Source organism: Pseudorca crassidens, chromosome 9 (genome assembly GCF_039906515.1).
Source record: "Pseudorca crassidens isolate mPseCra1 chromosome 9, mPseCra1.hap1, whole genome shotgun sequence".
Lineage (NCBI taxonomy): Eukaryota > Metazoa > Chordata > Mammalia > Artiodactyla > Delphinidae > Pseudorca > Pseudorca crassidens.
This window is the reverse complement of record NC_090304.1, coordinates 90,086,982-90,159,070: the sequence shown is the minus strand read 5'-3', so window position 1 is coordinate 90,159,070 and position 72,089 is coordinate 90,086,982. Positions and strand designations below refer to the sequence as shown.

General features: G+C 44.2%; 1 long non-coding RNA gene across 4 annotated transcripts; it reads right to left on the bottom strand.

Moving 5' to 3' along the window:
- Positions 1 to 21,007: 21,007 nt before the first annotated feature.
- On the bottom strand, positions 21,008 to 35,475 carry LOC137229720 (uncharacterized). Of its 4 annotated transcripts, none has more exons than XR_010945811.1 (3): positions 35,332 to 35,475; positions 23,012 to 23,096; positions 21,008 to 21,921 (listed from the first exon to the last, which is right to left on the bottom strand). It is a non-coding gene; the product is annotated as an uncharacterized lncRNA (long non-coding RNA). The 4 variants fall into 4 exon arrangements; XR_010945810.1 differs by having other exon boundaries at positions 21,008 to 21,604; XR_010945812.1 differs by lacking the exon at positions 35,332 to 35,475 and adding an exon at positions 29,796 to 29,913.
- Between the last annotated feature and the right edge of the window lie 36,614 nt (positions 35,476 to 72,089).

The window sequence follows — 72,089 nt, the reverse complement described above, 5'->3', positions numbered from 1 at the left end:
TTCCAAAAGCGGGCCCCAGGGGCCACAGCTATAGGCTGAAACCAAAGGTCTCTCCCAGGCAGCGGACACACACCAAGCAAAGGGACAACGGTCACACCTGAATCCAGAGTTTAAGGGGTCTGAGACACCAGGCCGAGGCGAGGCTGGAAGAGTGATGGGAAAGACTGAGAAGCTCAGGCCGACACAGCGGGATGTGTTTGTGATTCCCTGCCTGCAGCTCCTCCTGGCCAGAGCTTGGAAGCTGCCACCACTTTAAGCCCTTAAAGGGTCCTGGCACTGCTAACAGAAATGCTGGCAGCTTGCCTGGTTGAGGATAAACAAATTAACCTTCCCAGACTCCTGGGGAGCTGAAGAAGAAAGGCATGGCAGGCCCTGGGGCATGTGTCTACAAGCTCCCTGCTAAGGGCCTTCCTGTTTCCTGAAGACCCTCTGATCAGGACAACTGTCTCAGAGGGAGCTGGCTTCTAGGCTTAAGAACAGAGGGGAGATGAAGACCCGGGGCGGCTGGAATGTGAGCTGTGGGTTTGGAGCCCCCTGCACCATCTCTCCCAGGCAACCGCCTGGCTGATGTGCAAACAGAATCAAAGCCAAGCCGAGAGAGGGAGAGGGACGAGAGCCCCGATGGCGAGGTGTGAGGCCATGCACCCTCTGCGCCAGCTCTCCTCCGGCTTCAGGAGCCGAGAAGCATCCTTTGCTGTTCAAGCTAGTTTAATAGAGTGTTATACATGTTTCATGTTCTGCACATGCTTGCCCCTGATGTTAGCGGGGATGAGCCATCATTTCATGAAAGTTGAGCCATTGTTCTTCTTCTGACTAGAGAGGCATCTCTTGTTCATGCTTTACCTATGAGCACCTCACAAAAGAGCCAAAACAATCCAAACACCTACAAAAATAACAGCCTAAAGTCACGCAGCGAGTCTCAGCCTCTTGGAGAAATTGCAGCATTAAGTCTGCAGAAGGCTCCAGTCTAATTCCGTGGAGATTTAGTCAGAGAAAAGATCCAGGCCTCTTCCTCCCCTCTGGCCCTTGCCCTTGACCCTGGGAATCCCAGATTGCCAGGCTTGTCTCAGAAGATGCAGGCAACTGGCTGACTGCCCCTACCAAGTCCAGTGCTGCAGCAGTCACATCAAATGAGGCCCCCGCCATCGAATTTTCCTGGCTCCCTCCCACCTTGGACCATCCATTTTCAGGGCTCAGCTCCAAGCTGAGCCACACTCCCCGCTTTCTTTCCCTGGGATGCTGGCACAGAGCTCCAGGCCTTAGCCCAGCAACAACCTCGGCTTTGTTATCCTGGGGCATGGAAATTTCCCTCCCTGAGAGCATAAATCATCGGACTCACTAACACACAGACCACCATAGTGCTGTGTCCTCTACTGCGGTCCTTGACAAGCCCCTGGAGGGTCTTCCCTGACTCCTCAAAGACTCATATAGTCAGAAGGGAGGTCATCCAGTCCAACCTCCTACCCAGGACCCACCCTCTGCGGCCCTGACAGCTCCCAGCCTATGAGAGAGTCACTTCCCCAGAGGCAGCTGTTCCACTGCTGGCTTTTCAGCTGTTAGAAAGTTCTTTCTCCCATTGAGCTATAATTGATCTCTCTTCCACCCCATTTCCTTTTCTGTCTCATCAGAGATGTAATTCATTCTCGCATCTATGGGACAGCCCTGAATTTATATGAAAATAGATTTTTTTTTTCCTTAAAAAAAGAAATTCTCCACCAGCTGAGCAACCCATTTCCCCTCTTATTCCTTATGGTTTTGAGACCCATCACCATTCTATTCACCCTTGCCTGTATACTTTCCAGTTTATACACATTGGACTTAGTTGTAGCATCAGAACCAGGAACTACTCCAGGTGAGATATTTAAAAAGTAAGATCCACGTTAGTTAATTACAGTTTGATCTTTCTCTATCTCCCTCATTGGCAGAACTCCAGAGCTTGAATAGTTGGTGAGGCAGAAATGGCTAGTTGCCTCCAAATATCTTTTTCCCGTTCTTTAACTTAACAGAACCTAATTTTTTTGTTTGTGCCAGGCACATTGCAACCCAGGTAAAATATTTCAATTCCAATCATCCATTGAAACTGTGTCACCATGCAACTATTTTCTAACCAAAGAGATGTAAGCAGAAATGACATAAGAAATTTCCTTGGAGCCTCCCTAAGAGTGAGAGGGCAGACTCTTCTTTCTGCCTTCTGCTCCATTTGGTTTCTAGAACTCAGAAGCGATACCTGGAACTCTAGTCATCTTGGATCATGAGGACGGAAAGCTCACACAGGAGCAATTAGAAGGAAGGAGCCTCGGCTCCAGACAGCACTGTGGAGCTGTCACCGCAGGACTGCCCAACTCCAGATTCATTTCATGCAAGAAAGAAACTTCTCTCTAGTGAAATATTTGAGGATTCACTTAAGTATGCATTCAGACTTAATCCTCAATTTATCAACTTAAAATCACTATAATGGGTTATATATTTACCCCAAGGGACTTCTCAACTAGATAATTCTGGGAACAGGAAACTTAAGGTCTCATCATAAATTCTTTTATTTTTTTAATTTTGTCTTTTCTTTTTTTTTTACACTTTGCTGAACACTCAGGGATAACATAAAGAGATTAGAACAAGAAAAACCTTAAACCAGTTTTTGTTTCCTAGGGCTTTGGTAACAAGATACTACAAACTTGGTGGCCTGAAACAATAGAAATTTATCCTCTCACAGTTCTGGAGTCCAGAAGACTGAAATCAGTATCACGCAGTTGAGATCAAGGTGTCAGCAGGAACTTCCTTGCTCCCTCCAGAGGCTCTAGGGGGCATCTTTCCCTGGCCTCCAGCTTCTGGTGGCTGCCAGCATTCCTCGGCTGTGGCCCCATCACTCAAATCTCTGCATCTGCATCAAACCTCCCTCTGCCTTTCCCTTACAAAGATATGTGTGACTGCATGTCAGGCTCACACAAATAATCCACGGTAATCTCGTCATCTCAAGGTCCTTAATCAGTACGCAAAGTCCTTTTTTTGCCTTATCAGGTAACATTCCACAGGTTCCAGGGATTAGGATGTGGGTATCTTGGGGGCCATCATTTTAGGCCTTCCACACGTGGATATTGAGCATGGCTCCTCTCAGAGCTTAAGATCTATGACCACAATGATGCCTTACAGAGGTGTCCTTCCCCCAACCGTTAGCCTGCTGCCACGCTGCAGAAACAAGCTTACCATCCTGCACAGTGTCCTGGAGCACATCTCCTACAGCCAGGGTGTGAGTTCCCAACTCCTCCAGGCCCAGAGAGAGGAATCCGTCCCCCATGCTTGCCTCTGCCTGCTGCCTCATACCCTACTGCTAAGTCAGAAGCCCACCCACCCCACCGTCATCTCCTGTACCAGGATTGGCCTCTTTCTTGGATGATTGACAGTGAGGTTGCCCAAAGCAATGTGGTCCAGTCCTAAGGCTCTAAAAGTGTCTAAAAGTGTCCAGTCACCTTGGAACACAGTGCTGAAAGATTCACCTATTAATTTATTCAAAGAAAGTGGAGGCAGTTCGGTGGCAAGCCCAGATTGGATGTGGAATAAAGTAGGTTTGAGCTATAACTTGGTCATTTGCCAGATACTTAACCTCTTGGTTTCCTCATCTGTAAAATGGAGATAGGAAGGAAAATAACACCCACCTTGTGGGTTGTTGTGAGAATTTTTTGTAAATGTGTGTGAAGCATGTAGCACCAGGCCTGGCTCCCGGGAGAAGCTCGAAAAATGGAGTTTATGCTTCTTTCATGCTGTTTTCCCTCCGATAGTTGACTGAACATCCTACTGATGTTGGAGGTGCAGTCATGACCCAGACAGTTTCGCTCTGCGGGCGCTCATGCCCCAGGTCTGAGTCCCACACAATTCACCTACAAGGGCATGGTGCTCTGCTGTAGATTAAACACAGTCATGGGGAGGAAACCATTTGCTCTTGAGGTGCTTGGCTTTTCACCTTCTCAAAACAGGGAAGCACAGAAAAATTTACAGAAAGTGCATTTGTGTACATGGCCCCCCAGTGCAGTAGGATGGCCTGGAGCTGCTAGAAAGGGCACCCAGCCTTCACAGGATGGACCCCAGGCCACTGCATATTGCATTGACCCTCTGCTCATTATTCATATGAGGAAAGGAGCCCCCAGTTTAGGAATTTTAGTTAAATGCTAAAAATTAGAAGTAAATTAATTAAGATATAACTTAAAAACACAAGCCTTCCTTCATCAACAGTTCCTAAGACAGGATAGGCAGCATTAATTGTTGCAATTAATTAGGCATTAAACTGATAATGGGTACAGCTGCTAACAATTAACAGCTAATTATGTCAAGCACTTTAACCATTTCACAAAAGAAATGGAAATTGGAGGGAAGGGAGAGGGAGATGAAACAAGAGAAAGCAGTTACCTTGCAAACAAATGAGATGCAGTTAGCTCCAAATGCGGCTGGATCCTGCTGTAGAAATGACAGAAAAAGTTAATACCAGCCCTGTCCCCAGCGAGGCGGAGCTGCACGAAAGCCACACATGAGTCCGCATTTGACCTGAGGAGACCTGAACCAAATTCATCTGAATGGTGAGCAGAGCGGGCCTGGGCCAAGCTGCTGCCTCAGTACTTGGCATATATTAACCACGTAATCCTCACAGCACTTCATGGTAGTTATAATTTTTATTCCCTTTTTATGGGTGAGGAAACTGAGGCCCTGAGAGATTAAGTGACTTGCCCAAAGTCATACATTTCTAAGCATCAGAGCCTGGATTCCCACCCAGGCACATTAGCTCCAGGGGATACTCCCCTGAAAATGGACTTCACCAATTTGCTGAACTCTTAATCAAACCCAGAGAGCAATGTTTTGCTGAATCATGAGCTCAGCCAGTTAATTTTCAGGCAAAAGAAAAAGCACATTCTAAGCAGTTCAGACTGGAACTGAGCATTTTTGAAGTGTTAAGGCTGACAGAAATTCATAAATTCAAATCATGTCCAATCCAAACCAGTATTGCGTTTGTGCTCTTAAATGTAAGGACCTCTCTCCTTCTCCGTGAAACCTGTTATCCTGCCGGAATTGGCCAGGCAGCTCCTTGGAGGACCGAAAGATTCTCTTTCCCAGCGGATTTTGCCGTAAACGTCAGTGATTGGTTTTTACTCTGGGCTTTTGTTTCCAACAAGCTTTATCTTTATCATCTCATGGGAGAGGAAAGGGAAGGGAATAGAAGGATCAGGCCAAGCTAGCCACCCACCCATACACACATATGCGTGCATAGGCATGCGCGCGCGCGTGCGCGCGCGCACACACACACACACACACACACACACACACAGAGCTTATTTATTTATGTATTTTTTAATATAAATTTATTTATTTATTATTTTTGGCTGTGTTGGGTCTTCGTTGCTACGCGCAGGCTTTCTGTAGTTGTGGTGAGTGGGGGCTACTCTTCATTGCAGTGCGTGGGCTTCTCATTGCTGTGGCTTCTCTTATTGTGGAGCACGGGCTGTAGGTGCGTGGGCTTCAGTAGTTGTAGCTTGTGGGCTTAAGAGCGTAGGCTCAGTAGTTGTGGCATGTGGGCTCAGTAGTTGTGGCTCACAGGCTCTAGAGCACAGGTTCAGTAACTGTGGTACACGGGCTTAGTTGCTCTGCGGCATGTGGGATCTTCCCGGACCAGGGCTCAAACCCGTGTCCCCTGCATTGGCAGGTGGATTCTTAACCACTGCACCACCAGGGGAAGCCCCTATTTATGTTTTTTTTTTTTAACTTTTCATTTTACATTGAAGTATAGTTAATTAACAATGTTGTGTTAGTTTCAGGTGTACAGCAAAGTGATTCAGTTATACATATACATGTATCTATTCTTTTTCAAATTCTTTTCCCATTTAGGTTGTTACATAATATTGAGCAGAATTCCCTGTGCTCTACAGTAGATCCTTGTTGGTTATCCATTTTAAATATAGCAGCACACACCTTATTTAGATGATATACTTAAAGAGGAGAGAGTTGCAGCAAAAAGGGTCAAGTCTCATTCTCCTTACTTAAAGCCAAGAAAGATAAGCGCCCTTACATGGTGTCTCACAGGATGGCAGATAAAGTCAGGACTGAAAATTTACAACCTCATGCTCTATCGGTACTCAAATTTAAGCCTGTGTAAGAATCACCTGCAGAACTTGATGAAACACACATGCCTGGGTTTCTTCCCCAGAGATTCCAGTTCAGGAGATTTGGGTGAGGCCCAAGAAATTGCATTTCTGATAAGCTCCCAGATCCTTATCACAAGCCATCAGACCACATCAAGGCTCACTAATTGTCCCCAGAGTGGGGCCCTTTGCCCAGTCTGGGCCAATAGGCACAAGAGTTTGCGTTGGTCTCATTGATTTGGAAGTTCAAATTATGGTACTTGGTTGTGCTTGACCAGGACCTGTTTCTAAACAGAATCCAGTAAAAAGAGACAAACAGGCCTCCTGTTCCCACTCCCCAGCCCCACCTCCTGTCCCATGTAGCTTGAGGGTGGGAGGAGTTTTTTGTTTTCTGGGAGTGAAAAGGAAACAATGCCACGTTAGAGCTTTACCAGGAGGACTTGGAGGCCAGAGGCAGCCCTGCCCTTAGTGATCCCATCCTTATCTCCCTCACCGGGACTCCCAAGGGGGCTGAGACCTGCCTTCTCTCTCCCTGAGGCAAGCCCTTCAGGTCCACCCTATCCTCAGGGTCTTCTCTGGTCCTCCCCACCCATCATCTTTCTGCAGCTGGGATTAGGGGCTACCAGAGCCCCAAGACTAAAACCAGAGCTCTGGGGGCCACGTCCAGGGCCAGGGGCGGTCTTTCCAGAACACAATATGGGCAGGAGGCTGGAGGCCGGCAGAGTGTATCATCCCTGTGCTGGCTGGTTTCAGGCTGCACTTTGGGGCTATGGCGGATGAGTTGCCTGAAAACATAGGCACAACTGAGGTTAAATCACCAGTCTTCTGCAGCCCTAGTTTCCCCTCTTTTAGAATTTGCACCCTCTCCCTCAAAGGGGCTCAGAGCTTCAGTCTTGCTGTGGTAAAGGGAAGTTTCTGATAAAACGCAGACAATGGACATTGTGGACTTCATGTGTGATCTTTGCTAGGGTTACTTAAAAAGATCACGGGTGTACCTTCATACACTTTCAGGAGAAGTAGAAATTGTTCCCTTCTCTCTGAAGAGAAACAGAGAGAATGTAATGTGATTACCCTGAACACTTTTAAACAAAGTGTTTAAAAGACCTTTAAATGTGTAATTCTGCTGCTAGGAATTTACTCTCAGGAAATAATTGGACAAAGTCTCAAAGATGACTGTGCAAGGACATTCCTTGCAGCATTATTTATAACATCAAAAAATGTAAGCAAGTTAAAGGAGCGAATAAAAATAGGAGTTTGGCTAAACGAGCCATAGGAGATACACTTTCTGAAATATTATGCAACTAATAATGATGTTGTAGAAGAATCCTTATAAATACAAGAAAATGTTCATCATCATAATGCTGAATTATAAAATGCAGCCTATAAAACAGTACGTGTAGAATACCCTTTTTGTAAAACGGTATGTGACTCTGTGTATGTGTGATTTCTGGGGGGAAAAAAAACACTGAAAGGGCCTATACCAAGAGGTTAATAAGTGGTTATCTTAACATGACGAGTATATAGGAAATATCTGGATCTTCTTCTGTACTTTTCAGACTCTGTTGAACATACAACAAAGTCTTAAAAAAATCATAGAATCAATAAAATAATTACTAGTGATATAATTTCAGGTGACCTGAATGGGCCATGATAAATATTTTGGGGTAGAACCTTCCTCTTGTTTCTGAAACCTATTCCCATACAATAAACTTAAAAGAATAATTATAAATACACAGATGATTTTTTTAATCTGCACGCACAGGCCCATGTGCTAGTGTAAGTATAAGACAACACATCTTCCATACATAATATACATATTCATTGGTCCCTACACCCCTTCCATCCCCCACTCAGGCAAAAAAGATTTTTTTTTCCTCCGAAATGTCTCCTAGCAGCCAAACACAGGCACTGCTAATGAATATTAATTGGCATAACATCTTGTGGTGATGAAACTGTGCACATTTCCCTGTCTCATTTGGTTGCTAGGGAACCATGTGAGACAGCCATGGGGCCCTGGGACCTAGACCTGTTAAGTGCAAGGCAGGGTTAAACAACAAATCAGAAATACTCCGCCTGATTAATTGTGTATGCCAGCAACGCTGTGTGTGTATGTGGTGCTGTCAAAGAAACAAGAAACAAATAAATATCAATAGGCAGTTTGGCAATGGGCTGGCAAGCTGGTGGAGATGGGGGTAGACTCTTGACATACTGCAGCCCCCTCCTCAGGGGTCTCCTGGAAATATCCTTTCTTCTTGAGTCCCCTTCCTAGGGATCCACTGGCACCACTGTTCCTCCCTCACCATTCTTCAAGGTCTAGGGTGGAACCATGCAGTTGGTGCTGGAGACAACACCTGGGAAGGGGAAGGAGGGAGTGTGATCGTTGGATGTAATTACCCTGAAATTGTAGGCATCATTTCCCACCATCCCAGGGATCATATCAGATGCAAATAAGCTGCTGAGTGAACCTGGCCTGCTTACAATTTTCCTTCCACACCTGCCTCTGGCTCTTCTTCTTTCCCCCTCTCTGTCTCTCTTCCCTTCTGCCCATTCAACTAGTAGAGAACTTCTCCTTACTGGTGTTAGTCCCTGATCTGACCACCTCGTCCCCCTGTGCTGCATGCAAAGCACACTTCATTGCCCTGGTTTCTGGAAGACAAGCCTCACGGAGCCTCCCTCACCCCCTAACTCTCCTACTTCTCCTTCTTCCTCTAGTCTTATCCTTGGAAGCCCTCACTTTGCACCAATTTTCCTGACCATTCTTTCTTTCCTTTTGACTAGACACCCTTCCTAGAAGATAAAGAAGTCCTTGTGCTTGGGTCCCTTCCTGTGATATGCCCACAGGCATGTCAAAGGCTTTCTCTATTCTGTTTGGCAGGCTCCCTATGGGGAGGGTTGGGCTCCAGGCTCAGCATCTGCAGGCTTGGCTGGGAAACAGAAGGGTGAGCTCTGGTCCCTTGGAAGTGGAAGGGAGTGAGGCTGGGGATGGTGGGGACTCTCATTGGGGTTTCATCTGGTTTTCACTCAAGACCTGAAACCAAATACAGCTATGACGATTAATTTCCTTCCAAAGACTGTTCTGCAGTCCATATAAATAGTTATTTAAAATATGTCCAGGGACTTCTCTGGTGGCGCAGTGGTTAAGAATCCACCTGCCAATGCAGGGGACATGGGTTTGATCCCTGGTCCGGGAAGATCCCACATGTCGCGGAGCAACTAAGCCCGTGCGCAACAACTACTGAGCCCGCACGCCACAACTACTGAAGCCTGAGCGCCCGAGAGCCTGCGAACCACAACTACGGGGCCCACATGCCAAAACTATGGAAGCCCGCACTCCTAGAGCCCATGATCCACTACAAAAGAAGCCATCACAGTGAGAAGCTGCACACTGCAATGAAGAGTGGCCCCTGCTCGCCACACCTAGAGAGAAAAGCCCACGTGCAGCAAACAAGACCCAAAGCAGCCAATAAATAAATAAATAAATATGTTTTTAAAAATATATCCATATAAAAATTATGTTTTTTTTCTATTTCCATCCATTTATTCATTTCACAAACATTAATTGACCACTTACTCTCTGTCCAGAATTTTCTCTGGGCCCTGAGTGGATTCCATGGTGAATCCAAACAGACACAGTCCCAGCTGTTATGGAGCTTAAAATATTATGAGGAAGCAAAAGAGCAATCAAATACCCTCATATATGGATATAAAATCACAGCTGAGGTAAGTATGGTAAGGAGAGGCATGTGGAGCATGGAGGGAAGGGCTGCTCACTTCGTCTTGGGGACCAGGGACGGTCCTGAGGGCATTGACTCCATTTCTTGAGCAATATTAACCTCACCATCACTACCCTCCCTGACCTCATCATGTTTCCTCTTCCTGGGTGGAGAGGAGGATGTGGGTTTGGAAAGAGGCTCTTAGCTCTTCTAAATCAGAGAGAAAAAGGAACTCACTTGTTTTCTTCCTTTCCTTCTCTCCTCTCTTTCTTCTATAGTTGAAAATGTTGAATTCTCACAAAGATTCCAAAGGAAAATCCATGTCATTAAACACACAGACCACTTTCTACAGAATGGATCCTGGTGGCTGCAGGCTTCTTTATTGGTGAAGGACGTGTGGAACAGAGGTAATGGGTGTGTGTGTTCAAGATTAGAGAAGCCAAGAAGTCAAACGGCTCTGTCCCAAAAGAAGAAGGGTAGAGAGGCATCCTGAAGGAAGGAGGGGTGATCCCAGAGCGAAAACACGAGGACGGAGAAGCCAACAAGAGGCCAGATGCTGGTGGCCAACAGGGGAGACCAGGGACAGGACATCAAAGGAGAACCTGGGGGACAGAGCAGCTGCTGCCTTCTCCAGTTTCTACTACAAGATCTTAAGTACAATCTATGTTTCCCAAATACCTTCTGGAACAAATTTAGGAGGAAGAGTTGAGTCTAATTTAAGGTTAGTTTGGAAGGGCAGAAGCTGCCCTCTGCTGCAGCTGGATAACCTCAGTATTGAAAGGGATCCAAAGAGGATCCAAGTCTTCGCCAGGAATCCTCTCCCCTATTTCTCCGGATAGACAGCTGGCTTCTGTTTGAACACAAAGTGACTGGGCAATCACTCCTTCCTAAGGCAGCAGTTCTAATGCTGAGGATGCTTTCCTTATAGTGAGAGCCAATCTACCTATGACATCCATCCCCTGGGCCACTGGGAAGTTACATAGACTAGATTGGCTCCTCATCATGTGAGAGCCCACTAGATCCATAAAGACAGTCTTCTCATGCATATCACTGTCTTCATTCATCCATGTATGCATTCCCTCTCCAAATGCTCCCTGCAAGCCTGCTCTGTGATGTGCAGTGACGGGGCCTTGGCAAGACTGCCGTAAAGAAAGTCAGACTTGCCCCCAGCAGCCCAGAATTTCCTGTGGGAGTCAGAGAGTGTGTGGACAATGTCAACACACATTAGAAACTGAGAGAAGGGCCCATCCTTCTAGGGCATTTTAAGAATCCACTAAAATGAAGTTAGCTGTGTTTTTATGAAGTTATTTTTAGTGTACAAGGTTCTAGCTGTAGCTTTTCCATCCCAGGCCATGATCCAGAGGGGAGCATTGTAAATGAGAACAAGGTGGTCCAGCAGGCTAGAAGGAGGAATGCCAAGCTGATGGATAGATTCTGCCATCTAGATCCAACCACCCCACACACAGCTGTTAAGAGGCAATCCCTTGAGCTGTTACCTCAAGAGATTAAGTCTCCAAAGAGGAGTTGGGGAGAAGGGAGGGAAAATAGCTCCCTGGCCCTCTGGCCAAGTCAACAAGGAAGACGGCATCTCTCCAGTCCGTGTCCTGAGTTCCCTCCTGGCCCCTCAGGACCTCTGATTCTTACGACAGAAGCATCCCACCAGGCACCAAGGAGTAGGACGTAACAGCTGGGGTTTTTCTACGCTGGAGACACTTGGGGGCTTTGAATTGGTTCTCTCTCAGCCCTACCTCAGGAATTTGAGGCGCAAGCTTCTTGGCTGGCCAGTTGCAGAACTGGTAGTCAGCAAAATAAGAAATGCCTGCAAAATGACCTTGGTTAGACACAGGTTTACTAAACTCTAGCCAAGTGGTTCAAGCCTCCCTCAGTCTGTCCGACTGGCAGAGTTCTGAAGGCCCAATAACCTTCAACCTAGGGAAGAAGGCACTTGGTTCTGTAGGCAGCAGAAGTGCCAAGCGTGGACCAACCTAGCCACCAGCAGAGACCCATTGCCTGGAGAGGCTAGACCACTGCCCACAGCCACTGCTGCCCTTTGTTGTCTTAGAAGATGGAATCTAGGACAACAAAATACTCAAACATTTCTGTTGATTCCATTATTTGTTTTGGCTTTGGGAACCAACCATTAATTATAGAGTCCTGGGGCCCAAAGTGGTTTTGAGATAGCATCTTGTCTTTACTCTACCTCCTTACCGAGCCATCTTAAACAGGGGAGGATCTGTCCTCCACTAACATAAAAGTAAACAAATGTGGGAATGTAAAGCAGTGTGGCCACTTGGCAAACCAGTTTGGCAGTTCCTCACGGTAATAAACATAGAGTTTTGACCCATCTATTATGCTCCTAGATAACTACCGAAGAGAAATGAAAACATATGTCCACAGAAAAACTTATATGTGAGTGTTCACAGCAGCATGACTCATAAGAGCCAAAAATGGAACCAGCCCAAATGTCCATCATCTGATGAATGGATAAACAAAATGTGGTATATCTACCCAAATAAGGGAATATTATTCATCAATAACAGGAATGAAATCCTGTTACATGCTACAACCTAGGTAAACCTTGGAAACATTAGGCTAAGCAAAAGAAGCCACTCACAAAAGGCCACATATTGTATGATTTCATTTATGTGAAATGCCTAAAATAGGCAAATCTATAAAGAAAGAAAATAGAGTGGGGATTGCCTATGGCTGGGAGGCGAGGAAAGTAGGGGTTGGGTGTGGATTAAATGCTAATAAGTATTCTTTGGGGGTTGCTAAAATATTCTAAAACTGGATTATGGTAATGATTGTGCAACTCTGTAAACTAAAAACCATTGAACTGTGTACTTTAAAGAGGTTTACTTTATGATATGTAAATTACATATCAAGAAAACTGTAGAAGAAGGAGGAGGGGGACAGGGTGGGGGGAGGAGGAAGAGAAGAAGAACAAGGAGAAAATTTTTGTTGTTGTCGTTGTTTTTGTTTTTTTGTGGTACGCGGGCCTCTCACTGTTATGGCCTCTCCCGTGGCAGAGCACAGGCTCCGGACGCGCAGGCTCAGCGGCCATGGCTCACGGGCCCAGCCCGTGATCTTCCCGGACCGGGGCACGAACCCGTGTTCCCTGCATCGGCAGGCGGACTCTCAACCACTGCGCCACCAGGGAAGCAAGGAGAAAAATTTTAAAGCCACAGATGATAGTTTTCTGATGCCAGGGGTAATATACTCTAGTCCCCGGACAGTGCATGCCTCAGTGTGTGTGTGTGTGTGTGTGTGTGTGTGTGTACTCCCTAGGCTCAGTCAGGAACACTCCCCGTATAGTAGACTGGTATTCTTTTGGTGGCCACCAATAAGCCATGCCTTCTTGACATCACACCCTCTTTGTGTAGTCCCCTCCCACAGGAACTCTGGGCTCAGCCATTGTCTTGCTTTGATCAATTGCACATTAGCAAGAATGACTCAAACAGAATTCGTGCTTGCACACTGAGGCTTGTCCTCTTGGAATGCTCTCACTTGGATCCCTGAGCCACTATAAGAATAGGTCCAGCAACACAGAAAGACCACATGGAAAGAGAGAGAATGCCCCAGCCAGCCCCCAACTACACCAGCTACCCCAGCTGAGGGGGGAAGCCATGGAGTGAAGAATTCATCTTGGGTAGTCTAGCCCCAGCAGCCATTCACGGAACCAAAGAACCACCCAGCGAAACTCAGCCCCAAGTGCAGAATCATGAGAAATGAAACATCGTCATTGTGTAAGCTATTAAGTTTTGCATTGGTTTCTTATGCAATAAATATCAAAGTACCCAGAAAGACCTGCCAACCTCCACTCTGTCACTCACTGATTTGATGACAGACTTCACTCTGATGCCCTTGAATCCTATGATGGATCTAAGGAGAAGCACAATTTTAATGTATGTGCAACGTGCCACTTGTCACTGTTGTTTAGTGCAATTTAACACAATATTTGTCTGATTGGCATATCAGTTACTTCGCATCACTGAGAACTGGCTGTACCGGGACTCTGTGCTTGGCAATGAGAAGATTGATTATGGTTATTATACTAATGGCTGGAAAAATGAATTTCATCAGGAAAGTTGTTTTGTAGCTGCAGTGACGGGCCTTGTGTATTCACTCATGAAACACCATACTGCACACTGAGTGCCCGTCCTAGAGGACCCAGGGCCTGGGATGCTGGAGCTGATTAGACACACCTGCGACGAGGGATTAAAGTGCCACCGAGCAACAGAAACACTGTTTTAAACCTTTTCTCCAGAGTCTTCTCACTTTTCCCATTGATTGGATCATCTTAACAGGCAGAGTGTTTGGGAAAACAATTTCATCTATCTCCACTGCTGGGTGGCCCTACCCACAAAAGACGACACGTGTAGGAACTTCCAGAAACATGTGACTTTGCTAACTGTCCCGAGTCCTCTGTTTGCCTGTCCTGTGATTGCTGCAGTGTGTGTCTGTTTTGAAAATATGAGCAGTACACATGGTTTCTTGTGTAATGAAACATTTTGACAGTTAAGACTATGCCAGATAAAGGGTTTGGTTTGGAGTCTATTTGGGAGGTTGGAATTTAGATGGATATTTTAAAACGTAAACCTGGAAAATCTGGAGCTACAAACAATATTTTCTCTCCCTAGCAGGTCCTCATCACCCAATTCCATTAACTGCCTCATTTCCTACTTTATCTCATCACAGTTACAGTTTTGCACCTGAAGTGCAGGGTCTCGGTAGGAGGGAGGTCGTCTTTGAGCTAAATTGAAGGCTTGTTTCGGATTCTTGACAGCAGGTCGGAGGAACTGCTGGTCCTCCCTGGACCCAGCTTCTCCACGACCTCATCAGACTCCCCGAGACCTCCCAGGACCTTTACCACTGAAGAGAGAAAATGAGATTTGCCGGATGGTTCTTTGCAGTGGCCAAGCTCTCACGATAACACAACATTAATGAAATTCACCTTCCCAGCCCTTTAATTGCTTCTAGTAGCACTTCACTTACAATCAATGTTCTTCTGTCCCCCTGCAATTTTCTTGTTTTGAAAAAGAATGGTGTGACACATGCTTCTGTTAGAAGACATAGGACTGGCCGCACTCCTTAGCACCCCGTGGACCGGCCCCACCTGAAAATGCACACACACCAATGATCAACAAATGTAAAGGGCATAACAGCTGAGAAGGAGTCTCTGTAATTGAGTTGCCTAATGAGAGGAAACAGAAGAGCTTCTGTGAATAATGACACAGTAATTGGAGGTCACCCAGAGAGAGCCCTGCGACACTCAACATTCATATTAGCTATGCACAAAAACCATTGTGGATCTTCCTAAAGGACTAATGTGGGTAGTAGTGAGGTTGTTTATCAGATTCGTCTGGTACCAGCAGAATGTCCTTCCGCCCTAGGGTGAACTGGGCCAGCCTAAAGCACTTCACCGTGAGAGAAACCTTTTTGATTGGAGTCAAGGGGTAATTAATGCAAAGTCCAATTGTACACCATGAACTCCAGAGCCATTTTTTAGACATTTTCTTCTATACAAAATATATGCAAGTGGTTCCCTCCTAAGGAACAGGGAGCATTGTATCCAAGCCAAGGGTGGGACTGACAGGCCCGGGGGGAAGGTGGGGCGCAGGGGTCAGAGTCTAGGAAGTGTGTCCAATTGGATATATGGGTCTCATCAATCCCATTTGAAAAAATAATCCTCAGTTCTTTCCCTCTGCCCACCCCTATCCCCTGGGCTGGATTGAGGGAAATTCATTATTGTTTAATGAGTCAATATCAAATTCTAATAAAAAGATAACTTTTTAAATCCCGTTGTGTGGACGGCTCATTATCACATCCAGATAACTCTTGAGTATATTAAAATTGTTCATTGTCATAAATTATAATAGTATCAAAATAGATTTCTTTTGCAAAGGAACTTCCATTAGTATGATTTATATAACCACCACAAAATGAGGTTTGCACACGGATAATGTGGAGGTGATGTTATTAACACCTCGTGTAGGTCAAATTTTTAGGCTCCTTTAAGCATCCAGGCTAAGAAGACACTCTTCCAACTAAGGGTGTGGTTGCAGATGGGACGCTGCACATTGCAGGCTTATTCTTGAAGCTTCCTGGCTCCACTGCTGTCTCCAATTTCCTCCCCCTTGTGCCTACCCGAACTCCATAAATTAGAAACACAAGACAGTTCTGACTCACTATCACCTTCACAAAGGAAAACTGAAATTCAGAGCTAGCCACATGTGAGATTACAAGGAGCTTAAGGTCAGAGGCTGTGTCTCTAGTGCCCCTGGTTCCAGCTACAGCCTTGGGCATGGTAGATCCTGGGAGACTTTCTAAAATGAGTTAAGTGAATAAGGTGCAAATATAAGATCTTTATTTCTACTTGCATTAAACCAGTAGGTAAGGGGCTCCTCCAAGTCAGGGACTATACTGGGTTGAATAGTGCCCCCTCCAAATTCATGCCCAATTGGAATCTGTGAATGTGACCTTATTTGGAAATAGGGTCTTCGTAGATGTAATCAAGTCAAGATGAGGCCATACTAGATGAGAATGGGCTCTAAATCCAATATGATTGATGTCCGTATAAAAAGAGAGATATTTGGACACAGAGGGATATTGCACACGGCTGAAAAGACCATGTGAAAACAAAGACAGAGATTGGAGGGACGCATCTACAAACCACGGAATGCCAAGGATTGTCCACATCCAGCAGAAGCTAGAAGAAGCAAGGAAGGATCCTTCCCAAAATCTTCAGAGGAAGCATGGCCCTGTCGACATTTTGGTTTTGGACTTCTAGCCAACAGAATTGTGAGAGAATACATTTCTGTCATTTGGAGACACCCAATTTGTGACACTTTGTTACAGCAGCCCTAGGAAACTAATACAGGGACCCTTGGGGGAAGGTATTTGATGCCTCCCTCAGGGTCCAGAGCCAATCCCAGAAGAACTCGGTGAGAAAGCAGACAAGAGTAGACCACTTTCTAGGAGGCTTGTGTAAGAAGGAAGGGCCGTGTTGGCACCATCTGCCGGTTCTGCCCTCACCCCTTTTCTTCCAATCAACAGAAAGAAGAGACACAGGTCACCCGCGGTGACTCACCAAACATTCTTGCTTCACAGTGCTTTGACCTCCGTCATCCCCATGGCCTTTACCCCCAAACACACCAGGCTTCACACCCCTAACTCCATGCTTCCTGTCTAAAACGTCTAATACTACTCCTCTGTGCTTAGCCTCCCACCCTGACGGCCATCTCACTACAGTAATCACATGTATTCATCCATTTGTTCAATTCATCAATCTAGAATCGGGCACCAAGACAATTCAGGTATGACTTGGCATAAATTTGGTCCCCTCTGAGGTCACCCTGCAGGTGTGAGTTGCTGTCTGTTCTTCCGAGGGTCGTGAGCAATGCTGTCCCATGTAACTTTCTGTAATGATAGAAATGTTCCATGTCTGTGCTGTCCACTAGTCACTAGTGTGACTAAGAAACTGAATTTTTAATCACATTTAATTTTAACTTAAATTAAATTAAATTTAAATAGTTATTATATGTGGTTCATGGCTACCGTAGTAGATTGTTCAGGTCTAGAAGCAATTTTTTAATCAGACACAAACACACAGACACAAACAGCCCTAGAGATATCACACACACACTCACACATACCTCCCAAGGATGAACATTAATTCTCAGAGCATAAGAAGGAAAAGAAACCTTACTAACTATTCCATAATTTGCAAGGCCATCTCAGCCCACAATGGAGTTAATAAACTACATCACTATGAGCACCAGTATTAGTTTAATTCTTCTCCCCCAATCCCCAAACTCCTTTCAAATTGTACCCCTTTGCACCACTGAGAATAAAAAATGGACCTATTACCAACCTCCCACTCCTTAATGGCTGTTCCTTTAGCTACATAAAGACCCTGCTGATGATGTGAAATCACCATTTACAAGGGCTTGATTGAGAAAGTTCTTAAACAAGGTGCCATTCTTTCTCCCAGTCTGGGGGAAGGATAATTGGAGGAGGGGAGATTGCTCCTCCAGTTGCTGTGATTCCATCAATAATCCCCTCAGCTTTCTCTCTAGCCACTCTCTTTCTAGAGCTTTCACCTCAGCAGCATAAAGTGGTGGGTTTGAATCTCACCTCTGCTATTTTCCTGGATCTGATTCCAACCTCTGTTCCTCACAAGCATGTGAGTTTCATCAGTTCTCAGAGCATTCACAACAGGGGTCAAATTCATACTATGTATGCAGAGTAAATGGAGAAAGGAATATGAAATGCCTGGTCAAATCCCTATTTCTCTCTCTCTCCTTTCCTAAGTAGGCCTTCTTCAAGAGAAATCTGCATCCTCCCTATGCACTGATGTCGAGAAGTTGGGAGACATCTTCCATAAAGCACGTGCAGGAAGCAACAGCCCCATGCTGGCTCGATGAGGACTCACCACGCGGCGCTGAACATGCAGATGCTGGCGGCTATCCAAATGGCTGATGTTTTCCCCTGTATCGCCAAGGGAGGAAGCATGGTCTGGGAAGTGTTGTGTGTGTGGTTTGCTCTGATCACAGTAATGAAAGCATTACAGCGTGGAGTGGAAGCTACACAGACTTCCTGGTCCAGCGCAGTCAGATAGAAAGGTTTTCAGCTTCTGTCTCCACACCGGCAGGCCTCTGGTCCTGAAATAAGCTCAGGGCTTGTTTCTCCGACTTGGATCATAGCCAAGAGAGCCTTTTAAGATTTTTCACATCTCAGGGCGGCTCTCTGTAGAGCCCTGTTTGATCAATAATAAAGCAGCCATCCAGACACTCTGGCTGAGCACAAAACGGAGCTTGATTTTCAGAGAGACGCCAACGTGGAGGATGATTCCTGGGGGCACTCCGCTTCATACAGATGCAGGGCTGAGCTCTGGGTCTGGTGACACCTCAGCTAAGTTCCCTGACGGGAGCACGAGTGACTGTGACAATGGAAATGCCTGGGTTGCCTGCTGGTGATTTCACCCTTCATGTGGTTCGTGGGCTGCAAGGATGGCGGGAGTCTCTGTACTTTCTGCCTGTGCACAGGGCAAAGGTGGGCCAAGGCTGTGTTGAGTGGTGCCCCTTTGCCATCCCCCATTGTCACCCTCCCCCTCCCTCCCCCTAACCCAACAGAATATGTGTTAAAAAAATTGCATTTCAGTGCATATGAAAAATACATAGGGCTTCCCTGGTGGCGCAGTGGTTGAGAGTCCGCCTGTCGATGCGGGGGACACGGGTTCGTGCCCCGGTCTGGGAAGATCCCACATGCCACGGAGCGGCTGGGCCCGTGAGCCATGGCTGCTGAGCCTGCACGTCCGGAGCCTGTGCTCCGCAACGGGAGAGGCCACAAAAGTGAGAGGCCCGCGTACCGCAAAAAAACGAAAACAAAAAACAAAAACAAAAAACAAAAAACATAAATATGTCAGATACACTTTCTCCTTTTTTAAATGCTTATTAATTTATTCAACAAATATTTACTGAGTTTACTGAATGCCAGAATCTGTATTAGACCCGGGATACAAGAGGGAGACAGACATCAAAACAAGTCTTTGCCGTGAGTGTTAAAATAGATGCCAGGCGGTGAAGTGTGATCTTTGGAATCAGACAGATGTGGGTGTGAAGGCCAGCACTCCAGGGCACCAGTCCCCAGGCTCCCAGTCCTGTCCCACTGGCCATTTTCTTTTTGTATTTTGTTGCTCGTTCCTCACTGTCTTCCCCACCCTTAAGCAGAGAAGGGGTCCCAGGCTGCAGCCTTCTCTTTTCCAGCTATACACACTCCTCAGGTAATCTCTGAGGGCTTCAGATATTATCTCTATGTTATGACTGTCACTTGTTCCTTGAGGTTTGAGAAATTGATTTCTCATGCCCTAACCTGTTCTCAAAACTCCAGACTCATATATCCAACTGCCTACTTGCCATCCCCCTTCGTCTCCTTGTCTGCTGGAGATCTCACACTCGAACGGCTCCCAAAGTGACCCCCGTCTTTCCTGATGAAGCCCGCCCCTCCCACTCTTCCCATCTCAGCTGATGGCAGCGGCACCCTTTTAATTGCTCAGGCCAGGACCCTTGGAGTCATCCTTGACTCCGGCCCTCCCCCACACCCCACATCCAGTCCATCAGCAAATCCTTTTAGCTCTGCCTCCAAGACCTATCCGTCACTGTTACGGCCCTAGCCTAAGGCATCACTGTCTCTCGCCCAGATTATTATAATAACTTTGTAACTGGGCTCTCTGCTTCTGGCTCTGCCTGCCCACTTAATTCTCAATAAGTGTCCAGACTTATCCTTTTAAGACCTAGACAGACAACATCACTGCTCTGCTCCAGTCCCTCCAATGGCTTCCCATCGATCTGAGGAAATGACCCAGGGCCCTCATTCCTGCACCTACCCTCTCGCCATGCTGCATGAACATTGCCTTCCTGCCTTGTCCTTGAACATGCTGTGTAGGGTCTTCTCCTGCCGTAAGGTCTTCTCTTCCCCCAGGTATCTTCAGGGCTCTCGCCCTCACTGTCTTCTAGTCTCCGCTAAATGTCAGTGAGGTCCTCCCCCTCACCACCCTCTAAAATAGCACCCCACCTCCCACGTACTCTCTGTAAACTTAACTTGCCTTGTTTTGCTTCACAGCACTATCCCCTATGGCACAGGTAGACTGGGTTTCTTATTTGTTTATTGCCTTTTTTCCCTTGCTAGCATCCACTCCATAGATCAGATTCTTCTTGTGTGACCCAAGACTGTATTCCCAGAGCCTAGAAGAGTGCCACCACGTAGCCGGAGTTCAATAGAGGTCTGTTGAATAGATGAACAAGTAAAATAACTTTTATTTAATAATAATGGAGAAGAATCTAAGATGCCAGGTGCCTACCCAGCCCAGGGTCCACTTCTGAGCAAAGGAGCCACAAGCAGTTCCTTCCCCATGGTTTGCCATGTTCTGGATCATGTGACCCTGTGACCCTGGACACTGCTGATTGAACCAGAGATCTGCAATGCTGGCCTCTCCCCACTGCAGCCCTGCCTCTCCCCACCTCCCTTCTCCCTGTTCCCCAGACAGCTGACACATTTGAACTAAAATGATGCTGTCCAATAGAAATATCACGGGAGCCATATATGTAATTTTAAATTATCTAGTAACCATGTTTTTAAAATGGAACAAGAGACAAGTGACATTAATTGTAATAATATATTTTATTTTACCCAATATATCTAAAATATTATCATTTAAACAAATAAGCAATATACAAAATATTAATAAGGTACTTTACATTCTTTTGTACTGTCTTCAAAATCAAGTTTGTATTATACACTTAACGAGAGATCTCACTTCACACTTGCCATGTTTTCAAGCATTCAGTGGCCACATGTGGCTAGTGGCTCCCATGTTAGACAGTGAGGCTCTAAGAGGGTCACATTTCATGGTCAGGATCAATGTTTGTCTTCTTCGCTTCTGCTTCCTTTCTTCCAACTAGTTGGTTCCATAAGTGGGTCTAGCTTCTCAGATGATACTGGGTGTTTTCCACCTGGCAGGGCTCATGCCCTTGAGTCAGGCCTGGCTTCCCTCCTCCATCCTCCATTCCAGACTCTCCACCTGAGAAGACTGTTTGGACAGACTCAGGGGGAAGAAGCTGGAAGCCTCACTGAACATCCTCAGCTTCAGCCACATTTTCCAAGGCAATTTTTACCATCGTGTGGTAGACAAGGTAATGCTTAATACAAATAGTGCTTTGTTTTCCATTTGGCTCTTTTCCTTTCTGGTATCTTCCCTTAGCAGGGGAACCCCTGAGTAGAGAAGGAATGAATGGTAGGATTCAGACACCAAAATCCCATCTGCAAGACCAAACAGGTTTCTGACTCATAACATGACATGACTTGGCAGGAAGATAATGACAAAAGAAGGTTCCATCCTGCACGATGATTTAACTGGCCCCAAGGGGGTCCTCTGAGATAAGCTGTAGGGAAGACAGGAGTGGAGAAACTTCAGATGGAAAGAAGAAAGCAGTATCCATGGGATTTGAAGTTATGAGTGAAGAGTAGCCCTGAGGGGTAGAGAAGCTGAGTACAGGGAGGCAGGTTTATCATGCTCTTTGAAGAATAAGCTGTTAAAAGAAAACAGAAGCTGACCCACATGGAAAGGAGAGACTGCTGGAGTGGCTGTTTCTTCTGATCAACATTCCTGGTCTGCAGGAAGTCTGCCTGCAGTGTTTTCTGTGGTCCCCCACCTGCCCCTGTGTCCTGCAACACATCACCAGCATCTGGGGCATCCCAAATGCAACTCTATTCTTTATTACCCAGAGAAGCTCACTCCTCCTTTTCCCCACAAATGGCTAAGGCTCTGTTGATTGGACAAAATTGTTTCTGGCTCCTGTATTCCTTGACCTTATTCTATCCCAGAGCTCCTCAGCTATTCAGAGAAACAGCATTCCAGAGACCCATTCTCTCTTTGTCTTCAGAAATATCTGGACATGCCTGAATGCCAGGGGTGGACACTTAAATTCAGGCTGGGAACTCCCCCCCCCCCCCCCCCACATACTGGTAAGTGGAGGGATGGGTATGGGAGCAGAAAACCCAGATCTGGCTCTGGCCTGGTGAGATGGCGCCATGCTGTCTACCTCATCGCCCAGCAGGGCCCTGGACCAGGCTACTCAGACTCCACTACCACCACTAGTGCCCTTTATAGTCAATGACTTAGCAACACTTGGCTTCTTTCTTTGCAGACCTCATTATGGAACACTTGTTAAGCAGTTGTTATTTAAAGTTCTCTGCTGTGTGTTATAACAAGGGGGGGCGGGTAGGTTAGCTTATGTGAATGTGGTGCTTTGCCCTCTGGGAGCTTGAAATCTTATTTCGAAGAGAAAATAAGAAAATTTTACCTGGGAAAGATGAGATGATATCATTCCCCATGGTTTAGACTTTGGTCTCTGAGAGCCTCTGTTGCCTGTATTAATGTTCTGGCTAACACCATACTTGCTGCCAATTGGAGTATACTCTGTATTGTCAACACTTTCCTTGTGGATAATCTGTGCTAAGCCACCCTTTAAAGTTTTCTTTGCTATTATTGCCTCCTCTCCTTAATTAATTCCTTTGTTTAACATCCATGCAATATTACCAACATGTTTCATTTTATTCCTAAACGCAGCCTGTAATCCAACAAGAGATGGAAAAAAAGAAAACAAAACACCTAATTACCTTTAAACAGTTTGTCAGTTAGTTCTTCAGCACTTGCAGCACTCTTCTACCTCGTTTTTTGTCACCGTCACCCCAGCACTCATCTCTGACAAAGAAAACAAAAGGGAATGAATAGAACGATCTCAACAAGAAGACAGCCTCTCTGGTTTATACATGGCTGGAGTGAGAGAGATGCTGTCTGCGCTCCATGCCAGAGGCAAAGGGAATGAGGAAGAACTGAGCAGTGCCGACGGAGGTATGCCACGAAGAGGGACCTAGACATTGACCTACCCCAAGCTGAATATTCACAAGTTGATTTTGTTTTTTAGATATTTTTCAAATGAAGACACAAAATTCTAAAAAATCAAAAATCAAAACTACTCTTACGATTCTATTTTGGATTTTCATGCTTCAGTTTCTACCTTCACCCCACATCACTATCACTAATGAATGGATGTAATATGCTCTTAAAACAGTGTTCCTCTTTATTTGCAGTGAAGGACCCTTACCGGAGAGCAAGTTGTATGCCAGGAAATATCCTAGTTTCTCAAAGTGCATTGTGAAAGTCTTTTAAAAAATCTATACCCAATTTATTTTAGTGCTTTTTATTGTTAAAAAATTACTGTCCACCTCTCAGTTATTTTTGGAGAACATAGGGAGTGACAGGAATTCTGAAATCAGGGAACAATAGCCATGCTGCTAAAGACTCAATCTGGTGGCCAATACAACAATCACGATAATAATAATAATGGCTCTATCAATTAGGAATTGTGTTCAGCTGCTACAAACAGAGATCAGACCACAGTGCCTTGAATACACATGGGTTTACTCGTGTAAAAGAAATGTGGAGGCTGGTATGGTGCCTCCCTCATTATCAAGACACAGAAGCCTTTTATCTTTCTACTTAGCCATGTTTTTTTTTTTTTTTAATATTTATTTATTTGTTTGTGCTGGCTCTTAGTTGCAGCAGGTGAGCTCCTTAGTTGCGGCTCTCTGTCTACTTAGTTGCGGCACGTGGGCTCCTTTCTACTCAGCCATCTTTGTTTCATGGCTTCCATTTTTAAGATTCCAGTGCATCTATTGGTGTCCCAGCCATCATGTCCATATTTCAGACAGGAAGGATAAAGAAGGAGGAAAGGGGGAAAAGGCACATGCTAGCTGTACATCCCATCCTTGAGGGGCTGTTCCAAATATATTGCTTTATTTCTTTCCCCCACAAAATCATTGTTCATCCCATCAACCTTATATAAAGATTTACATTTCTAGTATATTCATCTTAACCCAAAAGTTTCCTGTAGAGACTCATGTTGTCTTTGCCATTATTGGTTGCCCAATAATATCCAATCTCCTTCTCCTCTTAGAGGACTTCCCTCCTCGTCATTGTGTGTCCTCTTATCAGGAACAGGGCCCTGCTTCCCACTACAAAACCCAAAGGAACAATATCCTTCCCTCCCTGCCTTTTGATAATTGTGAAAACATGGGACCCACCCAGTCAGTCATGACAATCAGACACTCCTATTCAGTAGCTTCAGTCTTAGAGAAATGACACATGAAAAAGGAATGAAGAGAACCGCATCACAAAGGCGGCAGCAGCATCTAGCAGTGGAGTCCAGTGGTGGCACAAAGTGTCCAGCAGCAAGAGTGGAAGTGCTCTGGCCAGACAAGTCCTGCTAAAAACAGTTGTTGAGCTTCCTATTCTTCGTCCTCCAGTGCTGCTTAGTTCCTGTCTGTCTGCCATACCTGATCCTCTAGCCACTTGATGGTTCTGGGCTCCCTTTGTCTTTTCAATATACCCTGTTTTGCTTAAGATAGCCAGAGCTGGTTTAGTTTACATGCAACCAAAAGCACCCAAACTGATAGAATTAAGGATATAGGTACTATTATTCTAGTCCATGCACTTTGGTTACCAGAAATAGAAGCCCACACAACTTACCTCAGGTATGGATGCAAGGCCTAAAATCACAGACACAGAGACTGAGGCACTGTGGGAGAAGATACTGGGAAATTGCTAGGAACAAAAGCTGACCCTCAGAGGCCACATGGATGCTCAAATCTTTCAGTCGTTTTGCATAAAATCTCTTTTCCTCTGCTTTATTGGTCAGCTTCCTTTGCTTACTCACAGTTTCTTTATCTCCATAATTTTACTTCCTCTTTCTGGATTCTTACATGGAATCTATATGACCTTTTTACAGATATGCTATGATTGAAGCATTTCAGTTTCAAGCTCCATATCTCTATCTAAAATCTTGACAGAAGAACTGATGAGGGATTAGATAGGGATATACCCCAGTCAAATCAGCTATAATAGGGAAATGGGGCTCATGACTGGGTATATGCCTTCAGTGGGGGCTCCCAGATTAGGTCTGTGAGCAGGGAAGGCAGTAGAACCTTTCAAATACAGGGATGCATTGTGATGTGATGTACATGATGTTGTGCTATGCTGTGATATGAAGACCTAGGTATGGCACAATTTTTGCAAGGCATACCTGAGATGCTCAATCAATTAAATATTTTGAGTACCCACCATGTTCAAGGTACAGGACTAGAAGCTGAGGAGATTATAAAGAAGATAATATGTGCCTTCCCTCAAGGACTTCACAACACACACACACACACAAAATGTTAAGGAATTAATTAACATATACCTGGTTAACTGTTAAACTTGTATTACCCACAACGTGGTGGAGGACTTCAAAAGAAAGGCCATACTGAGCTTTGGTGATAAGGGTAGCCTATATAGAGATGTTACCTTGCGGGAAGAGATGGAGTTTATTGATAAGAGATAAGATTACTGATAAGAAGAAAAAAGGTGGAGTTGATTGATAAGAGGTGAGTGATAATGAATGGTAGAAGTGGGATAGAAGTGTGAACATCTGAATGGGCTGAAAGACAAAATTTGAAGCAGTGAGACCCAGAAAATGAAAATCATCCATTTTAAAATTTTACCTGGTACAATCACAGTACTAAAGTAACCTGTAGGTTTATCAATGTATACAAGGGAAAAAGGGGAAGACGTGAATTTAAATTTGAGAAGTGAAGATGGGAGACTTAAGGTTCTGATAATGGCAAACTATATCATTAGAACCAAATATGATACTGAAAATCTGAGGAATATACGAGAACATCTGCTTGAAGCATCAGAGAACTAAACAAACAAACAAATAAACAAACAAAAAATTAGGGTAAAATTACTGCTCCAGGATTTGGGGGGAATGATGGAACCCCTGGGAGATGAACTGGCATTTAGGGCTGCTTTTCAAAACCCTTGGGATGTTTGCTAAGTCCAGAGGGGGTGACCTATAAGCTGATAAATGCCTCTAACTGTCTTGTGGGGTCAAAAGAAAGAGGTTACTAGTCCAGAGGTCAGCACAGGAAAAGTCCTGATGAATTCTCTGGGGTTGAGACTCAAAAGAATACAGAACTTCCTAGGGACTTCAAATAATTTCAGACCCTAAAATTGAGCTGAGATGATCTCAAATTGTTAGTACTCTCAAGTACCTAGCAGAAACAAAAATAAATCTTCTTTGGAAAGAGATAACATTTTCAACCTCAAAGTATTCCTACAAGCAATTTTGCGAAACAATACCCAGCATACAGTCAAAAATAACCAGCCATATGAGGAAAAAAGACTACATGGACAACATTAGCAAGAGGACCAAGCAATAAAATCAGGCCCGCAGGGGCTACAGATATTAGTTTTATCACACTTAAACTGCTAATAATTGTGCTTCTTATGTTCAAGAATATAAAAGAGAAGATCAAAACTTTTGGCCAAGAACTAGAAACTTTAAGATGGAATTTCTGGAACAAAATACTATAATAATTGAAAGTTACAATCCAACCCAACTGAAAGTTAAACAGCATATTAGCAAAGATGAAAGGATAATTCATGAAGAAAATTTCCAGAAAGGAACAGGAAACAAAGGAATGAAAAATACAAAGGAAAGAATAAGAGATATAGAAGATATAATGAGAAGGTCTAACATGAATTTAATTAAAGTCCCAAGAGGAGAAGAGATGGAAAACAGGATAGAAGCAAAAGTTGAAAAGACAGTGGCCAAGAATTTTCAAAACTGATGAAAGACATCAAAATCATGGGTTTAAGAATTCACATTAAGGATAAATTCACAACTAGGCACAACATTCATAAACTTCTGAAAATTAAACACACATAAAAATATCTTAATACCAGCCAGAGAAAATATCAGGTTACTTCCAAAGGGCCCCTTACTCAATATCTAAAGAATATCTACAAATCAATTAAAATTAAAAAGACAAACAACCCAATAGAATAAAGGACAAGAAATTAGAACAAGCACTTCACAAAATAGGATATCCAAAGGTCATAAACTTACAAAAACATTCTTGACTTCATTAATAACAAGAAAATATAAATTAAAATTATAATGATATTCCATAGCACACTCACTAAAATGGTCTTTAGGTAGATAATATAAAGTGTTGATGAAGACGTGGAGCAAAGGGAACTCTCATACGCTTATGGTACAACTTTCAAACACTGAAGTTTAACAAACCTATGCTCTATGACTCAGTAATTTCAGGCATAAGCACCGAGAAACACATATAAGAAAATTCATGGCAGCACTATTTGTAACAGCCCCAAACTGGAAACTACATAAATGCCTATGGATAGCAGGATGGATAAAGACTGCAGTATATTCACACAAAAAAAGCAATATACAGCTTTAGTGAAAAAAAAAACAAAAAACTTTACTAAAAATAAACTCACTGAAGCTACATGCAATAAAATGAATAAATCTCAATGTTGAGCAAAACAGTCAGACACAAAAGAATGCATAATTTAGCATATAAATTTCAAAAAGTGTGCAAAACTAGTGTTTAGGAATGTATAAATAGTAGTAAAGTAATGATTTCCATAAAAGTCAAGGGATTAGTACCTTTGGGGACAAAGAAAGGTAATGATTATGGGGTACTTCTGAGGTGCTAGGCACCTTTTTTTTTTTTTTTTTTTTTTTTTTTTTTGCAGTATGCGGGCCTCTCACTGTTGTGGCCTCTCCCGTTGCAGGGCACAGGCTCCAGACGCACAGGCTCAGCAGCCATGGCTCCCAGGCCCAGCCGCTCCATGGCATGTGGGATCTTCCCAGACTGGGGCACGAACCCGTGTCCCCTGCATCGGCAGGTGGACTCTCAACCACTGCGCCACCAGGGAAGCCCTAGGCACCTTTCTTAACTCAAGTGTTGTTTTACATGTGTTCATTTTGTGAGAAATAATTGATCTGGACACTTTTGTTCACTTTTCTATGTTAAATTTCACAGCGAAAAAATAAAAGTTTTAAAGAAAAGAAATAGGGTCAGGCTTTCTTATAACTGTTATATATGGCATACTTACTGTGTGTCAGGTACTCCGTTAAGCATTTTACATAAACTACTTCATATAATCATCCTAATGAGCCAGAGAGGCACATTTTATCTCTGCCCCTCTCCCCATTTACTGAGCCTTAATTTCCTTAACTGAAAGATGAGAATAATATTATCCCACCTCAAGAGGTTATTGTAGGAACTGAATGAGATATATGCAAAAAGCCTAAGTGTCTAACACATAGGAAGTTCTATTTAAGATTTAGCTATTATTTAATTAGCATACTGAGACTCAATGAAATCAAGGAGCTTGCACAAGTCCACACAGATAATGAGAGAGAAGCTAGAATTTGAGCCAATGTCAGTGTCACAGCTGGTGCCCTTTCCTCTTCACCAGGGTAGTGCATCCCTCTGTGTGTTTTATGTCAGACACCAAAGCCATTCAGTTGTAGAACTGGGGAGCTGAGACTCCAGCTGTCCTCAGCCTGCCCCTTCCTCTGGGAGAGCAGTGGGATTTGTTCTCTATGTGAACTGACATCACTTATTCACCTTCATTTTTTTAAGGAGTGCAGGTTGTCTCATTTCATATCCCAAGCTAACTTAGTAAAGGAAATGCTTTTTCAGAGATGATGAGCTCTGTAATTGTGCCTTCCATGAGAGGAGGATCACAGCCAGCCGTGAGACTCCTCTGCAGCCCTTCCAAGCAACACTTGTGGGCTCAGAACCACTATAATGGCATCAAGCATCTGAAGATGGACAGCCTGGCAGAACCCAGGGCTGGTTGCTTAGCAGATGCCAGAGGATTGAGTTGCTGGAACTCAGAGAAGTGATTGGTGGAATGGAGATGGGAGAGAAAGCAGGGCAGGTGCACAAGGTGAAAAAATATTTCTCTTCATCTCAGTTTTCTCCTTTCTTTCTTCCTTTATGTCTATTTTTGCCATCTCCCACTTGAATGAAATTATGTTCTTTTTTTAAATAAATTTATTTATTATTTTTGGCTGCATTGGGTCTTCGCTGCTGCACGTGGCCCTTTCTAGTTGTGGCGAGCAGGGGCCACTCCTCGCCACGGTGTGCGGGCCTCTCATCGCAATGGTCCCTCTTGCTGCAGAGCTCGGGCTCCAGAGCGCAGTTTCAGCAGTTGTGGCACACGGGCCGAGTTGCTCTGCTGCATGTGGGATCCTCCCAGACCAGGGCTCGAACCTGTGTCCCCTGCCTTGGCAGGCAGGCTCCCAACCACTGCACCACCAGGGAAGCCCAGAAATTATGTTCTTGAAGCTGGTCATGGTTGTCTTTCCTTCTCTCTCCCACTTACTCTTAACCTAATCCCACTTGTTAAACCAGCCAAGATCCTATAATATTTTACAGTTTACAAAGAGTTTTCACATGTATGATTTCTCATAAAAACTGTGTTGGAGACTTCATGTTTAAGCTCTGCCATGTAAAAAGCTTGGAATTCATCACTCACCTTTACCACAAGAAAATGCTGAACAAATGGAAAATCAATGTCTTTTCTTGGACCCATCTGAGGAACACACTTCTGTAATTCCATTGGGCATTATCTTTAGACTCGTAACCCTGTAAATATGATGGGGAAGAGAAAAGCAAAACAAACACACAAAACATTGGTTTCTATCTGACACCTGCTGTCTATTCATAGGATTCATATCTGATCAGAATTAATGTGGCAGATGGAGCCAAATGAATAGTGACTGTTACCTTCCTGGAATTATTTCAGGTTATTCTGTATCTTCAACCATATATCAGGAAGAATAAAATGGGAAACACACATACAGAGTGTAATCACTTATGAAAAAAGATAACTTAGAGAAGTCATGACTATAGATCTAGCAGACCCAAAGCACCAGGCTCAGACTTTGATGAATTCTATGAAACATTTAAGAAAGAAATAACACCATTTTCCCACAATCTTTTCCAGAAAATGGAAGCAGAGGGAACACTTCCTAACTTATTCTATTAGGTTAGCATTCTCCTAACGCTAAAACCAGTTAAAGACACTACAAGAAAGGAGAATTACAGCCAATGCCTCTGATGAACATAGCCACAAAAATCCTCAACAAAATATTAGCAAATCAAATCCAACAATTTATAAAAAAGAATTACACATCACAACCAAGTGAGATTTATTTCATGTATGCAAGGCTGGTTCAGCATTCAAAAATCAACCAATGTAACCCACCATATTAGCAAGCTGAAGAAAAAAAATCATATGATCACAACAATTAATGCAGAAAAGCATTTGACAAAATCCAACACCCAATCATGAAAACTCTCTCAGCAAACTAGAAATTAAGAGGAACTTCCTCAACTTTATAAAGAACACCTATAAAAACGTACAGCCACCTAGAGTTAATGGCAAAAGACTGAACACTTTCCCTCTAAAATTAATAACAAGTGAAGGATGTCCTCTCTCAGCACTCCTATTCAACATCATACTGGAAGTCTTAGCTAATACAATAAGATAAGAAAAGGAAACAAAAAGTATACAGATGTGAAAGAAAGAAAACTGTCTTTATTCACAGATAACATGATAGTCTATGTAGAAAATCCAAAAATCTACAAAACAAAAAATCTGGAATTAACAACAAGTACAGCAAGGTCTCAGGACACAAGTTCAATATACAAGAGTCAAATGCTTTCCTATATACTGGCAATGAACAATTGGAATTTGAATTTTTAAAAAATACCATTTACAATAGCACTTAGGTATAAATCTAATGAAATAGGCATAGGATCTGTATGTGGAAAAATACAAAACATTGATGAAATAAATCAAAGAAGATCTAAATAAATGGAGAGATATTCCATGTTGATGAATTAAAAGACTCAGTATCGGTAAGATTTTGTACCAGGGGAGAACAAAATCTGACTCTGTGTTGGATCTGTTTCTTTTACTTTGACATTTGCTTTCCACTGCTTTTATTCTGCCTATAGCTATAGGCATACATAATGGCCTGCCTCGGGAACCCTGCCCCTCTGCCTGAATGTTAACTAAAGTGTCCTTGTTCAGTTCACAGGGAAACACCCTGACCCTGCCCACCTGTGAATGGCTACAGAAAAGAAGACATTAACACATCCCCTCCCTGAGGCTGGCCAGAACCAGGAGATATTTTGTAAGGTGTATGGCCTTTTTACTTTACTTCCTCACCTCCTCCCCTTCTCTGTTCTATAAAAGAAACTAGCATCCAGACCCTGATAAAATGGTGCTCTAGGACACTAGTCTGCCATCTTCTCAGACGTCCGGCTTTCTGAATAAAGTCACTATTCCTTGCCTCCTGACTATTGGCCTGTTGTACAGCAAACAGACTGAGCTTGGATTTTGTAACAATTTCAGTCCTTTCCAGCTTGATCTCTAGATTCAGTGTAATCCCAATCAAAATCCCAGCAAACTTTTGTAAATAGTAACAAACTGTTTGTAAAGTTTATGTGGTGCTGTGGACTGAATTGTGTCCCCCTCAAAATTCATATGTTGAAGTCTCAACCCCCAATGTGACTCTATTTGGAGATAGGGCTTTTGTGAAAGTAATTAAGGTTAAAAAAGGTCATCAGAGTAGGGCCCTGGTCTGACAGGATTAGTGTCCTTATAAGAAGAGACACCAGATCTTGCTCTTTTCTACCATATGAGAACATAGTGAGAAGGAGGCAGTCTACAAACCAAGAAGAGAGCCCACACTAGAACCCAGCCATGCTGGCACACTGATCTCAGACTTCCAGCATCCAGAACTTGGGAAAATTAATTTCTGTTGTTTAAGCCACCCAGTCTGTGGTGTTTTATTATGGCAGCCCAAGCGGACTAATTCCTATGGAAAAGCAAAAAACCTAGAGTATCCAAAACAATCCTGAAGAAGAACAACAAAGTTGGAAGACTCACACTGCCTGATTTTAAGACTTACTACAAATCTACAGTAATCAACACAGCATGGTATTGATGAAAGAACAGAACATAGATCAGTGGAACAGAAGCAAGAGCCCAGAGTAGACCCTCACAAATATAGTCAACTGGTTTTTGACAAAGGTGCAAAGGAATTTGATGGAGAAAGAAGTCTTTTCAATATAATGCAAAATATGGACCTAGACACAGACCTTACACCTTACACAAAAAATTAACTTGAAAAGAATCATAGAGCTAAATGTAAACTGTAAAACTATAAAACTTCTAAAAGAAAACATAGGAGAAAATCTACATAATATTGGGTTTGATGATGAGTTTTTAGATATGACATCAAAAGCACAATTTATGAAAGAAAAACAGTGATGCTGGGCTCCATTAAAGAAAAAAACTTGTGCTCTAAAAAAGACATTGTTAAGAGAATGGAAAAAAAAACCTCACAGACTCAGAGAAAATATTTGCAAAACATATATCACATAAATGACTTCTATCCAAAATATGCAAAGAACACTTCAAATCCAACAATAAGTAAACAAACAATCCAATTAAAACTAAAGCAACAGCCTAAGTGGCCAAAGCTGGAACTAGTTAAGTGGCCAAAGCTGGAACTAGTTAAGCAATAAAATAAGTCATGTAGTATTGGATTAGAACCTAAAGGGTAAAATAAATATCCATGAGTTCATACTGATATAAATAAATGGCGGAAAAGAAACAAAATCCTCAGCGCAGAAGAATCCCAAATAATTTATGTAAATGCTCTGCCCTCAGGGAGATGTAACATAACCCCCCCGCCCCTTAAGTGTGGTCTGTGCAGAGTAACTTCTTTCCAAAGTGTTTAGTATGGAAAGGGGTAAAGGGGTGTAAAGCAACTTATTTCTACAGGAGTAACATCAGCCAAGTGATCAAGGTCAACATCAACAATGATAAGCCATGGTGATAGTATGTATCCTGATGTGATGTGATGAAAATGGTACTTTACCTATGTGGTCTTCCTCCCCAAACCCCATCAAGAGTATTCAAGAGTAAACACCAGACAAATCCCAGCTGAGAGACATTCTACAAAATATCTCATCCATACTCATCAAAACTGTCAAGGTCATCAAAAACAAAGTCTGAGAAATTGTCACAGCCAAAATGAGACATGACAACTAAATGAAGTATAGAATCAGAAATATGAAGAACAGAAAAAAAAAGACTTTAGATAAAGACTAAAGAAATCTAAATCAAGTATGAATTATGGTTAATAATATTATACCAGTATTGGTTCATTAATTGTGACAAATGGATCATATAATGTAAGATATAGTAATAGGAAGAACTGGGTACAGGATATTTGGAAACTGTGCTATCTTAGCAACTTTTCCACGAACCTAAATATATTCTAATATAAAAAGTATATTTAAAAAAAAAACTGGGTTGTAGTTTTTATTATTTTCCCCATTTTAAGATCAGGAAACCAAGGCTCTGAAAAGTTGAATGACGCTTTCAAGGTCCCAGGGCTAGCAGGCTGGCCCAGGAAGCCAAGTCTGTTGGACCCTAGATTCTGGGGTTTTCTTTTCCCTTGGGCTATCAAAAGTTCAGTTTTCTTATGCAATCATGACAAAAATAAAAGGGCGAGGCAGGGGACTCAAAACGAAAGAAAATAAAGCAACGTTGCAGGTCATGTTAAAAGGTAGTGCACAGAATTTACAATAGCCACGATATGGAAGCAACCTAAGTGTCCATCGACAGATGAATGGATAAAGAAGATGTGGCACATATATACAATGGAATATTAGCCATAAAAAGAAACGAAACTGAGTTATTTGTACTGAGGTGGATGGGCCTAGAGTCTGTCATACAGAGTGAAGTAAGTCAGAAAGAGAAAAACAAATACCATATGCTAACACATATATATGGAATCTAAAAAAAATGGTTATGAAGAATCTAGGGGCAGGACAGGAATAAAGACTGAGACGTAGAGAATGGACTTGAGGACACGGGGAGGGGGAAGGGTAAGCTGGGACGAAGTGAGAGTGGCATGGACATATATACACTACCAAATGTAAAATAGCTAGCTAGTGGGAAGCAGCCGCATAGCACAGGGAGATTAGCTTGGTGCTTTGTGACCACCTAGAGGGGTGGGATAGAGAGGGTGGGAGGGAGATGCAGAAGGGAGGAGATATGGGGACATATGTATACATATAGCTGATTCACTTTGTTATACAGCAGAAACTAACACATTATTGTAAAGCAATTATACTCCAATAAAGATGTGAAAAAATAAAATTAAAAATTAGAAAAAAATTACAAAATAAAAAAGGTAGTGCACGGGTTTTGAAGGTTACCTAAAAATTCTCATTTCCAGGTGGTAACGTGGCGACCCGCGCTGTGAGCCTCTCCTGGGACAGGTGGCCGGTCGGCTGCACTAGGGGACCTCCACCAACACACATGCACACCCCGGCCGGGAGGCAGCCCTGCGACCCCGCCCTGCTCGCAGGCGACGACTCGCCTGCCCCGGCAGCAGACTCAGGGTTCCGGGCGCCCTCCCCGAGCGCCGCCGCCGCCGCCCACTCCCGGCCGGCCGAGACCCTGCCGGCAGTGCGCCGCGGCCTCAGCCTCCCGCGGGGCGCGGGGGCGCTGCCTTCGCCCGGCAGGCGGCTCCCTTTGTCCTCCCGGAGCAGCAGCGGCGCGCAGGCTGAGCTGCCTTAAATCTCTGCACCGCTGACAGCTCTGTAATTGCGTCTGCCCTCAGTAGCTTGTCAGAGCCCTTCTGGTTTGCCCATCTTTTTTCCTTTAAACTTAAAAAATGCTCCCTCCCTTGCTAGCTCGCTCTTTGGTGGTTATCCAGGGTGTCTGTGAATGAAAGCGTTTCATGATCTCATGCTGATGTACCAACTTCCCCGGGGACCTCCCAGGGCCTTAACCAGCTGGGTCTGAAAGCCGGGCTCCAGGACCCCATCTGCCACCGGCTTCCCCGGGGCCACGAGGATGCTCCCCCGCGACCGACCGGAGCCACCCACCGCCCAGGGCGGGACGGGACACGTTTGCTTGTGCCCAGGCTGCCACTGGGCTTTCCTTGAAAAGTTGAAGTAGGTTCGCCGGTTCCACTCACCTCCTCCCGCTGAGCTGACACCTGCCCTCGTTTTCTTACTGCCTGAAAGACACCTTCCTGCCCTTCAAAGCCAAGTTCTCAGGTCACCTCTGGGCAGCCTTCAGCACCCTGGCATCCTCATGGCTTCCCTCCTCTGAACTCCCATTCCCTGGGTTCATTCCATGAACTTGTGTGTAACGCATGCTTCTCCCATGACCACCCAGCCGGCTTCTCTGGCTTGTTTCCCATCTGCCCCAAGTAAGGTCAGAGCCTTGAGTTTATTCCCAACCAGTACCTCTGTGTGTGTGTGTGTGTGTGTGTGTGTGTGTGTGTGTGTGTGTGTGTGTGTGTGTGTGTGTGTGTTGGGGCACAGGGTGGGGGGAGCGGGGGGTGTTCCCAGCCCTGACTTCTGATATCTTCCATCTTCCTCCTGCTCTGGCTCATGGTGGTGATGTCTCCTCTTGCTGAAAATAGCCCCCAAGGCCACCCCTAGTCTGTGAAGCTACCAAAGCCAGTTGTCCTTCCACATGTCCCTGGTCCAGCCTGTCGCCTCCCCCTGCAGGCCGGGGCCGCATGGAGGCAGGTCAGGATGGAGAGGACTGCACACCAGCTGGGGGAGGAGCTGCTCTTCCCTAGGTGGTTGTGGGTGGGAGTGGGGCACCGAGACTGAGTGTCATGTGCTGGCAGAACACTGAAGGCCAAAGTCTAGGCCACGTCGATCCAAAGGACTAGGCGGAGACAAGAGACAAGGCCCGAGTGAAAGGGTGAGCAAAGCGTGTGGTGAAAACAGGCAGATTTAGAATGAGGCTATGAAGCATATGCTTTAGGGCCTTCTCACTTGCCCAGGGCCCCTTCCCAGGCTCTGCACCTGACTCTGTATTCCAAGTGTGACATTTTTTTCCGAAAGAGGGTCTAAAATTTTGTAAGCTTCAGGTCCCACAAAACCTGACTCTGTTCCAGGTAGAGAAAGTAGAAAGACTGGAGGTGCAGAATAGTGGAGAAGAGGACGGACTACAAACCAGCCAGTTCCAGATATGGAGCGAGGGTGCCCACAGCGGGGCATCAAGAACCAGTGAGTTCATTTAAAAAGCCTGGAGCAGAATAGACAGACCTAGACATATTTGAAAGCTGCCGGATCCATGGCCCGGAGCACTGCCATTTCTGTGCTCCAGAGGCCACTCCAAGCGAGGAAAATACTGATAACTCCCTTTTGGGCTGCCACGTGAGTCAGGGCTGGAGTTAGCCTATAGTCGCCATCACAGGAACTGGAAAAAGACACTCCTTCCTCTGACATGTGCAGCCCTCACCAAGCTGCCTCTGGGAAGTGGAGCTCAGTCTGGATTTCAGCCCCTCTCGCCCCCCAGCTGAGTAAAGAGTAAACAACCTTGTGCAGTAAACAACCTACATAACCCTGCTGGGCAACCTAACTCAACATGGTTGAGTTAAGCACCCATGTCCCAGAGATTTTAGCCAATGAATTCTTCCAGTTCTTACTCCCTCACTAGTTCAGCCCCCTCACCCCCTCACGTGGAGCTCCAGCATAAGCCCATGTGAGCTAAATCAGAGGACAACCAGGATAAAGCACTGCTGATGGCAGCAGACAGACAGACAGCAGTTCAAATCCCAATTCTGCCATTCACTGCTTGGTTAGCCTGAGGCAAGTCCTTCATCTCCTCAAACCTCTGTTTTTATCTGTGCAATGAGGCCCATCACGTATTCCTCTAAGAGCTGTGGAGAGGATGAAAGGAGATAATACGGACATATCTAAGGTGTCCGGTCCATAACAAGAACTCAATTAATAGCAGCTAATTGTTAAGTGATAGACACTTAAAATGATCCCCCACCTCCCGCCTAGGATGAAGCTGTCATACCTCCACTCTTGACTCAGGGAGTGTCCCCCAACCTCATCAGTGCCTCATACAAAGAGATTCCTAAGGGTTTGTTTAGCAGGTCCTCCAAAACTGTCTAGACAAACTGAGACACCTACAAAACAAGTCCTAGTTAGCTGCATGAGCATCTATCTCACATGTTAGACTGTGTGTCCCTCAGTGACAGGAAATGGTCTTATTGATCTTTGTGTCACTGAGTGCACCTGATCATTAACAGCTGTTGCATTAAAGAACGACCATCAACTGCCTTCTCATGCGAGGTGGTCCTTCTGGGCTGCTTCGTATCTTCAGGTTATTTCTGCAGTCAAAAGACAGTCCTTACAGAAAAGAGGCTACTACTTTAAGACCCCACAGTCATTCATGCTTTTATTTAAATAAACTTATCAGACTTAGATTCTTTATAGAGAACAAGTTTTAATGAAGGAAGAAGCCTGAAGAGTTTGAAGGTGGTTCTTAAATATTTAAAGATGCAGTGAATATATTACAAATTTTTGTAGAGGGAAGCCTTGCTGGAAGTGTCCGTGACTATTAGCTCTAATGACAATATCAACAGCTATTTTTTGATGCTTTCTATATGCTGACCACACAGTACTAAGTACTTTTATGTGCACTAACTTAGTCCTCCTAACCATCCTGTGAGGTGGATCCTATTAGTTTATAGATGAGAAACTGAGCCACGGAAAGGTTAGGTAAGGTTAAGTGTGTCCACGGTCACACACATTGCTGTGTGTGTGACCATAAATGGTGGAGCCGGAATGTGAATCCAGCAATGTGGAGCCAGAGACCTTGCTGATTCCTCCTTCACTCTGCCACCTCTAACTAGAGGTTCAGAGGTCAAAGCTGCTGGCAGATGTCTGACCCTCCTCTAAGTCAGGCTTGAAAAACATCTCATAACAAGGCCCCTCTGAAACTACAAGAAACAAGGTAAAAATTAGACAAGAGGAGGGAAATTATTAGTATTTGCAGATATTGTGATTGTATGTCTGGAAAACTGAAGAGAATCAACTAAAAAAGTACCCCAACAATAAGATTGAAATAACTTTATAAATTAATTTTTAAAAAATCAATAGCTTGGGCTTCCCTGGTGGTGCAGTGGTTGAGAGTCCGCCTGCCGATGCAGGGGACACGGGTTCGTGCCCTGGTCCGGGAAGATCCCACATGGAGATAGGCCCATGAGCCATGGCCGCTGAGCCTGCGGGTCCGGAGCCTGTGCTCCGCAATGGGAGAGGCCACAACAGTGAGAGGCCCGCATAACGCAAAAAAAGAAAAAATCAATAGCTTTTCTAGAAACAACAGTCAACCAGAAGATTTAATGAAAGAAAAGATACCATTTAGAATTGTAATCCAAAGGAAAAAATTTCTAGTAAAAATTTAAGAAGCAATCTGTAAGATCCATATGAAGTAAACTTAAATAATCATCTAATGGAAAGTAAAAGGCTTAAATAAATAGAAAGATGTTCCCTTTTCTTGAATAGAAAGATTCCTTACAAAGATATCCATCTTCCTGCTTTGATCTATAAATTTAACATGATCAATACCAAAAGAAAACAATTAGGGGAGGGGCAGAGGGAGGGCGGGACTCTAAAATGCATATCAAAAATAAAATGCGAGAAAAGCCACACTATGAATGATAAAGAAGAGTATGGGGGACGTATTAGCCATATCAGATATTAAAATATCAAGTCATTGTAATTAAAATAGTCTTACACTGGCTCAAAAATTAATAGCCAAATAAATGGAAGCAAATAGAAAAACCAGGAGTAAACCCAAACATATACAAAAATTTGGTTTATGTGGAGAGAGGTTTTCAATACAATAGGAAAAATATACATTATTCAATAAATGGTTTGGGATAACTGGCTGGGCCATCCATTTCTTCATGCCAAAATTAATTCCAGATGGATAAAATTTCTAAAGGTAAAAACTTAAACCATAAGAGAACTACATAATTTTGCAAAGTATAAACCATAAGTGCAAATTACATAATTTTGTGTAAAGGACTTCTTTAATCAAATCACTAAACCCAGAACACATAAAAAACGTGAATAAATCTGGCTATACAAAATTTAAAATGTCTTCATGACAAAAATATCATAAATCAAGTTGAAAGCAAGCAATAAAAAAAGTATTGCAAAAACATGACACAGAGTTAATTTTCATCACATACATAAAGAGTTTTAAAGATATCAATCGGAAAAAGCCAAAAACCCCAAAAGAAACAAATTTTTTGAAAACATCATTACAGGAAAAAGAAATACAACTGGCTTTTTTTTTTTTTTTTCCCGGTACGCGCGCCTCTCACTGTTGTGGCCTCTCCCGTTGCGGAGCAGTGGCTCCGGACGCGCAGGCTCAGCAGCCATGGCTCACGGGCCCAGCCGCTCTGCGGCATGTGGGATCTTCCCGGACCGGGGCACGAACCTGTGTCCCCTGCATCGGCAGGCGGACTGTCAACCACTGCACCACCAAGGAAGCCCCACAACTAGCTTTCAATCATGTGAAAGATATATGTCACTTATATTAGAAGAAACGCAAATTGAAATCACAGTGAGATTTTGTTTGTTTGCCTATTAGATAAGCATAGAGCAATAGTTTGATAATGCATTGATTGGAGAAACAGGCACTCTAATGAATTATTGTTGGGAGTTCCAAACAGTACAACCTGTTAGGAGGGCAACTTGGCAGTATGTATCAAAGTTTTAAATTCCACCTCTAAAAATGTAACTGATAGATAGGATACACAAGGCTGTTCACTGCAGTGCTATCTATAGTAGCAATAGAATGTCTAAATGTGCATCAGTGAGAAACTGATTGTGTAAATTCTGGTACAATGGACTATGAATATAGCCATTAAGAAGAACAGGCAAACCTATATGTATTATATATAACAATCTCCAAAATGTTTAGTGCAAAAGGCAAAATGCAGAACAGTCTGTATAATATTCTACAATTTGTGTTTTTTTTAAAAAGTCAGTTATGTCAATACATACTTGTACATACAGTAAATACAAATTGGGTGGCAACCATTTGTAGGTTACAAAATCAATTTAGTGATTTGTAATGAGTGTTCTTTCATGCTTGCATGTTTCATTTTGGGTTTTTTAATGTTTTATTTAAATATTGATGAAATCATATTTGATATTCCTTATTATGTTTTTCTATATCATATATGGTAAAGGTAAAAATTGTTTTGTGTCACTTTGTTACAGTTATATAATTGTATAGTGGGTTATGATGGGAAGTATATGTCTTACTCCGGGTTATAGAGAAAAAATGTTTAAAATGCATTAGTATCAATTTTCTCTGGAAAGATAAGGAACCAATCACTAAATAGTCTTTGGGGAGACTGACATTGGGGACTGTGGGGTCAGAAGTGGAAGGAGAATGACTTTGCCTACATATCTTTTTACTATTTTTATTATGTATTCAGTCTCCTTTAAAAAAAAAAAAGAGGATGAGATAAACACAAAAAGAAAAAAAAATTTTTTAATTATGTTTTTTGTAGTAAAGAAAATGCTTACTTACATTTCTTTTGAGTGCATGCCAGGAAAAATATAGAACTTTTGGACCTCACTGTTTTTACCCTATCTTTTGACCTACAGTTTTACCCCTGACTCCAGAGACATTTTTCTCCATGTTTACCAATGCATATTATACATTTCACTCAGAATTATACCAACATTAATGTGCTTCCTTCCAGAGAGCAAGTTTTTTCAGTTATGAACTCCACTGAGTTGATTTAAATTCTGTTTTATATACTGCTACCCTCAAATCATTTCCATTTTCCCCTGTTTCCTTTTAACAAAATTAATTTTTATCAGAATTATTTTCCATGTAACTTTTTAAACAAATATTGATCATTGATAAAGTTTATCCATATCAAATAATGATTAGTTATTATTTCTACCATTAGGAAGTTTCCTTTACCACCATTTTGAACAAGCCCCGTTTTCTTGAATCCACTTTTGTATATCTAAACTGTACCATGTGGATCCCTACCAATAAAGCTTATGTAATTTTAGTTGCTGTCAGTTTTATTTTGTGTTGATTATTTCAACCACAGATATTCATTATGATTTGGCTAAATGTTTTATAGCTAATCCATGAGAAAACTGTAAGCATTCTTCCTAAGATATTCCAGGCTTACTCTGTGGGCCAAGACTGGTCTGTTAGATTTTGAAGCTAATTCTTTGATGTCCTTCTGAACACTTTGAAAGATGTTATACTATCTCTGCAACCCACTAAAAAAGTCAAAAACAAATTGCTCATCACATAATGGTATCAACAACTCTCAAATTGATTGATGGTGTCAAAACTCATTGTGTGACACCTAACAAAGTACCTTTACTGTGGGGTCCAAAGAGTAGAGTCAAAACATCCTGAGCAGGCACTGTGCTAGGGGCTTGGGTTGTAAAGACGAAAAGACCAACTCCTTTCCTTCAAAATAATTTGTCTTATGGGCAGTTCAGATACCTAAGAAATAAAGATACCATAGTGAATTAAGGCTAATGGTGATGTGCTACAAATATCATAAACGAATTCTGTATGTTTGGGCCCCTGAGAACAGGAATGAATTTTTCACAGCGAGCTGATGGAGTTTGAAGCTCTGAGATCTGTCCAGCTGAAAGCTTTGCTCTGGTTAACAGGATGAGGTGTGCTGAGATGGGGGCAGGTAAACACAGAGAGTGGAGGTGGAGTGAAGAGTTTAATGCCAGGATTCAGAGTCCTGTGTAGACAAATTTATGTTTCCTTCCATATATTTCCTCTCTGGCACATTTGTCTCTCTGCTTCTCCATCTTGGAACTTAAATCTGGAACCTGAGCTCCTAGAGATTCTGGACCCGACTTTCCTTACTGTCCCCTTCCGTGCCCTTGTCCCACCCTTCCATCTAGGCTTGGGAGCAGAGCTTAGAGCACCATGTAACAGAGGCTCAGGGAGCTGACCTCCCAGGAGGAGGCCGGCCATCCACCCTGCATCAGGACTGTAACCGCCCTCATGAAAACCTGATTTAAATTCCACATTTTTCTTCCTTCCTCCAGGGCAGCTTTGGTTGGCTTGGCTCTTAAACTGTTTTTTAAATAATGAATTTATGCCCTTGGCAAACATTAATGCTAATCACAGCATTAATTCCAGGGTTTATTTAAATGCATAGTTTGGGGCTTTGGTCAAAATGTGCTTTTGTCTGCAAAGTTACTCTATTAATTTTCTTCATTGGACAGAATGTTTGACAAGATAGTAATTGTTTTAGCAGCCAGTTCTCTGCTCAAAAACAGTCAGGCTGAAATGCCCACCACTGAGGCTCATAGATGCCAGGCCCCTACTTCTCCTCTTCAGAATTTCCCATTGGCTGCCTGTGGCCCACTCCCCATATAAATGAGGAAAGACTGTGGCCCAGCGATGGTGGGAGAGCTCTCAGTGAGCCTCCCCACCCATTCTCCCTCTTAAGCCTGACCCAAGTCCACTCTCCCCAGCAGTAAGGGAGCTACAGGGCCAGAGAAAGCCCACGCCTCAGGCACCCAGGGGTCGCAAACCCAGCATCCCCCCACAGGCCACACCTGAAGAGGGAAGGCTGAGGAAACAAACAAGGAGCTGATTGCAGGCAGGTATTAATGCTTTGGAACATAGTATTATTGGATTGATTTTAAATAGATGTTTCGCTTCTCTTTAGTAATGAACTGTGGGCTCAAAAGGGAGCCGAAAGAAATCAAAAGAAGAAAAGAGAAGAAAAAAGAAACAAGAAAAACCACCTCCCCACCAAAGTCTTCCTAGGTTATTGTTCAAGAAGGATCTTTAAAATTCTGTTTCAAATTGCTGGGTCTCTGGCAGCGCAATTGTGATAAATTGATGAATGTCTATTTACACTGAAACAGAAAACATATGGATGGTTATTTAGAGGACAAATGCATTTTGACAGATCTCTAATTTCATTCCACTGATAGGATGTATTTTGTCAGACTCTTCATTTCATTTGCGACACAGTCGCTTTTGGTTTCCAGTCCCTTACCATGGTGGAAATGCATTTGTCAGGCCCTCCAGCACCAAGATGGGATTAAAATATTGCCATACAACTCTACTTAAAACCAAGAAAAATCGTAAACATCTCCCGTTACCCACTCGCACAAGAAATATTACCAAGTAAATATCTTTGTGCACCCAACTGGGTAGCAGAGAGAATTATTCAACAGTCTTCAGTATAGATTGTTGGCAGATACCAGCCACCCATGACATATTGAATTACGTAAGAGCATTAAAAAGAAAAAAAAAGGAGTTTAACTCCCTCAGTGCTTGATGGAAGAAGGAGACCCAAGGTTGTACTGGAAAAGTTCTATGCTTCCTTCATGTTTCAGCTCAGAAGCTACCTCCTCTAAGAAACATTTCCTGACTTGCCAAGCAGACTTAAGCTTTCCTCCATATGTTCTCATTGTCCTTATCCATACCTCCATTAGACCCTCTTATCACCCTGCATTTTAATTTATCTGGTAGAAAACTTGACTTTTCATTTTTGTAACCTCAGTGTATAGAGGTATTCAATAAGTATTTGTTGAATGAAAAAATAAATGAATGATTATCTCTACTATAGCATTTATCACCTGAAATAACTAATTTACCTACCATTTTCCTCCACCAGATCATGAGTTCCGTAAGTATGAGGACTATCTTATTCATATCCATTTCCTCAGCTATGAGCACAGTGTCTGGCATGTAGCAGATACTCAATAAATGTGTTGACTGGGTGATGGATGGAGAGATGGATGATTGTTTGAAGCCTCTGGGTATTTCTAAAAGTCACCAGCTACATATACACAGAAAACATTCTTTTTTCTCAGCACCTAGTCCTTGGATTTTGAACTTTGAACTTCATTTTTCCAAGGATAGGTAGCATCTATTTTTAAAATGTGTTTCCTGAATACTTTAGAAACAACTGGGGAGAGCTTAAAAGAAATTTAGAAAAGATAGCTTGCATGTCTTTTGTTAGAGCCTATTAGATGTCTCCCGATATGCATTCTCCCATTCTTCCTTAGTGATGAAACCTCCAAAATTTAGCTCCCCACAAGATGCCTGGAATCATAACATTTTCCATTCTCCCTTGTAGATAGGTCTGATCATATGACTGAATTCTGCCAATGGGGTTTAAGTAGAAGGGTCATATGCAACTTCCTGGAAGTATCCTTAAAGAAAGGGAGGATTGGCCTTCATCCCTTCTTCCTTTCTTCTACTAAAATACAGATAACATGGCTGGATCTCAGGCAACCATACTGAACCATGAGTTGAAAACCACATGCTAAGGACATGAGAGTAGGAAGATATCAGCCTAGGTTCCTGTGGCCTGCCCAAGGAGCCCTGGACTCTCGATCTCTATATTTCTTTTACATGAGAGAAATTGTCGGTTTTCTATCACTTGCAGCCTAACTAATCTAACAAATATAGGCTTCCTGCTGGACACAACATGAAAAATATCAAGAATCTTCTATTAAATTGAATTGAATAGAATTGAGTTGGAGTGAATTGAATTGAACTGAATTCACACTAGGTATACTAAAGTCATATCCTTTTAAATAAGAGAAACTTTACTGGAAACTCAGGTAAGAGATGTTTGAACTTGACAGCACATCCCTGAGATCAACTAGTCTCACACCCCTGCCCACTCCGTTCTGGGCGGGTTCCCACCTGAAGCTCATTTCATCCTTAACGTGAGGGAAGAAAAACAACTACTATGCTGCTGTTAAGATATTCCCTTAGCTTCCATCAGACAAAGTCCCAATCTGGAACTGTGGATCCACCAACAACCTCCCTTTAATAGAAATCCCACAGAGAGGAGAGTATTCACTTGGGGTTGAATGTTCCCACTCCCAGCCCATAACTATGAAACATCTTGATTCAAATAGGCCAGAGCTCGATTCCCATCTCCATTTAGAACACTTTGTGGTCATTTTTCTGATAATGTCCAGGAATTTCATGGCTTTTTAAGCAAGATGAGGTTGAATGGTTGGATTTACTGCAGGTGACATGCTGGCAGAAGAAACTTCAATTTAGCAACTGTTATCGTGGACTACAAATCGAGGACTCCTCAGAAGAATGATGCCGTTGAAAACAGTTATTACTCAATGTTAATTTAAAAAATGATGGATCTAATAAAAGTTAATGGGGAAGTATCATATGCCATAAAAACTGCAGTCAAAGCAAAGAATGCTGGGCTGGGGAAGAAGATTCTGCTATAACTCTGTATTTCCTGCGAGCCAAAATGGCCATGTCCATAACACTTCTGAGGGCAAGTAGTTACTCAAATCAAATTAAACTGTGGAATACTTAGTAATGGGATCATCTCCTTTTGTAAAAATAGAAAGGAGCAAATGAGAAATTGCCAGTAAACCTAATGCATTAACTAGAAGTGAGATCCTGGTCCATTGTCAGCTACTTTTAGTAAATATCAGTAAACTTCTTTCTTAGGAAATCCTTATGTGTTTCCCAGCTGGACTGAGAGCTTGGTTTCTCTAACGAGCACTGTCTTGTGTCTAAACAGAGTGGCTACGTTCTTAGGAATTGAAGCTTCATACAGCATCCATGATCCCTATTGAGATGTGGGAAATCGGAGAAATCAAAAGCCTTCCCTCCATCCCATCTGCTGCCACGCTAGTCAGGCCGCCATCACTTTCCACCTGGACTCTGCTCCAGCCTCCTAACTGATTTTCCTACTTCTACTCTGGCTTTCTTCTTTTTCCACTCACTCGGATCCATTTCCCACATGGCAGCCAGAGTGTTCTTTTTAATTTATGAATAAGATTTTATCCCCCTTCTGTTTAAAATCCTTTGGAGGGGCTTCCCTGGTGGCACAGTGGTTGAGAGTCTGCCTGCCGATGCAGGGGACACGGGTTCGTGCCCCGGTCCGGGAAGATCCCACGTGCTGCAGAGCGGCTGGGCCCGTGAGCCATGGCCGCTGAGCCTGCGCGTCCGGAGCCTGTGCTCCGCAATGGGAGAGGCCACAACAGTGAGAGGCCCACGTACCGCAAAAAAAAAAAAAAAAATCCTTTGGAGACTTCCCTTGGCTCTTACGATAAAAAACCAAAATCCTTTTAAGGATCGAAATGCTTTCCATAGTTCGGGTCCTTCCCATTTCTCGGTCTCATCCTGAGCCACACTCCCCCACACCCAACCACAGAGATGGTAGTTCACCCCTGCGCTCCCACTTCTAAGAGTTTACAGCTTCTGCTGCAGCTCACCCACTGTCTGCTGAGATCAGCTGGACTCATCTTTATTTCCTCAGGAACAGATTCCCTGCTGCCAGATGAGGCTACCTTCTGCTGATTCATGCTCATAAGATGCACCATACTTGCCCCTTTTGTAAAATTCAGTATACTATTAATTATATGTACAATGTCAGTCTTCCCCACTCAACTTTAAGCCTCTTGATGGTAGGCTCTGTGCCTGTCTTATTTCCTACTGCACCTAGTACAGTGCATGATAATTATAGGCATTCAAATGCTTGTTAATTATCTGAAAGAATAAATACAAGGATGGATTGCCCCCAAAATCCAGAAACACTGTACTAATGCCACTGATTACAGAGATCCTATCCTAGAGGTTGAAAACCCAAATCAGGAAGGTGCAGTGCACTTGGAGGGGAGAGAAACTTAGGGGCAGGCTGTGTATGCAGCCCCTCCTGGAGATGGGTAATCAGGGAGCATTTTCAGCAGCCTTGAATTGCCTCCCAAGGTCAGAAGTGAATCTTGCCAGGAAGTCCCTTTCACAGTCTTCTAAAAAGAGTCCTCAGAGTGCTGGTATTGGAAAATTATCATTTTGAAACCATCAGAGTAAAGATTGGTTCAGGCAAGAATTATCAGTAGGATGCTAAAACTAGGGGGAAATTCTGATGCTTGCATGGACTTAAAATGTTTCCCCATGGATTGTTTATTAGTTGCAAATGATAAAATAGTAACTGTACAATAGCAAAAAACCACCAGATTGATACTGTATGATTTCAGATATGACACACTGAGAGGGACACATCACCACTGAAAGATTGCTCTGGCCTGGAATGCACAGCTCAAATCTGAAGATTAGGAAGTATAAAATATATCCAACATGAGAAACATCCTTTAAAGAAAGGTGGGGGGATGGTTCTATACTCAAAAATGTTATAAAATGTCAATGTTATAAAAGATGAAGAAAGGCTGTGGAAATGTTCTAGATTAAAGGACACTAAAGAGACAAGACAATAAAATGTAACACAGTGTCCTAGATTGGATCCTGCCTGCACTGGAGGGAAAAAATGTCCTGAAGGTCATCATTGGGTTAAGTGACAAAACTGGAATACAAACAATGAATTAGATAAAGATATTGTATGAATATTAAATTACTGAAGTTGATAAGTATCCTGTGGATCTGTAAAAGAAAGAAAAAGCAAATGCCCCTATTTGGGGGAAATACACACTGAAATATTTCAGGGTAACGGGCCATGATGTATCCAGCGTATTCTCATATGGTTAAGAAAAGATATTACACACACATACACACACACACACAGAGAGAGAGAGAGAGGTAATGAGAGATAATAAAGCAAACAGTTTAATGTTAAAAATAGAGGAATCTGGGTGTCATTGGTACTGTTCTTATTCTTGTAACTTTTCTATAAGTTTGAAATTATTTCCAAATTTTAAAAAACTTAAGGGGCCTTTAGGCTATAACCCACCCCCGCCTCCTCCAAGATAAGCTCCTGGCCACCAGGCAGAAGGAAAAAGCCCTGACTCTCTTAATGCTAAATCTTGTGAGGCACCAGAATCTTTGATGAGGAAGAGGCAAGACAAGGTAAAGGGGAGGGGGTCCCACACGTTCACACACAGAGCTCCCATCTTGTCTCAGAACTCTTGAGACTCTCCAGAAGCTACTCCAGGAAACTTAACATGCAAAGCACCACTGCAGAGCAGCATGCTGCCTGGAGATGTCTGGTTGCTTAGCAACCCAGACTCCTACTGGATAAGATAAAGCTGAAGCCCTCCCTCTGGGTCTCTGGAGGGAGAGACTCTGTTAGTCAAGTTCCAGGTGAGACTCTGGCCAGAGCTGAGTCTAGGTCTTGAGCCTCATGAAGCAACCTCCTCAGCTCTGAGGGCTTGAGCCAGGCACAAAGCCTGGGGATCAAAGAATTCAGCCTAGTAAAATGTAAAGAGAGCAGACCTTCAATCATGTCTCTTCAATGTTCTGAGCCTGTTTCCTTACAGGACACAGTTGGGAGAGATCAGTGGTTCTCAAATCTAGCTGAATATTAGGATAAACTAATGAGCTAGTAACCAGCCCCAATCTGCTGTCAATGAGATCAAAATCTCTGAGGTTGGGGCCCAAGCAGTGGTATTTTTTGAAAGTTCTTCAGATGATTCAAATGTACAGGCACTATTGAGAATCAATGGGTTAAATGACCTATTAGGTCCCAGACATCTCTTTTAGAGCCAATTATCTGGTGCCTATATGGGTGTCTTGATTTCTAGTCTCTTCTCCCCTCCTTTCCCTTCGAATGGAGCCCCTTGAGCCCCACACTTTAGGCTCAGCTCTGCCCCACCTGTTGGACCATTCTTGACTGAGCCCAGGTCCCTCAATCTAAGCTCAGTCATCTTTGCTGCTGGTCCAGACACTACCCAGCCCCTTACTTCTCGAGGCTTGGTCCTATCTTGTGTCTGCCAAGAACCGTGAAGAGTCTGGGATTTTATAATACTTGCAAGGTAAGAAGTTAGCCTGCTGCATTTTCATGTATGCTGATATAAGACATGATATTCCTGGTTCAGAGACAAGGGACAGTTTATTACTTACAGCAAGAGCAGTGTATCATTTTTGCACAAGTTCCCTGAGCCCCAATATCCACAGGGCATGAAGAAGGCAAGTTGGCACCTATACACGAAGTAGGTTGTATTATAGGATAGGAAGCCTGAGTTTAGGAAACCCAGTTCCTTTATAATGCGCAATAAGCATGCTTTGCTCCAAGAGACACAATCTCTGTCTTCCAAGCTCTTCACCTTGAAAAGATAGTTCAGTGCTCTGCCTGCAAGAGGTGCAGAAATGCGAGAGACCCGTGTAGAATGGACACTCATCAGCACCCCAGCTCTAACACCCTGTGCAGGAGCTCATCTGTTTAGGGTCAGGGCTGCTGGGGCTTCCCTTGCCCTTGTTAGTTCTGTCAGAGCTCGTGTCCTACCTCTGAAACTCAGTTCTGTCACTGAGACCTGCTTCCTAATGCCAACTACCTATAGTCACCCACCTGAGTTGCCTATCACTACACTCCCCCAAGTAAAGAGAGTAATCCAAACTTTCTTTCCAGGCAAATGGGTCCCCAGGGCTCTGACCTATGGTGGGAACTCTCTGAGCTAGGATACAACATGAGAATGGGGCAGAGATGGCCTGAGGCTTCAGAGCAAGGAGCCGAGGAAGGTAGGGAGAGCAACACCCAGGCCAAAGGGAGGGTTACACGCTAATCATACAGTTTAAATCAGTAGCTCTCAAACTTCAGTGTTATTAGAATCCTCCTGGAGGGCTTGTTAAAACACAGATGCTGGCCCTAGCCCAAACATCTCTGATTGACTAAGTCTGAGGTAAGGCCTGCAAATATGCATTTCTAACAAGAAACCAGGTGGTGCTGATGCTGCCCTGGTGTAGACCTTGTCAATCCAAAGCACCTGTGCTGGAATAAAGATGCAGACGTAGAGAATGGACTTGAGGACACGGGGAGGGGGAAGGGTAAGCTGTGACAAAGTGAGAGAGTGGCATGGACATATATACACTACCAAACGTAAAATAGACAGCTAGTGGGAAGCAGCCGCATAGCACAGGGAGATCAGCTCGGTGCTTTGTGTCCGCCTAGAGGGGAGGGATAGAGAGGGTGGAAGGGACACGCAAGAGGGAAGAGATATGGGGATATATGTATAACTGATTCACTTTGTTATAAAGCAGAAAGTAACACACCATTGTGAAGCAATTATACACCAATAAAGATGTTTAAAAAAAACCCAAAAACTTAGTTAACAGGAGTGCAGGAGGGAAGTCACTGCCGCTCACAGGTTCGTCTTGGGGCTTTCGGCAGTGATGTCGTAAAATTAAGGCAGCCAATGTGTTCTTGTTAATTGGCCTTGTTATTTCTCTAGAAAACCTCCTCATAACCATTGTGGTTTCAGTTGTACTGTGTGTATCGTACAGTTTCCCAGGCTCTCACTCTTCACTAGGAATCCGAGGATTGGTGTTCATATTCATTTTGGCTTCCTTGAGATAAGATCCAACAAGGTGTATTGAACCTAACATTTTATTATGATCGAAGGCTCTGTGCTGCTTTTTGTAAAATTTATCAATCCTCATTTCATTCTTCATGTTTATTTTCTAAGTTTCTCTTTTCTTCATCCCAATATGGATGGGATGGCTTAATATGGAGCTATTGGATGGCTAAACCATGTGGCGACACAGTTTATGCTCACGCATATATACGGAACCTAAAAAAAAAGTACTGATGACCCTAGGTGCAGGGCAGGGATAAAGAGGTAGACATAGAAAATGGACTAGAAGACATGGGGTGGGAGAGCGAAGCTGGGGCGAAGTGAGAGTAGCATCCACATATATACACACTACCGAATGTAAAATAGATAGCTGGTGGGAAGCAGCCGCATAGCACAGGAAGATCGGCTCGGTGCTTTGTGACCACCTAGAGGGGTGGGATAGGGAGGGTGGGAGGGAGACGCAAGAGGGAGGGGATGTGGGGACGTGTGTATGCATATGGCTGATTCGCTTTGTTTTGCAACAGAAACTAACACAGTATTGTGAAGCAGTTATACTCCAATAAAGATCTATACATTAATTAATTTAATTAAAATTTTTTAAAAGCACCTGCGCTGAGAAAGGACCACCAGATTGAGAGCAATGGAGTGCCAAGCAGAAGCAGCAAGAGGAAAGGCTTAGGGAGAACCTGAATGATACTCTTCAGGCCTGCAATCCAGTTTTTATAAAATCCCCTCAGCCTTGCCAGTGGGTCGGGGGGCATACACTGTTGGCATCATTTAAGACAATGATATGTTGGGCTTCCTTGACTGCTTGTTATCCCAGAGGCCATGCTCACCTGTTAAACATGCTTCCTCCCAGTGTCTGCAGTGGGCTCTGCTCTCTGGATCTTGCCCTAACGCACTGGTAGATCTAGTTGGAGTTTTTGGTCCTGCCAGCCTACCTGGTCCCTTTAGACTCAACCCAGTGGTGCTACTTATTCTCTGTTTGTGCCCCAGCCCTCCTCCATTTATCATTTGTACACACCGACCAAATCCACTCTTCCCCTGTTCTCTGCTCTGTGCCCCTAAGGCTGATGCCCTAACAGACTGCAACAGCTGGGCACCTAGTTTCCAGTTAAGTTTGACTAATGGGAGGGGTTGGTAGGGGGTCAAGGAGAGGAGTTCCAGCATCTCTTTTACATTCCTTCCTCCTTGGGGCTGTATCTCTCGCAATATTTGCATCCAACCTACTGGGTGGCTCCTCCACCCCAGTTCCAGATTTAAAACTGGAAAATTGTTTCTATAAAACAATTTCCTTCCTTCAGCACTCAGGGTGGGAACAGCTTCCCGCTGATATTTCCAGTGCATCATGATCTGTACCTGTTCCCTTAGCCCTTCCCACACCTCTGTAAGCTGTCCCTTCACTGAAGTCTCCTGAACTTCTGAGATGGATTCTGTTTCCTGCTTGAACCCCAACGGATACCCCTGCTTGCCTGACCACACCCCAAGGTGTGCAGAGCTCCTCCCTTCCGAACAGAGGTACTGAAGTGGGCCTTTCTCAGTAGCAGAGTGGAGAAATAGCTCCCTCCCCCTTCTCAGGCATCCATCCTGAACTCCAGTCCACTCCACGGGGCTCCCCAGGATGGGGAGACAGCAGCTAGGTGAAGCACAGCCAGTACGACCACAGGCCTTGTCAGCTGGGCATCGGAGAGCTCCTCTCCCCAGGCAGCTTCCCTCAGGCAGAAATGGGGCTCTCTGATAGGGCCAAACAGGTCGAGGCTGAGCCTAGATAGTGAATGTTCTCCCGAGGCCCTGCTAACCCTGTTTCCCAAAGTCATGTCACGAGCAGCAGGCTGGTACCAGCAGCACTCCGGAGTCTCGGATGATGTTGCCATGGTAACACTAGGGTCACTGCTTAGCAACAGACCAGAGCTGCAGGAAGTTGCTAAGGTATTTTCACGTGTGTTAAAGCAAATGGATGTTTATCTCAATCTTGAGTGTAAATACACTGTGGGGGGAAAAGAGAAAACATACACAAACCACTTACTGATGCTCAGAGTTGATATCTACTGATATTTAAGGCCTGGAGAATATGCCTTCTCTCTGGGGGAGGCAGACAGGTAGACCATGTATGACCCAATGAAGCACATCCTCTCTTACCCCCTAAAACAGCTGCCTACCTGACTTCCCACTCACCCAGGGTTACACTTTCACCACCACCTCATTTCCAATATGGTTTCCAAATCTTTCTCCTCCATGGCTTTGAGAAGCCACGTAGAGTAGGAATTTCACGTGCAGACTCTAAAGTCAGACTGCCTGTGTATAAACCTAGCTCTGGCCCTTGCTTACTTACTACTTTGGACAAGTAACTTAGCTGCTCTGTGCCTCAACTTCCTCATCTGTAAAATGAGAATATTAATAGTACGTACCTCACAGAACTGTGTGAGAATTAAATAATCTATTCCATGTCAAGCACTTAAAACAGTGCCTAGAATGTAATGATGGCTTTATTAAGAAGAGCTGTTTCAATATGAAATCATGAAAATTTTCCCATGTGCCAGGCCCTACAGAAGGAATTAAGAATATAAAGGTTTGCAAGAAGTTGGCCTTATCCTCATAAGGCCCACATCTATTTCAATGCCAGTGTGGTGAGGGTAAAGTCCCAATTTCTTTTTTAATCTTTTTTTTTTTTACTGAAGTATAGTTAATTTACAATGTTGTGTTGGCTTCAGGTGTACAACACAGTGATTCAGTTTATATATATATATATATATATATATATATATATATATAATAGCAATATATCATATATATTCATTTTTAGACTCTTTTCCATTATAAGTTATTACAAGATATTGAATATAGTTCCTTGTGCTATACAGTAGGTCCTTGTTGTTTATCTATGTTATACATAGATACATATATATGTTAATCCCAAATTCCTAATTTATCTCCCAGCCCCCCACCCACCTTTCCCCTTTGGTAACCATAAGTTTGTTTTCTGTGCCTGTGAGTCTATTTCTGTTTTATAAATAAGCTCATTTATATCATTTTTTAAGATTCCACATGTAAGTGATATCATATGATATTTGTCTTTCTCTGTCTGACTTACTTCACTTAATATGATAATCTCTGGGTCCATCCATGAATGTCCCAACTCTTTGGTTGGCCGTTCAAGATACCCCCAAATCCAGCTCCAGCCTGGCCTTGCCTACTTAAGGAGTAATTGTGAGAATTAAATAAGGTAATACATGTTAGAGTTCAGAAAGATGGCTGGCATATAGTAAGTGCTCAATAAAGGTTCTATGACTACTAAAATAATTATTACGTCCCTACCACACACACATACCAGCTCCAAGCTGGTCTGTGTTCTGGTCCCTTGAATAAACCTCATGAACTCCCACATCTGGGTCCTTGTTCACACTGGTCTTGACCGCCTGGAATACTTCCTCCTTCCTCTCCACCAGTCTCATGTCTGTGTGACCTTGAGAGCAGGTCCAGTCATACTTGTTCCTGAAAACCCCCTGACTACCCCAGGCCATGGTCATCTGCTCTGCCTTGAGCACATCCAAACTCCATGGTATTCAGCGTTTCTTCTGCCTCATCTTTTAGGTGTTTGTATCTTGTTTTCTGAACCAGAGTGTAACCCCTGTCAATCACGATATCTCTTATGCATCTTCTCAGATCCCAGCCTCACCTGTCTCGGGCCCTTTATCACTGTTCCACCTCCGTTGTCACCACAGTGACCAGCTCTGCATGGACTCCCCCCAACTGCTGGCACCTGAGGCCACTGTGCCTCAGCAAAGGAGACACACAATGGGTGCATGACTGTGGGCTTCACTAATCTTACCATGTTCCCATTGTCCAGAAGCAGTAGCCTGAAAGCATGGCAGGATGAACAAAGGTACCAGCTCAGTGATGACACCCCAAAGGGTCAGGTCACTGTCATCTGGAAGGTAAACCAGCATCCTATATGGTGCCATGTCCCCAACAGCCATGATGTAGACTCTGGGAACCAAACAGTGGATGGAGGACTTACCCCCTCCCCATGCCTCTTCTCCACTTGCAGAATCTATGCTCTGTCTAGATGCTAGGCCCTGCCAGGTAAGAGTGCTGGTTGTCAGGGAGGAAAGTCTCCTGTCAGTCAGGGTTCCACTGACCTCAAAGCTGAGACTGTAACTTAGTCCCTTGGCACTCCTCATGCCAGCAGGCAAACAGGCAAAGGCAGGAGTTACTATACTCGTGAGATTAATAACCCTGATCCCCAGAAAGAGCTAAGTTGTGGCTACACCGTGGGTGCAGAGGGGATTACTTCTAGAACCCAGGGGATTCACTGGGACTTCTCTAAGTGCAGTGAAAACTATAAAGGGGCAACTGCAGCAACCATGGGCTAGCAAAAGCATGGCAACCAAGGGATATTGAGTGATAAATGTGGTCTTTGTTACCCCGTGTGCCCACGGACCAGCAGCAGCAATGGTACCAGAGAGCTCGATGGACTTACAGAAGCCCAGGCACCTCCCCAGACCTCTGAGTCAGATGCTGCATTTTAGCACAACCTTTTTTTTTTTTTTACATGGTATGTGGGCCTCTCACTGTTGTGGCCTCTCCCGTTGCGGAGCACAGGCTCCGGACACGCAGGCTCAGCGGCCATGGCTCACGGGCCCAGCCACTCCACGGCATGTGGGATCTTCCTGGACTGGGGCACGAACCCGTGTCCCCTGAATCGGCAGGCGGACTCTCAACCACTGCGCCACCAGGGAAGCCCTTAGCACAACCTTTTAATTCACATGCAACTTCAAGTAGAGAAGCCTACGAGGCAACCCACTAGGCAAGCAACTTAGATCTTTCAGCTGAAGGTGAGAGAAATCTAGAATGAGTAATGGCAGGGAGTGGCGAGGTGAATGTTAATATCCTCAAACCAGTGGCGGCGGTGGGAACTGTAGATTCTTTCATTTATCCTCTTTTCAGAGAGAGTGGCTGGTTACAGCCTTAATGGAGAATTGGTGAGTGATTTAATTTGTATCTCCTCCTCACGGAAAAAGTGAGGGTATCTTGTTCTCACAGAAATGGAGGCTCGTATTCTAGTGTGAGGGCTGGGAGAGCACTGGCAGAGCTGAGTGGTGCTGGCCTGAATTGCATCCACATCTCCCAGCCGCCCCCTCAGATCCTGTTGGCCTCACCTGTCTCGGGACCCTTGGCCACGTGCTCCATGCTAGCTATTGACTCTGTGTGGATTCACCAACCAGTGCCCAGCCACCTCTCCCAGACTCAGACAATCACTCTCCCATAGTGTGTGGTGTGACCTGGCTTCCATGGTGGCCCTGGAAGGACCATGTCGTGCAAACTAGTTAATCCCTCAGGGCAAAGTTTGCTGAAAGGGAATAAGAGATGGAAAGCACCCACTCTCCGTGCCCTTCCTTCCCTTTGACAAACTGTCCTGAGATTTAGCAGCTCAGATGGCCTCACTGAAGATGGTGTCAGGAGACTGAGCAGTTATTGGTGCTTTGTATGAAGCAGGGACCCACCTGGAAATGTACCCCTTGTGCTTCATCTTCCTCCTTCCCTGCCTGGCTCCTCTTCCTTCCTCACTCCCACGTCCTTGGTTTTTATTCTCCAATAACATGTTAGCAGACTTTTGCCTCAGGCTCTACTTTCTAGGGTTCCTAAACTATGATACCTTTAAGGGCAAAGACCATGTTTTATCCTTCCATCTCTCTCACTCCGCACCTTGCCCAGTGGTTTAGCCAGGATGAGAACCAAATATTTAATGCCGGAAGAGACCTACTGAGAGAGGAGGGCAGGACAGACTGGCAAAGATATGGGACATTCCCACTTTGTAGGGTTTGTAAGGAACTTCAACATCAGTAGTTCAGGGATTCGGGGGACATGGGGGAGGATGCTAGGAAGCTGCTATGCTGCCTGGCTTTGGTTTAGCACCATCTTGTAAGTAAATATCCAACATTCACCAACCTTGAAACCACATGTGCATTTGTTTTCCAAATATCATAGTCATGGCAATGGGGTAATTTTTTCTCAGACTGGGTCTAGTCACCTGGCAAGTATCTGGCACAGTTTGAGCCATGGCTTGTCAGTCAATGGTGATGGCAAAATTCTCATCAGGAACATGTTCTTCCCTTCTTTCAAGTTCCCAGTACTAACTGATGATGACAACTTTCAACTGAACTGCTTTCTTAGGTTCTATTTTAGAACATGCCAGACCAGCCCCAGACCTCTGGCCTCTGACTTCTTCATGCCAAGTCCTGATTCCACAGGGGCGACATAATGTCCATTGCCTTGTGGCCCTGGACTCCCAGCTGACCCAGTTGCATTCCAGGCACCAGCCAGGGGAGGTTCAGTGGCAGCTGTTGTTACTGAAGCCCTCCCCCTCCCAGCTTAAGAGGCACTAGAAGCAGGGCTGGCAAGTAGGAAACCCTCAGGGAAGGGCAGCCACTATGACCCTGATTCTTGTTATTATGCTGCCCTTTAGTGGAAGGCTTCTGCCTGAAACTAAGTTTCATTTCATTTACCAGTGGCCTCCAGGACAAAGTAGGATTATGTAACTAAGGCTCTTGACCTGAGGAAGAAATTTAAAAATACAATAAAATAGCTAACATGTATTAGGCTTTGCTGGATTTCAGACCCTGTGTTAAGTGCTCTTCACTTATTATTTCATTTAATCCTAATTTAAGGGCTGGATATCATTATTATCTCAAGTTTACAAATGAGGAAAATGTGGCTCAGAGAAGTTTAAAAACTCATCCAACCTACAGAGTGGAAGAAAATATTTGCAAATATGTATCTGATAATGAACGTGTATCTAGAGTATATAAACTCATTACAGCTCAATAGTTTTTTAAAAGACAAGCAACTCAATTTAAAAATGGGCAAAGGATGGGCAAAGGATCTTTTTTCCAGAGAAGATATACAAATAGCCGAATAAGCACATGAAAAAGATGTGCAATGTCATTAGACATCAAAGAAATGCAAAGTAAAACCCAGATGAGATGCCACTTCAAACTCGCTAGGATGGCTGTGATCAAAAAGACAAATAATAAGTGTATGCAAGTATGTGGAAAAAGTAGAACCTCCGACATTGCTGGTGGAAATGTGAAATGGTACAGCTGCTTTGGAAAAGAGTCTGGCAATTCCACAATAAGGTAAACGCAGACTTACCATATGACCCAGCAGTCCCACTCTTAGGTATACACCCAAGGGAAATAAAAACATATGTCCACACAAAAACTTGTACACAAATGTTCATAGCAGCATTATGCATAATAGTCAAAAAGTAGAAACAATCCAAATGTCCATCGACTGATGAATGGATAAAAACTTGCCCCAAGTCACACAACCTCTTCTTCTGAGTAAATGAAAATTAGCCAGGACCACTGATTATCTATCTCCACAGGTATGATAATAGATAAATGAATAGAAGATGGTGGTGAGGAAAGAAGCTTAAGGCGGTAGATAAGAAGGTATCCCTGGAACATAAGGACATTCTCCCTATATTTCCATACAAATCGTAAAGGATCTAAGATGAAAATCCTAATGACAATGTCACCTCCGGGTGGAAGTCAAATCATCAGACACTGCAGCCACCCCCCAACAGTGCACCCTGAAATTCAGGATGAGGAAACACAGGATAGTGGCCGCAGAGAGCTGAGATGCACATAAAAGGAATGATTTCAGTGAACCCAGACTCTTGCATCTTCTCATACATACAAAAGCACTCAATTCCTTGAGATATCTGGTTTTCTTTAATTGACAGTAATCTTTTGATATTCTGACCACCTGGTTTTGTTGCAAAAAACTCTTATATATCCTGGCTATCCCTTGCCTCTTCGGAGCAGTCCCTCAGAGCTATATGAGAGGCTGTGTCCCAGGCTTAAGTCCTCAGTATGTTTACCAAATAAAACATAACTCTCAACTTTTATGTTGTGCATTTTTTTTCAAGCCAACAGTTTTGGCAACCACAAAAGGGACTAGAACCCTCAATCTTCCGATCTGAGCAGGAGAAAAGCAGGTTATGTGGGAGAAGGAACAGCACACCTGAAAACATGTATCTTATGACCTGCAGGGATGTTGTGTGTACCTTTCAGGGAGTGTCTGGGTTTCCTGTCACCCCAGGGCCGGATCCACTGCAAATACTCAACAAGCGCTTGATAAATCTAATTGAATTCTATCTCCGCTGGAGCCAAACAGTCTCTTGGAAACCCCATGCCCAGCACAATCCCAGCACCTAACAATGCTTTGCACCTAATGAACATTCAGTAAATATTTGTGAAAGAGATGGATGATTAAGTGAATAAGTACCTTTGAGCCTGGGAGACAGGCTATTGTATATTTGTGAGACATATGAGTGAGGAAAATGAAGTACCAAGTTTAACTCCTAAGAGAAAAAATAAGGTAATTGGCCATGCTTTGGCCCAAAGTATTATCGTCTTCATCTGCCGTCACAACCCCGAATGAAGCAGAACATCTGGCACTGGTTTTAAAGAATTTCCCAATTTATGATTGGTAATTTGGTAAATGACAACATAGAAATTTCTAGCTAGAAGATACCTTAGAGATCCTTGAGCTATTGAAGAAAAAGAAGCCTGAAAGAAGAGCTGCGATTCTGTGGGAGTGTGACAAGTACCTGTGTAATTTCCGAGGATAAGCTGAGCCCAGGCAGGGAGTTCACGCGTCAACAGCAGTGCCTATAATATCAAAGTTTAGGAAGTTGACACCGTGTCTGTCACACATTATTTGAACTGATTACTGGTTCTGGATAAGTAATTGCCCCCCAAAAAGTGTGGCTGGAAGGCATTACAAAGGAAAAAAGAAAACTTCCCGAAATGGCCCGATGCAGAATGTGCACATTTCACAGCGGCAAGTTGTGAGGAAGGGCCGGCAGGGACCACAGGTGCAGTCCCTTCCCCACAACTCCCAAGAGAAACATTCCCAGGCCAGAACTTCAGAAACCTATCTGCCTACTGCAAGCACCAGGATGATAAGGGCAAAACTGTTCCCCAAGGAGAACCACATCCTTGGGCAGGGCAGTGGGGCAAATTAATTTCTAATAATGAGGCTGTAAGCTACAGTGTGTCATGAAAACAGGCGTGTTCATGAAGAGTAAATATGTCAACCAATTCAAGAGGCATGCTAAATCTCTTTTGTTTGTGAAGTTCAGGTTTCCTGGCTCTATAAAATGTGAGGCACTCCTTCAATGTGCCCAGCAGAATCTGTGAGATTGCAGAACACCACATGAAACTCGGAGCTCCTGGGCTGATGAGACTAAGTCCATTTTGCAGTAATGATTTGTTGGTAATAGCCCATCATGGAACAGATGTCTCATCCGTCATTGCACCAAGACTCCGACTCTCCAGATACTTGGAGAGCACGTGGAGGCGGCACGGCCTGGGGAAGGATCCTCACCTCTGGACCCCTGAGTGGAGCCAGACCCGTGAGAAGAATCAGTGGGTGCCTACACAGTGTGCGTAGAGGCCCCCCAAATCCTCCCTAACTCAAATTTTGTCTCCACCCACCTGCCACAGGGCTTAAAATAGCCTCCTTTGAATTGTCTATTAAAATGTAAATATGTCACGTGGAAGAAGTAACACATTAAATTAGCATCCGTTATCACTCATTTTCACAGAAGCCAGGGGCAGGGCCAGGCTGGGCCCACAGAGCATGCCACGCAGCTACGCCTTGCCCAACCCCCCCACTAATACTGTGGGTGTTTTATGTATATGTTTCCCCAATTACGCGAGCAACTCGAAGAAAGGACTAGAACTTATTTATCTTTGCAAAGTCCCAGAACCTGGCACATAAACATTTAGAAAATCCCAAGTATCTCTCCAATAAATGTTTGTTGAAAAGTGAATTTTATCCTCACAAGGCCCTAAGGAAATCAGAGGAGGTATTATTAGCATTTTTTAAGTAAGGAAACCGAGTCTCATGGAGGCCCAAGCACATAGGATTGAGGAGGAACAAGCTTTGGATACACAGAGGCAGACAAAGAATACACGCTTCGTCTAAGAAGAGGACACGTGGGGGATAAGAGGGGAATAAATTAGGGCCAACGTTTGGGTGAGTTTGAACATCGACCTGAGAGTTTTGAGTGTTATTCTGGGAAGCTTGGAAAGTTTGTTTAGGGATTGGGAATTCAGGAACCAGAAGAAGGCAGTGAAATATGCCAAGTGATATTTTAGAAAGATCATTGGCCTGGAGGAAAATAGCAGGGGTTGGAGAATCAGGAAACTGAAGACTTGTGAAGGGATTCTTTGTGTGAGTCAGATCCAGGAGAGCAGCAGTGAAAAATAAAGAGGAGGCCACACATCTGAGAGACAGAAGCAGAGCAGCCTTAGTGACTGACGAATGAGGAGTGGGTGAGGGACAAGGGGAAGGAGGGACATGGACTGGATTTCAAACCCACTTAACTGGATCGACAGCCATGGGAAATCAGGATGAGGAGTGTGCTTTTGACCAAGGATGGTCAATTCTGCTGTAAACATGTTGAAGAAGGTGACAAAGGAACACCCAAGTAACGATGCCCAGGGGGCATTTGGTATCAAAAATCTCCAAGAGATTTAGCTAGATGAGAAGCTAAATGAGATTAAGTGAGATCTGAGAAAGTAGAATAGGAGTCAAAGTCAGAACCTCCCCAAGTGGAGACAGAGCTGGACAATGCAGTGACAATTGAAGCCAAACGAGAGTGTTCCACAAAGGTGGGAGTGACAGTGCTGCAGAAGGGCAAGGGGAAGAAGGGAAGTGCTATTGGCTTTCAGGAAGAGGCTACCTCTGGTTCTCTTCAAGAGGGCAATTCAGCAGTGGAAAGGGCAGGAAATTTAAATGGCTTAGGGGGCAGTGAGGCGAGGGAGCCCGGAGGAGGGGAGAGAGAATTCTATCTTCTGTGGCAGGGACAGCAGAGCCAAGGCTTGTTTATCTGTCCCTTTCAGTTTAGGGAGATCCTATGTTTTTGTTTTTTGGGGGTTTTTTTTGGGTTTTTTTGCGGTACGCGGGCCTCTCACTGCTGTGGCCTCTCCCGTTGCGGAACACAGGCTCCGGACGCGCAGGCCCAGCGGCCATGGCTCACGGGCCCAGCCCCTCCACGGCATGTGGGATCTTCCCAGACCGGGGCACGAACCCGTGTCCCTTGCATCGGCAGGTGGACTCTCAACCACTGCGCCACCAGGAAAGCCCCGGAGAGCCTATGTTTTATGTGAAGAGGAAGGAGCCAGTGCAGAGACTGAAATATGAAAGAGAGTGGGAGATGCTGGGGTAGGCAAGACGTGGAAGCAGCAGGAAGAGGGAGGGGTGGGAGGGGCGGGCGGTTGAGAGGAGGAGGGGAGTCGTCTAGCCTGAAGGGAGGGCAAGGGGCAAGCGGGGAGGCAAGTCTAAGAGATCGTTTTACTGGAAAAAACAGAAAAATAAGTTCCCAGGGTTCAGTCTGACAAAAAAGAAAGTAGACTCCCCAGGGAAGGGGAGAGGGTCCCAGATGGCAAAGGACTGGGTTCATATGTTGCCAAGATTCACCCAAAGTAGAAGAGGAGCAAAATCATTTCTAAAGTTAGAATCTCATCTATATATTGCTGACAGTCCAAATAATGAAGTCGACACCACGAACACCAGTGCAAGGGAGGTCCTGGGACATCACCTGATCCAGCCCTCTCACTTCACCAACCAAGAAAACAAGGCACAGACAGGTGGCGTAAATTAACTGAGATCACAGAGCTAGTCAAGAGCTAAGTCTAGGACTCCTAGCTCCTGGTCAAGTGTAATTCCTACCAAAGAGCAACTCTGTGCGCTGGATTTCCTGGGATAATTCTGATCATACATAATTTATTTGTTCTAATAATGGTAATTATATTAAATATATAACAACATATGATTTCATTTGGGTAACTTCAAATGGCTTTTCACGTTAAATTTTGAAAAAAGCAATAAATCAGGAAAAGCAAGTCTTCTGTCAGCTGAAGTTTCCCAATTTTTGTTTCTGCAAAAATAACCACCTGAATTACATGGCAGAGTTATTACAAGCATGGTTCTGGAGTCACAGGGGCCCTGCTGGGACTCCAGGTAAGCCCACCAATTACTACTTGGGTGACATTGAATAAGACGATTGATCTCCCCTGGGAAAGGGGCCTCAGCCCTCCCACAGTGGCAACCAAGGCAGACAGCAGCAATCAACCCCGCTGTCATCATCGGCTCTAGCATGGGAGAGAAGCGGGGGATGAAACCCACAGCAGGAGCAGGCAAAGCTGTGGCTAATAATGTTTTCCATCCGGAATAATCCCTGTGTTTCAGCCAGAGATGATTTGGAGGCTTTTTGAGAAACAGACTTGAAGAGAAAATGTAATTACTTTTTCCTGCACTTGAATTTCAAGGCAGTGTCCTTTCAAAATAAAAAAAAGGCACTTGAAGGGTGGACAGGAGGCAGCAGGGAGAGACGTGAAGGATGAAGAAGGATCATTCATGCTGAAGCCTGTGACATTTCGCCAAAGTGACTCCTTCTGGGAGCAGCTGCTACAAATGCCATTCAGCTGAGACAGGAGGAAGCAAGAGAGGGCAGTAGGCTCTGCAGGAAAGAACATGATCCACTCACCAACCACTCCTCTCCCCCCAAATCCTGCCTCTCTGGAGAAGGAGTCAGGACCAGGCACTGAGCTGAGGTCACTGGCCTTGCGTTGGCTGCAGGCATCTTGTAGCTTTCACTGCAGTCACCATGAAGCGCGTATCCAACCACGGGAGAGCTGCCCCCACGGCAGAGCCCTGGGGCTCTCTGTGCAAAGAAAGCAAAGCTCTGAAGCCCACTCCTCCTGCGTGGACCAGTGGACCAGGAGAGATGGCACCACGTGGCTGCTTCCAGCAGAGCATCCCAGGAGAAATGCGGCCATTGATGACTAAAGAGTGGGTGTGAGTGTCTAGAACAGGCAACCCCGGGGTTCCTCGAATTGATAATCTGGGGGCGTGAAAGAAGGAAGGAGAAGAAGAGAGGGTTAAACCGACCCAGGGTTGAATCAGCCTTGCCACTTACTATGTGACCTTAGCAAGTTATTTAACTTCTGTGTCTCAGTTTCCTCACCTGAAAAAAGGGATAATACAGATCACAGGGATGTTAGGAAGATGAGATACGTGTGTCACAAGTGCCTAGGTAAGCAGGTGCTCAACAGACAGTCTTACATACATATGTGGATTATTAAGGAAGTATCATATTCGTGCCCACTGACAAAAAGCACAGGTCCCTGGCCAAGGTCTCAAAGTCATCATGCAGGAGGATGGACATTCATAAAACTCAAAAAGGCATGATGAGACTTCTTTCAGGTTACTGATGTTTCCAGTTGCTGCATATCTCTAGAGATTGATGAGACCTTCAGAACGAATGGATCTTTCCGGAGCCTGAGATACTTGACCTACTGGCAAAACCACTTCTTAAAAATTTCTTTTTGGTTTTTTCAAAATTTATTTGCAATATATGATTTATGCCTCCATATACTTGCCAAAACTGTTTGCTGCAACTCTGTACCGGTGTGGAATCTACTTGGTACCATAATATCTGGTGCATGGTAAGTGGACACTTACTACTGAGTGGGTTCTTGATGCCCTTGTTAGGGCTGGTCTGAATGCTCAGTCCAAATGCTGATCTGGAAGGGTCCCACCGTTCTAGAAATCGGTCGTGTCCAGTGCAAACCAAGGCCTTGTAACTAACATATAGGGCTGGTTCCTATTAGGACTCTAGCTAATAAATTCAAAGAAATACCTTTGGAAAAGATTGAGCTTAGAGCAAGTTTTCATCAAACATCAACAAAAATACTCACAAGCAAGGGAAAGTCAGATGGAGAAAGAACTCAGTGAACAAGTTGGAAATGAGAGTTTCTTCATTCTGGCAAGTACAGATGATTCACATAGTTCTGGTTTAGAAGTAGAGAAGAAAACTTGCTCACAAACTAAGGATTTCTCTTTGATTTTCAGAAATCAGTTATTTATTGAATCTCACCTCTCAGAGGCTCCCCACGCAGGTGAAATGATAGATAACACGTAGGCTGTGTCTCCCAGCTGAGTAGGATTCACATCCCAGCCCTAAGACTTTCTGTGTACACTTAAATACCTTGCTTAGCCTTCCTGGACCAAAGGTTTCTCATCTGTAAATGGAAATAATAAATGGCCAGAAGCTTCAAAGCTATGCTCACAATCTAAAAAGATTTAAACTATAACAGGAAAATTTAGGGTGGATTGAAAGATACTTCTTACTCAAGGCTCCAATAATTGGGCATTGTTTGATATTTGGGGTTTTTTTTGTTTTCCGTTATCTGTTTTTGTTTTAAATAGGGAGCTCTATTTTTTTAAGGAAGGTCTTTTAGTTTCAGCTAAACATATCTTTGGGAAGTAAACTCTTGGGACCTTAAGACAATAACCAATGTCTCCTAATTGAAACTTAAATACCTAAAAGGGAATAAGCTGGCGATTGAGGGCTGACTTGCAAGCTTGATGACACAAAGTTCAATCAGATAAGTAGCTTTCTAACAACTGAAGTTCCCCAACAATAGAATGCATTCTCTCCTTATAAAGTTAATCTCTTGTGTCTCCATTAGGCATCTTCAGGGATGCTGTAGAGGAGGATTCCCAGATTTCAAGGCAGGTTGGCTAAAGCGTTCTTGTCTACACTTTTTTTTTTTTTTCCCGGTACGCGGGCCTCTCACTGTTGTGGCCTCTCCCGTTGCGGAGCACAGGCTCCGGACGTGCAGGCTCAGCGGCCATGGCTCACGGGCCCAGCCGCTCCACGGCATATGGGATCTTCCCGGGCCGGGGCACGAACCCGTGTCCCCTGCATCGGCAGGCGGACTCTCAACCACTGCGCCACCAGGGAAGCCCCTTGTCTACTTTTGTTCACTTTTAATACTTAGAGAAGCACACCTGTGAGTAGCCAAGGAGTAACCCACTCTACACAGAGAGCTGGGAAGAAGGAACCCAGCTAACCATGTTTTCCTGCAAATTAGGGGCTGTGACAACTCAGGCACTGAAAAATACAGACACAGAATCTGTGCTTAATTAACACCTTGAGAAAGCAAATGCTAATAATTGATAGAAGCATGAGAATGAGGCATTGGGAAAATACTCAGCAGCGTTCTGCCTGCCAGTTCTCCCTCTGAGGCAGTGATTAGCATTCCACAGCTCCCCAAAGAAACTTCTACAGAAAGTCTTGTCTCCCAGTAGGTGCTGCCCTTGACCCATGAGGAGGGAAACAGAGGAGGACGTAGTTCTTTGTTGCTCTAATTATCGACAGGTGCTAGCCCTGAGCCTCTCTGGGTTGTGAAGAATGAACATATCACAGCGGGCATGCTTCCCTCACCCGTTTACCAAGGAAGAAGTGAAGCTGTGAGTTCTGAGTGGGTCCAGACTAGAGCAGCAGGGACAAGCAGTCCTGCCGTTGCGGGTCTTTGAACCACCAGACACAACCTTGCTCAAAGCATGTGTGGCAAATCAGGAGGCTTTCTGGGGCCTCTGGAAGCCCAATAGGAGAATCACAACACAGACCTCCAGGGCACAGGAGCAAAGACATGCCCTCCTCGCTAATATCTCTGCTCCTTCTGAGAAGCCATTCCTGGCTCGTGACTGGGCCTCAGCAGAGACCAAACACCCGAACAGGAGATATCATGCGACCATGGGACCTGAGTTGCCCATCGTGAACTGCTTGCTATCTGATCCTCCAAATCAATAAACAGCATCCTGTCACCAAAAGGAAGAAGCATATGCAAGAAGCTAGAATCAGAGTGAAACTGCTCAGCCGGAGCCGGAGCCACAGATAAGAAGGGGCTGTTGCTGGAGACACCAGTGAAGGTTACAGTAACCCCTCAAGGCCAGGATCCCCAGGCAATATACAGTCCTTTTCTGGCTGGTCAGTTATCTAAGGACCAACACTCCTCAGATTAAAAAGTAGAGCAGGGCTTCTCAGTTGGGGGTGATTTTTCCCCTAAAGTCCGAAGACATTTCTGAGTGTCACCACTAGGGGGCGCTATAGTTATCTGGTGGGTAGAGGCCAGGGATGCTCTTAAAAAGCCTACAGCACCTCCTGCAGCTTAGCAAGGAATTATCTGACCCAAAGTATCAAGAGTGGCAAGGCTAGGAAACTTTGTTGTAGGGGAAAGGAAAGAAGAAGAGGAAAGAAAGGAAATCTGTGATTACCACATACCCAACAAAAAATATGCACAACTTCCTCGTTTCCATAATTCGTGACAAGGTATTTTTTTACTACCCATCCCATATTTCTTCTGTGTGCATGTTAATATTTCTGGGCATAGAGATCGTGCTTCCCCCAGAGCCTCAAAAGAGTTTTATACCCAGAAAGAGTTTGACCCCCTGCTTAAGTATTTACTTATGTCTCCCTACTCTTGCCCCAGACCCCAATTCAGGGGACAACAGGCCTAGGATGCTCACAGGAATGCTTCTTCTTCTTCCCACCAATCGTATCTAGAGATTCCAGAAGGGCATATTTTTGGCTCAAGATCATTTTAATCTATTAAAAAAAAAGGATATTTTTACATTTGCACCGTATTCTACTCCACATGTATGAAGTCAGTATTAGAATATCTTCTTTCATTCACTGAACCAATAAATATTTACTGAGTACCTACTATGTGTCAGATGCTGTGTTAGTGGATGTTACAATGGTAAATAGACCGACTCTCTGCCCATCTTCACAGGACTCAGGGACTATGGTTCTCTGCTCACCATTATCATTTTCATCATAGACTTATTGAAATGGGAGTCTAGAAGAACTCACATCTCATCTAGTTCTTTCCCCAAGAATCTGTCATTCCCTCAGGTCATCTCCTGCCCTGGGCCTAACCTCCCCAGAACCTATTGGTTGGAAGAAGCATCGTGAACCATCCCATTCTCTTGAGAGGCTTCCTTCCACAACTTTTCCACCATCTCTCCCTGGGTTATGAGTTGTCCTCCTATTCTCTGCTTAGCCTGGGACTCTGAAGGATGTACTGGGAAAAGGCCAAATGCACACACTTAAAATGGAAACAAAAATGGCAACGTCCTTCAAGAGGCCAGAACACCCTCGTTCTAACTTGGAAAGGTCCTAACCTAATATTCCTCTGTTGCCACCACAGGTGCAACAACTTTTCTTTTGAGGGGTCTTAGATTGTTCCCAGTGCAAGCTCCCAGCTCTAGCCAAAGCTGAGTGCACTTCTGGCCTTCAGTTTGTTTGGAATATCTGGTGACTCAGAGAGGCAAACTGCCAGAAGCCCTTCTCCACAAGTGTCCGAGGAGCCCCCTGGGAAAGAAGAGCAGGGGAATAGGGAAGAGCTGCTCTGGAAGTCCAGCTTGAGAGGAAGACGTCTACGAGGGTGTCTTACACTTGCTCATTGGTTCAGCTTCCATTGCCTTGCCTTCTGATTCCTGGGGTAGGACCCCCTGTGATGGTTCTCACCCACTAGGGTTTCTAGCATCCATAGTTTTTAACTAGTGGTTCGTGTCATGACATGGAATCCTGCCTTTCACTTTACCTCAGAACACTTGACACTATCCCTTTGTGGTTAGAGTGTACTCAGAATTTTGGAGTTTGCCACTTTTCTTGTGTTCATTTATTTATTATTTATTTGGGAAATATTTATTAAGCATCTACTCTATGCTAGGCAGTTGGGCCACTTGGAGTTTACATTCACAGAGAAAGCAGTGACAGAAAATAAACAAATAAACAGAGATACAAAAACATCAAAGCAGGGTGAGGGACAGAGAGTGTTGGGAAGAGGGAGCAGGGCTACACAGATGCCAGGGAAGGCTGTCTGAGAAAGGAAGAGACAGAGAGACCTGAATGAAGTGAGAGATGAGCCATGTAAAATCTGGGGAGGAAGCATTTCAAGCAGAGGGAAGAGGAAATTCAAAGGTCCTGTGGTGGGAACACACTTGCCTGTTGAAGGACCGGAGTAGCTGGAGCAAAGTTAGCCCAGGGGCCTGTTATGAAATCAGGTCAGAGATGTACACAGGATGAAAATCACATCAGGTCACATGAGCCACAGTAGAGTTTGGATCTTGCTTTGAATATGATGGGAAACAGAGGAATTTGAGCAAGGAAGTGACATGACCTGACTTTCATTTTAAAAAAGAATCACTCTGGCTGCTATGAGGAAAATCACTTCTAGGGAATCAGGGGTGTGGGCAGGGAGACCATTTAGGAGGCAATGGCAGACAGGCAAGAGAGAATGACAACAACTTGTGCTGATGGAAATGATACCTAGTCAGATCTGGGACATACTTAAAGTGAGCACTGATGATTAGACAGAATAAGAAAGAGCAGCATTAAGTTTGAGCGCTAGGAGAGGGCCTGAGCAGCCAGGTGGCGCATCATTACCATGAGAAACCTGTGGAGGAGCAGGTGTGAGGGGATGTGCTAGGATTCAGAATCAAGGGTTTGGTTCTATTAGAAAGACATCCAGTGGAGACAGACATCTAGAATCGTGGTGAGAGGCAGGTGTGCAGAAGTGAACTGGGCAGTCATCAGCCTATTCACGACGTTTAAAGCTGTGGACTAAATGAGACCCTCTAATGAGGGTCGGTAGATAGAAAGGTCCAAAGAGTGAGTCGGGTTAGAGGTCAAGAGGCAGATGAGATAGAAAAGGAGCTGCCCATGAAATGGGAGAAAAACTGGGTGTGGGGTTCTCAGAAGCAAGAGATTCGATAAAGAAAAAAAGTAATTCAAGAGGGAGAGACACAGAGGGCTTTAATTGTATCAGTAATGTTTTCGATCATATATAGGAGGACAGCATTCTGTCCTTTTTGTAACTTTCATAGGAATAAAGCATTTTATTTAAATATACAGAACATATACACAGTACTATATATAAAATAAACAACAAGGACAGCACAGGGAACTATATTCAGTAGCTTATAATAACTTATAATGGAAAAGAATCTGAAAAAGAATATATATATGTATATATACACTGTAAACCTGAAACTAAACACAACATTGTAAATTAACTATATGTCGATTTAAAATGGTAATAAATAAATAAATACATATCTAGAAAAAATGTGATCAACTGTATCAAATGCTGCTGAGAGATCAAGTAAGACAAGGAAGGGAGTTAACCCACTGTCTTTGGCAAATGGACATCACTGGTGAACAGGACAAGAACAGCTCCAAAGGAGGACTGAGGACAAGAGCCTCTTTGGAGCGGGTTGAAAAAAGAGTGGAGGCTGAGGAAGTAGCCACAAACTGAACATGGACAATTTGAGGAATTCTGCCATAAAGGGAGCAAAGAATTGGAGCAGCAACCAGGCAGAGACTTAGGATCAAGGACATTTGGGAGTTTGCTTGTTTGTTTTAGGTTGTTTTTGGATTGAGTGAGAATTATAGCATATCTGTAGGTCAGGAGAAAAGAACTAATCAATCATCCAGGAGAGGGAATTCCCTGGTGGCACAGTGGTTAAGAATCCACCTGCCAATGCAGAGGACACAGGTTCAATCCCTGGTCTGGGAAGATCCCATGTGCCGCAGAGCAACTAAGCCTGCACGCCACAATTACTGAGCCCGCAAGCTGCAACTACTGAAGCATGTGTGCCTAGAACCTATGCTCCACAACAAGAGAAGCTACTGCAATGAGAAGCCCGTGCACTGCAACGAGGAGTAGCCCCTGCTCACCACAACTAGACAAAGCCCATGCCCAGCAATGAAGACCCAACGCACCCAAAAATAAATAAGTAAATATATAAAGATAAAAATAAAATTTAAAAAAATCTTTAGTTTGGGAGGGAGGGAGACGCAAGAGGGAAGAGGTATGGGGATATATGTATATGTATAGGTGATTCACTTTGTTATAAAGCAGAAACTAACACACCGTTGTAAAGCAATTATACTCCAATAAAGATGTTTAAAAAAAAAATCATCCAGGAGAGAAAGGGTAAGTAAGAACACAGCATCCTTGGGTGGACAAGAGAGAATGAGGTCTAGGCTACAGGTGGAGGTGTCAGCCTTCCATAGAGCAGGGACTGCTCATCTCTGGTACAGGAGGCAGGCAGAGTGCAAGGCTCCATGCAGGGCTGAGTACAGGGCTCTCAGAAGCAAGTGGGTTCATGGATTTGGGCCTGGAAGGATGCAGTTCTGTTCTGATCTCTCCTACAATTTTCTTGGGAAAATGCACGGTGAGGTTATCAGTTGACAAGACGGGGAAGGGCTTTTGGACGTTAAAGAGAAAGCGAGCAAGAGGCAGAAAGGATCTTACAGACCTGAAGAGTAAACTAAGACCATGTAGGAGGAGCACCAGAGGAGCTGAGGATGCACTTGAGCTTAGTGGTATCAATTTCATGTGTGCTGTTTTTTCAGCCCCTCTTCACTGCGCACAGGCAGGGAGGACAGAGCTGGCTTGAGCTGAAGGAGCATTGATGTAAAGAGGAGGGTGAGGCGGAAGCAAGCTCAAGACACAGCCAAGGCCTCGGGGTTGAGCACAGGTCCTCCACCCCTCTGCCCTCACAGCGAGTCCCCCTCAGGACTTTGTGTGCGTGTGTGTGGTACGCGGGCCTCTCACTGCTGTGGTCACGGAGCACAGGCTCCGGACGCGCAGGCTCAGCGGCCATGGCTCACGGGCCCAGCCGCTCCGCGGCATGTGGGATCCTCCCGGACGGGGGCACAAACCCGTGTCCCCTGCATCAGCAGGCGGACTCTCAACGATTGCACCACCAGGGAAGCCCTCCCTCAGGGCTTTTTAAATTTCCTGTCTAACAACCTCAGTGGAGGACCATCCCAATCTGTCAGGGATGTTCTTATCACATTGAACTTCAAAATAGAAGGGGTTGGGGTTTAGTTCTCCTTTCCCAGGAAGTTCCTCGGCCCTTTATACACCCACAGCTTTCCCAGGGACCAGCTCTGCCCACCAAGAAGTATAAGAAATGGTGAACCTTGCCAAGTCACAAAAGCTGGGTTATCCCCCAGCCCCCGAGCAAGCAGGGGCCCTGAGTAATCAAGAGCTGCTCTATGGCATCTTCCTCTACCCACCCACCCTGGGGGATGCATTGGGCTGGGCTGGGGCCCTGCATTAGCATGTAGAAGCATGAGCTCATGAAAAGCAAATGGCCCATTTGTTCCCCCATCTAGAAGAGCTCACAGAAACCTGGGTTGCACTCTTCATTTCAACAGCATCCAACAAAAAAACCCCAGCTACTCTGCAATTTAATAAAAATGACTTAGGTCTTGACTTAAAGATATGCTACTCCTGTGCAGAAAAGAGTCAGAAGAACTGGTGCAAAGACAGATAAGGCTTAGTTTTGGCAGAGGAGGTTAAACTGATGGGCAGATTAGGGGAGAGCCACATAAAGCATGTTTTTTCATGTGTGTGATTGATAGGCTGCTCCCTAAAAAAGCAACCGCGTGCAAGTTGGCTCTGGTGTCCCTGCTCTTTGCTCTGCATACACCTCATCCCGGAGCCTGACGGCCAGTGCTCTCAGGCTGTTCCCCCTGTGGGGACCACACTTACCCTGCCAGCCCCCTCTGTTCCCCTCTCCGCCCTAATCAAAACCCATCTCCCCTTCTTCTGAGCACTCATAAGAGACTAGTTCTAACCGGGATAAATTAATTCAAGCTAATGCAAATTATGGCTTAATATGTTGCCCTTCCCAGACAACATTCATATTTTTAAAAGTAGCATTGGTTCCTTAAATCTAAGGGAATGGGTACTGTAGGAAT